The 72,089-nt window shown below is 39.0% G+C and overlaps 1 protein-coding gene and 2 long non-coding RNA genes across 11 annotated transcripts; all 3 read right to left on the minus strand.

The window, feature by feature from the left end:
• Positions 1-3,606: 3,606 nt before the first annotated feature.
• On the minus strand, positions 3,607-5,611 carry LOC145069407 (uncharacterized). The gene is made up of 3 exons (XR_013689487.1): positions 5,143-5,611; positions 4,947-5,055; positions 3,607-3,797 (listed from the first exon to the last, which is right to left on the minus strand). It is a non-coding gene; the product is annotated as an uncharacterized LOC145069407 (long non-coding RNA).
• A 73-nt stretch (positions 5,612-5,684) lies between these two features.
• Positions 5,685-7,716, minus strand: LOC145066853 (uncharacterized; the record flags this gene model as incomplete). Its single annotated transcript, XM_079014108.1, has 8 exons — positions 7,711-7,716; positions 7,591-7,626; positions 7,190-7,249; positions 6,555-6,624; positions 6,172-6,260; positions 5,983-6,057; positions 5,839-5,895; positions 5,685-5,750 (listed from the first exon to the last, which is right to left on the minus strand). Coding segments are annotated over exons 1-8 (459 nt in total), but the record flags the coding sequence as incomplete, so codon positions are not given.
• Positions 7,717-20,908: 13,192 nt separating this feature from the next.
• LOC145069904 (uncharacterized) lies at positions 20,909-43,155 on the minus strand. 9 transcript variants are annotated; one of them, XR_013689721.1, is made up of 4 exons: positions 42,397-43,155; positions 41,721-41,774; positions 40,978-41,008; positions 40,564-40,789 (listed from the first exon to the last, which is right to left on the minus strand). It is a non-coding gene; the product is annotated as an uncharacterized LOC145069904 (long non-coding RNA). The 9 variants fall into 9 exon arrangements; XR_013689723.1 differs by having other exon boundaries at positions 41,704-41,774; XR_013689722.1 differs by having other exon boundaries at positions 41,721-41,810.
• Positions 43,156-72,089: the final 28,934 nt, after the last annotated feature.

Consider the following 72,089-nt stretch of genomic DNA (forward strand, 5'->3'; position numbering starts at 1 on the left):
AGTCAATCAGAGATTGTGCCAGTTCCTTAGCACTTTCAAAGGTGTCAGGTTTGGAAGCTAACACGCTTGATCGTATTTGGGGCGTCAGTCCCCAGATGTACCTTTCTATTTTCTTGCTCTCGGGAGCAATCATATTTGGACAAAGGATTGCCAGCTCGCAGAATCTGTTGGTATAAGTAGCGATGTCGGTACCAACCATTCCGAGAGTCCATAGTTCGTGTTCGAGCTTTAGAATCTCTCCCCGTGGGCAATATTCTCTCATCATCATGGCTTTCAGGCTCTCCCAGCTTATGGAGTTTGCCACGATTAGGGTAAGTACTTTAACGTGGCCATTCCACCAAGTTAAAGCTTTATCAATTAGGGTGAAAGTTGCAAATTTGACTTTGTTGTGCTCAGGACAGGAGCAGATTTCAAAGACTGCCTCCGTCCTTTCAATCCACTGCCTCAGGGCCATCACACCACCAGTTCCATAAAACATCCGGGGTTTGGCATTAGTGAAGTCCTTATAGGTGCATTCTCGAGGTGGTCCATGACTCTCGCCATGGTTGGATGGGTGTGTGCCAGATCCCGAGCCATTAGTACTCAAGTTATTGATCTGTGATATGGCAGCTGCCACCGCTGCGGTGACTGCTGCTTGGAACATAACAGCATCAAATTGAGGTGGTGGAGGTGGTGGTGGTACAGGTTCTTCCCCACCGTGGTTTCGCCTTGGATTTCTACGCGGAGGCATCCTTCAACTATAGGTTGAAAAGACAAGGATAAGAATTTCATAGAATAGAAAATGTATGTGTCTCATGAACTAAATCGCTATAGTTCAACAACAGATGATAGTATGAGTCTTAAAATAGAAGAATGAAAGTTATTTGTAAGACTGAAGGTATGAAACAAGTATTTGGTTTCACAAAGACCTTTCAAGGTTTGAACGAAATACTTAACATAGTAATAATAGTGTCACTTATATTAATATAAAAGTTGTTACAACGATCCTGAAAATTTGACCCCTAAAAGGGTCTCCGATTACAAAGTTCGAGAAATTTAAAGACTTTTAGCCGATGTCCTAAGCTATAACAAAATTTGAGTCCTTGACAAGCACTACTTGCGACGTGGGTTGCGCTTGGAGCTTGACTCCGCATCTAATTGCTTCGACTCCATTAGACGCCTATCAAAAGCGGCTTGTTGTTCCCTCAGTTCGGCGAGGGCTGCAATCATTTGCGCTTGAAATGCTTCGGTTTGGAGTTGAGCATTGTCTTGTATCTTGTCCAGCCTACGGATGTCAGAAGTGTGAACCTGCACTTCCACGTTGACATCCCGGAGTCGACTAGCTTGAACTCCAGACTGATAGGACTGATTGGCTAACTTACCCACCATTACCGGAAGTGCTCGATCAGCCGAACCTTCGCCGCAGACATCATAGAAGTCCCGGCACATGTCGTAGGGAGGGCGTAGGTTTTGCTGTTGGCTCCAATGGTGGAGGTGACTTCCCCATACGAGATTCGGTCCTTGAAAGTTCCTTACGAAGACGGGAGGTTGAATCGGTGGTGGATCGATAACTTCCGGCTCTGAGTCGGTACCGGAGTCATCACCCACTTCTATGGGTTCCTCGTCCTCTTCGGGATCATCTTCGATCCATCCTCCGTTGCCTTGGTTGGGAAAGTAGGGGTCGCCAGGGTGGTGAAATCCAGCCATTTGACTATACGAGAAATAGGGTTATAAGAATGGAATAAAGTTGAAACATGCAAAACATGTAAGTTAAACTAGTTTAGATAGCAAATACTCCTATAGTATTTATATTCTTGTGTTTGATTCTAGTAATGGTTTGGTAAGTTTTGACTTGTTGCTTACTACGATCATTCCTCGATATATGTTGGTCCAATCTCGGGCAAATATAGTTGATCACGCTATATTTGTCCAAAATCTGATTACATATATCGAGTCTCAATCGTAGTGTCAACTTGTCTAAATACTTGTATAGTTAGATAACATGAAAATAATTTGTGGTATGCATGTAATTGTACTTAAATGAACTATCAATTTAAGTTGAACGCAATGCTGCTCAAGCGTAAAAAGAAAATTTGTTTTGTCAGAGAGTATTAGTCCCTTAAGCATTTATAGTTTGTATATCTTATGTGGTTCGATATACTTAGTTCACTATAAACATTGCTCTGATACCAATCTGTCACACCCCCAAACCTGAACGGCGGAAACGTTCGGGGGCGGATGACTTCATGTGGTAACGTAACAAATGAATACATAGTAAAGAAAGCAATACAACCATCATATATATAATTGAAACTTTACATTTGTCAAAAGTTACACGTTCAAAACCAATTACAATATGATGTCAAAATACGAGATTAAACTGGCGCCGCAGCATCCCTTCATCAAACACTACAAGAAAAAAGGCCTTTTACGACGCTCATTGCGCGTCGTAAAACGCTTAGACGACGCGTAAATGCGTGTCAAGGAAGGCCCTGTCATAAAGAGAGACGACGCGCTTTTGCGCGTCGTCTATAGACGACGCGCAATTACGACGCGCATTTACGACGCGCATTTACGACGCGCAGTTACGACACGCAATGCGTATCAAGGAAGGCCCTGTCATAAAGGAAGACGACACGCATTCGCGTGTCGTAACCTTACGACGCGCGTGTTAATGACACGCAATGCGTATCAAGAAAGCCCCTGTCAAGAAAGGTCATGTCATAAATGAAGATGACATACATTTTTGCGTATCGTAAATTTAAATGTTTAAAAAAAAATAAATTTATATATTTAGTAATTTTTAAATTAAATTTTCATTTAATTTCTTATAATAGAAATAAAATACCATATACAAAAAATACAATCCATTGCATAATATAAAATAAATTGCACAAATTGTAATGTCATACAAAGAATCATTCCAATGTTAAACAAAAATAATACATTGTTAATATGTGTTATACATTCCTATAAAACTAACAAATAATCATACAACTCTGTTTCTTACTGGAAAGGAATGCCAAACATGATTAAAAATATCACTTAATCTTTGATTAATCACCTGCTTAAGTAGAATGATGTTGTTGAGAAGGTTACCTAGCAACAGAGAAAAACAAAACACCTCTCCCACAATCACAACATCATTTACAGAAAAAGGGTTGTCAATTACTTTCATTAAGACTTTCATTCAATCACAAAAATATTAAGTAAAAGGGTGAAAAAAATAACTTACTTTTGATAAGTTGATCTCCCTTAGAGCAAACACAGCTAAACCATTGAACAAGACCCTCGGGTCTTCTTCTAATGTAAACACAATGCTCGTCTGCAAAATTGAGGCGATAAAATAAAATTTGAATATTGTTTGGGTAGTTTATATATGATTTGATAATTTGATTTAAAATACAATAAAATAAATTATCTTTTTTGTTACCTTATGGGGCTTGTCAATTCCTTGGATTATAGGTTCTCTTGCTAGTATTAGAAAACGAGTTATGTTATCTAAATCATCTTGAACATTCAATATAAAAATTGTAAGACAAAAGGAGAAATGTATATTTGAAAATACTATGAGATGTGATTTTTTTTAATGTTATCAATCCATAAATTAAGCGCAACAAATAGTTACCTATCTTTTTTAAAAACTTTTATGGGGGTATAATGACCAAAATGCCCTTGTATTTATATACATGTTTACAAATATAACTTTAATAACTAGGTGACACCTGGATTGTTTGTGCTAGAATATCAAGCCCAATTTCAGCAGCCCGAGAACTTGCAACTGCTCCAGTGTCTCGTATGGATTCCGAGGCTACAATCTATTAAAAAAACACTTAACAAATTTTAAACAAAGAAAAAAACACAATATTAAAAGTTTAAACGCAAGAATTAGCAACTAGTTTCATTTACCTATCCATAGTTTCAGTTTATAGTTTATTTCATTTCATTCTCCTTCTGTTACGAATCTTCTTCTCCTTCTACTACTTTTTTTTTTAAGATTTGAGTTTCATATATCATCTTACTTTCATTATGTATACATAGTATCTGTTTTCTATGGTATCTATTTCGTGAGAAGGAGATAGCATACAACAGAAGTGTGGTATCTGTTTTTTGTTTCATTTGTTTTTGTTTTCTCATAAAGTATAAAGAAAAAGGCATATTTGTCCTTTTCCCTTTAAAGAAATAATGTTAGGTATCCTTGAATTTTTTAGCATAATTGATGTAATGGTGATTTCATAAATCTAAATCATACTTTTCGGTTGTAACAGTTTTTTTTAAAACTTTTTGAACATAATGTTTAAATGAAAAACTTAAAGTTTCTGTTAAAACTGTATTGAATGTAATCAACATTACAAAAATTATTATAAAAAAATGCAAAAAAAAAATCACTGTGATTACTTCTTTAGACTTTGATTTATACAAAGGGACCAAATTTCATTAAATTTTATTAACACATGGGCCATTATGTAATTTTTTAAAACAAATGTACTGATTTGAAAATTTAGTTACACAGGGGCTGTTATGTCAATTGAATAACATAAGGATCAGATTTCAATTAATTTATTAAGACATGAGTTGTTTTGTAAATTGGTTAACAGAGGGAGCATTTATGTAATTTTTAGCAAAAATTATATTACTTTCAATCATAAGGATCAGATTTCAATTAATTTAATTACTTTTTTTATCTTTAAATAATTATCAAAAATTATATTACTTTGAATCATAAATACTTTTACAACCTTTTTTTAACACGATAAATTATTATTATTAAATTTTAGTTTACAAAATTTATGTTTCATCGTATAATCATTTTAACACCCTCCTCCCTCCCCCTATGTGCTATTTAGTGTACAAATTCTTTGACAAAAAAATGATTAAAATGGCCGGATCGGGAAACATATTTCACAAGATTTTTATGAAAAATACATTGGAAAATACATAAATAAATAAATAAATAATAAACTTACCAGCAGAATCCAAATTTGCAAGGCGGAGTACATGTAATATGCATACAGTTGGTAAGCCATCCAAATCCTGGGGTGCATGATGCAAGGCCTGGCTTATGGGTCCCAAAACCTGTGACAAATGAGGGTATGTAAGTGTAAATATGGATGTGGGATCTGATGCAAGACTATGACCCTTTTCTTTGCATATAACAAGTACCTTTAAAGATGAACGTTCACCAGAAAGTAAAGCAAGATTTGCGAGACCCATCATAAATTCTGGAAGCTGCACAAAAAATCGTGTTTTAAGTACAATTCTTCACAAAGTTATTAGAGAGAGAGAGAGAGAGAGAGAGAGAGAGAGAGAATGTATAGGTAGTATTTGAACAGCTCTTAAACAGAAATCATAAGCTTCATCTGCACAAAGGAATGTTAGTTATTGACTGAAACTCAATGATTCAATGGATTCTAATCAGAAAAATCCAATGTGTAACAGGAAAACTGGTTTCATACACAGTATGTTCTTATCCCAAGGGTAAAATAGGGTTTCTTTATTGCATCCTTTAAATCTTAACAAACCTGCAACTCTTTTAAGGGCACTCTTTCTCATATACCTCACTTGCATATTTCCAGTTGATCACCTTCCAAATGTTCTTTAAGTAATCGGGCCTGACATTTTTATACTGCAAATTGTACAAAAACACATATATAAGTTGAAATGTGTACAATTTGTATACCATACAAAAATGAAATTTGTTTAAATGCATGCTCCGAAACATCTATGCCAAGCAGAGGAACCAAACTTGGACCTTTTGTAACCAGTGGGTCCTACAACAGAGATTCATATTTCAATAATTTGAATTCTGAAGTTTAATAGGGATACTAATTTGTTTGAATAAAACTAGTGATAACTTACCTGGTTTGATGTGGTTTCAACCACAAGCCTCTTCAACTCTATGTCAACAGCAAGCCACTACCAAAATATATCATAAGTTTAAAATAACAAAAAAAAAGTTGAAAGAAAAAACCAAAATGACAAAATAAAGATTAAGGAACATACCACCCATCCAGAACCTTGCACAGCAGCGCCTTTTGCGTTCTTTTTAGCAATCAATTTTTCCACAGAATTAAAGCTCTGGTTGATAGTCGAGCCCAAAGAAGGAAACAACATGCATTACTCACACAAATATGAAATAGGTATACCTAATATCAGCAGCATACAAAAAAGTATACTGAGATAGATCTTTACCTGATATCCGCTTGACTTTGGATTGACAATGTAATCGTCGAACTCGCCATCAATTGGTGTCCAAAGCCTGCGGAAGATGAACCAAACAACTTTTATTTATATTACACATCTGTCACTTATTTATAAATTGAGTAAGCATTTTTTTCTTCTTTTCTGGGCATAATAATTTTTAGCATGTAGTTATCCATTTTATGCTACTTATATAAAGTATAAACTTGTGCATGATATTTAGAAGACTGTAGCAACACTCGACAGCTTGGCCAAACAAACTTATGGTATGTACCACTAATTATATTCTATGATCCATCAGCAAACTTATGGTTACAAATGAAAAATCACTTGATTAACAGTATAATGTAAATAGATGGTCAAAGATTGCTCACAATGGACATTAAGTATATCTGAATCAACTTCTATTAGATTAAGTACTAGTTGTTCAGGCTCCACAATTATCTAGCATTTTATTTTGTTTCACTTTTTAATGATATATGAAAATCATTGTTTGATTAGAAGGTGATAAAGTAATAAAATGTTAAAAAAAATTAACCTAAAAAATGAATTAGTTTAGCCAATTCAGAAAGTTACCAATGTAAATATTGTGTGACTTCTGTTGCTGAGCAAATTAAAATTTGTGGAACAGAACCGACGTGCATTTGCTCTGTGGTACCAAAGATCACAAGAAGATAAGTTACATTCACTAAACAAATAGATCACAGAACAAAAATGTTAACTAACCATGGGTAAAACTCTCATAATATAACCTATAAAATGATTAAATATATGAGTAAAACATAGAATAGACAAACTTTTTCCTGCTGTAATGAGGGAAAAAGCATGGACAGGAGATAACAAAGGTTCCAGCAACCAACAATTATTGTGTACCTTAATTTAGAAATTGTAAGATTTTGATAGAATTAAAACATATAATATTGACGACGAAAAGGCATTCTATATAGAATTATGAATAAAATAGGACAAAACTAACATGCCATCTTGAATAATGATATACATAATATACCTTATGATCCTCCCTCAATCTTAAATTTTGTCTTGTTGAATTCAAAAAATCATTACCAACCTGCAAAAAACATGAAATTTAAAAAAACAATATTACTTAAAAATAAGACTCATGCATCTGTAATAGATGGTCAAGGAACACTAGCATCAAGGTGGTTTCAAAAGTTAAATAAGGTGGCAAGAAATTAATACACATTCAGTATTAAAAAGAGCTGCAAGAGCCTATATGGGTTTTATGATGAACTATAATGATAACATGCTTAGGATCGTACATGTGGAACAGAAATTGATCATTCCAATTTCTTGTGATCGCAGTTGAAGGACTAAACAAAGGAAAAAATAGTGATTTCCTAATATAAAATCTTTTTATTTTCTACCCAAAATCAAAATCGACTTGAGTACCATTTTATCTATTCTAACTGATTCGTCATCTTCACCCTGCATATTGATTAAAATATTAACTTTAACTTCAAGTTTTTATCTCTGACATTTCATCAAACAGGTTATGTGCATCAGAAAGACAACCATGGCGGTAGATGGTGCTTGGCGGGGAAATATAAAAGAAGGAGAAGAAAATAATAGGAATTGATACCTTAGGTTGGAGAAAAGTTTGTCTCGAGGTCCTCTTCCCCCTCTTCCCTCGACGGTGACTCATAAATCCGACAGACCCATACAAAAACCTTGAACAATTCCCTCTCTAGCCGCCAAGATGAACGAACAGAAGATTAGGGTTATTTTGCGATGCTAATGGTTTGGTTAGGTGGGATGTATGAACTAAATATGAGCAATCGTCCCTAACAGAAGATCTCAATGGGACCCTGATGTCAATAGAAGGCTTTCATCCCAAGGATACCTGATGTCAAAACGTGGCCGCCAATTAGGGTTTTTTTTCATGTGGAGGATGTAGTTGGAGGTTTTCATGCAGAGAAAGCCCGAGTTGTGTTGGATGAAGGACTAGGGTTGGAGGCGTTGGAGGTGGGTGAAGATGAAGTCGATCCCTAAGGCTTCTTTCTTGCTAATTCAAAGATTAGGGTCGATGGCTAAGAAAGGATCGAACAGGTGGGGGTTTTGATTTTTATGGATTCCATTTCCCCCTTAGCTATTAAAACGCGCGTTTCATTAAAATTATAAAGCGACAGCCATAGACGACGCACGTTTAAGATAAAGCACCCTCCGTGTTTTTAATTTTTTTCTTTAGACACTAATTCAAGGGCACGCAATAATGCGTGACCTAAATCCTTAAATTTTTTGAAGAGATAACACTTTTTTAACGTCACACTCTTTTTCGTAACATAAATCTCCGAGTGCCGTTGTTTACGCGTCGTAAAAGGCCTTTTTTCTTGTAGTGAAAAGGAAAATGAATACCTGAAATTACTGATTTCCTGGGACATACAAGAAATTTTGAAAGAGTAGATCAGCATTTAAGCTGGTGAGTTTCATAAGTATTTAAGTGACAATGTTTGTATGAAATGAAATGTTTTGTCTTTGTTTGTTTGTGTTTAGAAAATCCTATATTTTCTACTAGTATAAAAGTAGCCTTCACTCAAGACCAATGTTTGTTTCTAAAAATGTATGTAAGTGTAAAATAACCAATGTGTTTGAAAACCTTGTAAATCAATGCATTTTTAATACCCCGTGTGAGTTTTATAACCATACTATTGACTCGGAATGCCTATACACAACGTTCTTCAGGCGTTGGAATGTTATGACGTTTGTCACCCCAAACGGTGGACTGCAGCTAGCAGTCAGGGTGCGGGTTGTCAAGCCCGTATAGATCTACACACAAACAACATGCTCCCCCTCCAAGGGATTCTGGTATATAATACAGGACTTGAAATGTGTACTCAAACGTACATGAAGTTAGTGTCTCACAAAACCGTGGTATAAAAACAGATCTACTTGTTAAAATGTTACGTTTGTTCTTGTATACGAAAGTGACTTCTTGAAATTCATGATTCTAGTACATAAGAGTTAGAAATTTGTTCGTAAAACTATACCTATTATAGTTTTCTAAAAGTGTGTCTCGTTTGTTTAGAAATACTTAGAAAAAAAGGAATCATTTGTTATGAAAGCATAGATTTTTGGTGTAGAGTCCAAGATAGACAAGTATACATATAATCTAAGAAAAGTTTAGTTTATGCATGCATTACGACAATTTATATTTCAAAAGATAGAATGCTATTTTAACATATGTTATATATATGAAAGTTCCTTATAAAGTTTGTAAATCGCATGTGATTTGGATATATAACAGCATATAAAAGAGTTCTTTATGTAACACACGATAATACTCGTGTGTTTTACTTGTAATCCCCCCCCCCCTTGAAAGCATGTAAAAGAATTTATAGAACATTTAAAAGGTAAATTAAGGAGTATGAACTCACTTGACAGTTTGAAGATAGCGAGATGGAAAACCGGGCAGAGTTTCGTCTCGGGAAACGGATTTTTTTCGGGATTCTCGGGAATCTCGGGAGTAAAATCGACCCTCGGGACTTGAACAAAAAGACCAGAGCTTCGGGTTTGAACGGGCACGGAAAACGAGGTAATATCGTGAGAGAAAGGAGAGAAATGAGCCTCTTTTTCACAAGCCTTCGCATGCTATTTATAGGGGGGTCTGAGAAGCCTCGTACGCGAGGCGTACGCTCGTACGCAGTGCGTATGCGTACGTCATGCATGACCGAAGCCTCAACTGCCTCGGCTTCGGATGGGACAGATCAGTCTGGCGGGTCGGATGGGACGGCGGGTCGGACGGGTCGGTCGGACGGGCGGGTCGGACGGGTCGGTAGCCTCGCATAGGGCGACGTGGACGATCAGAGGCCAAGGCCCTCGGGTACGCAGGGCGTACAGGGGTACGCTGCGCGTACCTCGGATGAGGACGCTGACTCCTCTTCGGATAATGCTTGATTTTTGAATTAAATAAATATATAATTTATTTAATAAACTTCAAAAATTCATATCTTCTTCATACGAACTCCGTTTTCGATGGTCTTTATATCCCCGCGTAGGTGAGACTACGCTCTACAACTTTTGTTTAGACTCCGTTGGCAAATTCCGAAATTATTTTTATTATTTATTTTATAACTCATCGTGTTTAAGGAATTTCTTCAAAAATTTATAACTTCTTTATCTGACGTCGGTTTTTGCCAGACTTTTTACCGCTGAAATACCATTGTCGAGACCTTCGATTCTCGTTTAGGTCATTCCGGCCAAAAGTCGCTCGATCTCCGATTCGATTTTTTAGCTGTCTGTTGCTAAGCTGAACTTGGAAAAATCATAACTTCAATATACGAAGTCGGATTTGGGCGTTCTTTTTACGTACGATCATGGTTTAAAGACATTTAAACATAGAAGGAATTTAAATAGAACTATTTAGACATTTTATTATGAAAGTTAAATTTTATTACTCAAAAGTGGTTACAATACTTGACCTTTTAGGTCATTACAAAGAGTTGAAATATCGGGTTGTCACAGTCTCATTCGACGATGAGGGTTTAGAAATAATAGAGAAGAAAACGAAAAGAGTAATTCTCAAATCGGAGCGCAAAGGCGAAATGTTTCCCCTGAATCTCAAACCCATCAAAGGAAATCCAACTATCTACCTATTATCCAAAGCACAATCTGACGAAAGCTAGTTGTGGCACCGAAGGCTCTCTCATCTCAACTTTAGTAATATCAACAAACTTGTCACCGGTGGTCATGTTCGAGGTCTTCCATTGCTCAAATTCGATCGAGAACATTTATGTGCTGCGTGTGAAATGAGGAAGCAGAGTCGTCCAAGTCACCCATCGATTGTAAACACTAAAGTTGTTGAACCATTAGAGTTAATTCACATTGACTTGTGTGGTCCATCATCTATCGAAAGCATCGGCGGTAGCAAGTATATTCTTGTCATTGTTGATGACTTTTCACGTTTTACATGGTTGTTCTTTCTGAAGCACAAATCTGAGGCAACTCTCAAGCTAAAGATGTTTATCAAGCAAGTTGAAGTGCAGCTGAAGAAAGTCGTTCGCAACATCAGAAGTGATAATGGGCTGGAGTTCAAAAATAAAGAATTTGAAGACTTCTTGGCAAAAAAAGGAACCAGTCACAACTTCTCAGCTCCCTACACCCCTCAACAAAACAGAATTGTTGAAAGACGAAACCGATCTTTGTGTGAGGCGGCCCGAACCATGCTAAGTTTTGCTTCCTTACCTTTATATTTTTGGGCTGATGCTATTGCTGCAGCATGTTTTACGCAGAATAGGTCCTATCTCAATAAACGCTTTAATCTCACTCCTTATGAGATCATCAACAACAGGAAGCCAAACGTAAAATTCTTCCACGTATTCGGCTCACGGTGTTTCATCTTCAATTCTAAAGAATATCGTAACAAGTTCGACGTAAAAGCCGATGAAGGGATATTTATGGGATATTCTCTCACTTCGAAAGCATACAGGGTTTTGAACAAGCGTTCGAGGAAGATTGAAGAAACTTATTATGTGACTTTTGATGACAACTATGTCAAAAAGCTGAAGGCTAGTGAAGACACAGTTGGAGAATTTTTTTTTCTCAAACAGGCCAAGTCACAGCCTCGACTGCAAACCTATTTGAGAAGTTTGTTGAGTTATTCGATGAACCAGAGAAGGCTACTCTCTCGGAGGCTAGTGCAGCAGACAACAAAGTAGACCATCTGAAGCAACTCATCGAAGATGCTGCCAACCAAATGAATGAAGGAGGATCAAGTCTAAACGACCCTCCACAGCACGATGCTTCAGTTGAGGGGGAGGATCCACCTTCTTCATCACAGTCGGGCTCACATGTTGAGGGGGAGAACTGTTCTCCAGCTGCTCCCGAAAGCCCAGCTGTACCCGAAAGCTCAACACCACCCGAAACTCCTGTAGCTCCGGAAAGTCAAGATACACCTGAAAGCTTATATGTTGAGGAGGAGAATGCAGATATGTCTTATGACGATGATAGTCAATCTGAACTAGAAGAGCTGGTAAATGCTGAATTGGATCCATCCTATGATCCAAATTACCCTCCTCTTGTCAAATGGACCAGAGATCATCCTGTTTCACAGGTTTTTGGTAAAGTCTCTGAAAAGGTCCTGACCCGATCACAACTGAAGGCAAAGAAAACTTCCTTATTTTCAAAAGTAGAGTTTTGTATGTTTAACTCCTTCGTCTCAAAAGTTGAACCAAAGACAGTTAACACTGCTCTTGATCACTCTGATTGGGTTCAAGCTATGCAAGACGAACTTAATGAATTCAAAAAAAGTAAAGTTTGGCGCCTCATTCCAACTCCTCAAGATGCCTCGGTCGTTGGTCTCAAATGGGTCTTTAGAAATAAGATGGACAAGGAAGGCAATGTGATAAGAAACAAAGCTCGTCTAGTGGTGAAAGGATACTGCCAGGAGGAAGGAATTGACTATGAGGAAACTTTTGCTCCTATGTCTAGGCTAGAATCTATTCGAATATTTCTTGCGTATGCTGCACACAAGAACTTTGAGGTCTACCAAATGGACGTAAAGTGTGCATTTCTAAATGGAGAACTCGAAGAAACGGTGTACGTAGAGCAACCTCCTGGATTTGTCAATGAAAAATACCCCAATCACTGTTATATTCTAAACAAAGCGGTATATGGACTGAAACAAGCACCAAGGGCCTGGTATGAAACGCTAACCGAGTTTTTAAAGATGTCCAAATTCAAACAAGGTTCGGTTGACCCAACCTTCTTTCGTAAGAAGGAAGGTAACCACCTTATGATTGTTCAAATCTATGTCGATGATATCATCTTTGGCTCAACGAATCCTAGCTTAACGGCTGAATTCAGAAAGCTGATGGAGACTAAATTTGAAATGAGCTCAATGGGTCCGATTAACTTTTTCCTTGGTTTAAATATTAGACAGGGACCCGAAGGCATCTTTATTAACCAGGAAGCTTACACAAAGACTCTCCTTGTTAAATTTGGTATGATGGGAGACTCAAAGGTTAAAGTTCCAATGGCGTTCGGCACCAAGCTCACTCCATCCTTGGATAAGCCAGCCGTCGATATTACGCTATATCGCCAAATGATCGGTTCTCTAATGTACCTTACTGCTAGCAGGCCTAATAGAATGTTTTATGTTTGTTACTATGCTATATTTTAGGCGAATCCTCGTGAACCTCACATGCTTGCAGTGAAGAACATACTTCGGTATCTCAAGCGAACTACCTCTCTAGGCTTATGGTATCCATCCAACTCAGGCTTCTTCGTTCAAGCCTACTCAGATGCAGACCTTGGAGGTTGTGGACTAGACAGGAAAAGCACCACTGGAGGCTGCCAATTCCTTGACGGGAAGTTGGTTAGTTGGCAATCAAAGAAACAGACTTGTGTATCTCTGTCTACCGCTGAAGCAGAATACATCGCAGCTGCCTCCTGTACATCTCAAGTGATTTGGATCCAAAGCCAGCTCCGGAACTATGGACTCAATATGAAAAAGATCCCACTATATTGCGATTCTGAAAGTGCAATTAGGATCTGTCATAACCCAGTGCAACACTCCAAGACTAAGCACATAGCACTGAGGTATCACTTCATTAAGGATCATGTGGAAGATGGGAACGTCGAAATACACTTTGTTCGAACCACTGATCAACTGGCTGACATCTTCACCAAAGCTCTTCCTGAAGCATCTTTTAACAAAATACTACAAGGGCTATGTATGATGGAATCGGAGTCAGTACCAAAAATTACCTCTCCAGATCAAAAGTAAGAAGCGAAATAGACCGAACGTTCGGGTTCGGGTCTTGTGCTAATGTACCGAAATGAACCGAACGCTCGGGTTCGATTGCATAATTTGCTTTTCGCTCATCACTCAAAGGTAGTTTCCTTGGTTGTAGATCTTCTGTAAAATTTTTCCAAATTTATTTATCTTATTGTCAAAGTTATTCTCTTTTCCAAACCTATTTTCTTTGGCAACCGAAATAAACCGAACGTTCGGGTTCGGCTCCAAAATTTTTCTCACCTGAAATAGACCGAACGCTCGGGTTCGGTTCCAAAGTTTTTCTCAACCGAAATAGACCGAACGCTCGGGTTCGGTTCCAATTTTTTTTTGTGTTTATTTTTTTTATTGTCTTTTTTTTTCATATTATCAAAAATTCCAAAAATATTTTTTTCTCGTAAATTCAAAAACTCCAAAAATATTTTCATTTTTTTATTTTTTTATTTTGGCTTTTATTTTTTTGTCTACTTGTAGGTATATCATTTCATTAGCTAAGTGTCCCTGGAAGCATGTTGTTGTATGTGTCCAAAGCCTCACCTGATTCTGAATAATAAGCCTTACTGACTTGGTATAAACAAATCTTGTCTTCCTAATTAGGCTTTCATATTTATTCTAATCATGAGCTACCTAACTCTCTTCTCACGTGAGATATGAGTTTTCTGCTTGGTCCTATTTTTTTATAGCAGAGGAACTTTGACTTCTTTACACCATCTACATAGCATTTCTCCATCACATTCGCTTCACAAGTGTAACCCTTGAGACTCTCAGAAATTACCACTGAGGTTTATGGTTGCACAATTTCTGCGTTTATGATTTTAGCTTCGTGCCACTACGTGCTAAGTGAAACCCAATATTCAAATACCCAAGATGCATTGACGGTGAACAATTAATTTGTTCTAGCTTTCACTGATGAATTGACGGACTTCTCCATGGAGGTACAACATGAAATCTCTATTTTTCTTTTTGAGTGATTCCTATGAAAGTGTTAAAAACAATAATATTTCTTCCCTTGGGATCCAGTTTTAATTTTTGTTGAGATTTTATATATTTTCCTAGCCAAATCAAATTATCTCCAACCTACTTGTTCAACAGACTACACCGGTCTCACAAGTACTTCGTTCGATTTCTGTCTTATATCAAGATTAGGAATTTTGAATCGAAACGAAAGCCACCCTACTAAGCCTAATTAAAAGAAGCCTTTCAACACTTCTTAATAAGTGTCTGATCGTTATTCAACGGGAAACCACACAAACACTTTAAGGTCTCTCTTGACTTTGAAGGAAGAGATTCGTGCCCGGGATCCTTTGTTTTGTGTCTTTATTGACATCACATATTTTCCCAAAAGTGTTGTTTTATTTCTTTTCTTTTACACACTTAGCACGAAAATCTTTTTGATTTTCCAAAATTCTGGTTCTATTAATTTCAAGGAGTTTTAATTGGCTTGGTTGTTATAAAAGATTGTGGTGAATTTTAATCCACGTGGGAGAATTTTAAAAGATGTCGTTACAATTTAAAGGGATAAGATGACGACATGATGACTCAGGCGGGAGTCCAATCGATTTGATTTCAAACGGTGCAAGAGGGAAAGCGTGCGAATCGAAACCGTTTCATCTCCAAACGGCGCCTGATGGGAAGGCGTGTAATTAGGGCCTGACACTCTCTCTCATGCGTGATCACCGGCTACCCCAACTGTCACGCGTCAGTCAACTCCGAAAAACCCTTCGTTTTTCGATCGAAGATTTGGAAAGATTTTTCTCTCTCCTTTACCCTCACTATAAAAGGCCGTGTAAACCACCATTTACCTCTTTACCACGCCTATATTTCCAGAGAGCCAGAAATTCTTCACTATTCATCATCTCCTCCATTTTCTTCAAAGCAATGGCAGATTCTTCCTCAGTTCATGCAACATCCCACATTTTGCCCATTCGCCCACAGCAAAGCTTGATCATCGATTTAACCCCTCACTCATACGACGCATTCATGTTCCCCACCATCGAGTGTCTGAAGTTTTCTCCAATCGCTCCTGCACTTACCAGGGCTGAGACCGTTCCAATGGAGTTCCTGTCATAGATCTTTGCCACTGCTCACTATGACAAGGTCGTCAACAGAATCTTCCTCGATGTTTTTCAGCACAAGGCGTCGATTTCAAAGCAGCGGTTTTGCTCGTTGTTAGGGTTTGACGCGGATTCTTCCAGGGTCAATCCAGAATCGATTCCAATGGGTCATCTGTTCAACATGTTCTACAACATGGGATACACGGAGGTGCTTACTACGGTGACGAAATTCAAGAAGTCGTGCCTACCTCCACAGTGGAATGGGATGTTCACTGTTTTGTTCAAGGGTTTATCTGAACGAAGTGTCGGGTCTGATGGAGCCATCCGTTTATTTCTCTCCATCATGTATGGTATCTACAATGGCATTAACATGGACTACGGGTCCGTTCTGTGGCAACAACTCATTCAGAGTCTCTCCTCCACTTCCAGACATTCTGAGATCTCGTATGCTCGGTTCTGGACCATCGTCACGAAATGGGTAATGGACAAGTACCACGTCCCCATTGTCGCTGGTGCTCCAATGTCTTCGATTGGTACCTTCCATACCACGAAGATCATTGTGTCGGACGCTTCAAAGTTTCCTTTCAACGGTTCTATTCCGGAAACCATGTATGGGGATGTTCCTGCTGATAGTTGGATTATCAGGACGTACAAGGAGTTCAAGCGTTCTGGTCCGAGGGATCTTACTTCGGAGATGATGAAGTCAATTCATGATGCCGACAAGCCTGCTCCACAAGGCAAGAAGGCTGATAAGGGAAAACAGGTGGCCAAGGGGGCAAAAGGCCCGTCTCCAAAGAAGAGGAAAACCACCAGGGCTGCTCAGTCTCCACAGCAGAAGAGAATAAAAACTCAACCGAGGCGAAAGCTGGTTATCGCTTCCTCCTCAAGCGAATCAGAGGGTGAGAGTTCTGATTCTGAAGACTCTCAGCGTGGCAACACTCCACCAAGATCTCCAACCCCTGAAGTTCATGTCTCTACTTCTCCTATATCCTCTCCACCTAAAACCATTCCTCTTTCTATTCCCCCCATAACTTCCACCACTCAAGTACCATCCACTTTCATCCCAATACCTACACCAATATTCACCGAAGCAACCACAACCACCAATGCAGATGTTAGAACCAACGTATCTGATACGGGGGTTCATACTGACGCACCAAAATCCACCTCAGCACCCGAAACCACCCCAGCACCCGAACCCACACCTACACCCGAACAAACAACCCAACCCGAACCTACCCATACTTCCCAACCACCAGCTTCACCACCACCATCTTCTCCTAGTCACGCATCAGAGGAAGAAGAACCACTCCTTGGCGGGGAGAATATGACTTTTGACTCGGTCTACTATAGCCCGTTTCAAGTACAAAGTGATGACGATGACGACGCTCCTGTCACCAAAGGCATCTCCAGGAGCTCCATGACAAAATTGACTCGCTCATCGCCTCCTCTTCCACTTCTCAGTCATCCCTATCTGAAGTTGTTGTTCAGAAAATTGTTGACGCTTTCTCCAAAGTTCAACAAGCTTCCCTTGCTTCTGCCACCACCGCCATAGATGCCTCCACCAAAGCCTGTCAGGCTGCGACCGAAAAAGTCGATAAACTATTTACTGATGCCTCTTCCCTGTTGCAGTCTTTACAGGAGAGTGCCAATGCAGCCAAGACTATGCTGGAACCTATTGTCCGCCAGCTGGCAACATCAGTCGCAACTGAGTTGAAGTCCTTCGCTTCTCTTCGTCAAGCAATTTCTGACGACAACTCAGCTTTTCGAACAACCATTGAAGAGCGTCTCTCCAAGCTTCAAGAAGATTTGGCTGCTGAGAACTCTCTCATGGATGTTCTTGCACGGAAGACTACCGCTCTGAAGGTCAAGAGCGTTCAACTCTCCAACTCTCAACAGGAGATTGAATCTCTTCGATCTGAAAGAGAAGTGATAAATCGTGTGTTTCGGATGTCCACTCTGCCATCTCCAACATCCTAGAAGCACATGATCCAATTCTCAACTACACTGTGAGGCGTGACCTTGCAGAGAAGCTCGCTCCCGCCCTCTCCCTACTCAGCAAAATCGAAGGGCTCCTTGATTTCGTGTCCATTCCGAAACAAGGGGGAGAGAAGGAAACAATGTCTCAACCACCTCCTACCTCAAAGGCAACTCACATAACCGAACCTCCTCCAGTAGGCCAAGCCTCCGGTTCGGGTGTGAAAGACAAAAGCAAAAAGATTGCTGAGGAGGAAGAAGAAGAAGATAAAGAGACAATCGCTAACTTGTTGAAGCGTAAAAGTCGAAACAATGAGGCTGACATCAGTGCTCGTGTGGCAAGAGAGGCTAAAGAAGTCGAACGTAAACAGAAGGAAGCCCACGACCTTCTTGAGAGCAGGAAAACTTTGTTTCCTTCCTGGACTCTTGAGAGGATGATTAAAGAAGCCATCGACACACCAAGTATCTTGTGGCTGGAACCTGTGATCTCTTTAGATCGGTCCAACACTGTTGACTCACAGTTCGATATGCCACTGACCCGAAAGGCGTTTATCTTTCATGCCTTTTCCAACGTTGCAGAGTTCCCTCATCATCATCCACAGGTTGATCGGGACTTAATCAATTTCTATCTGAAGGCTACTCAACCCCAATATCAGACTTGGAGCGCTCAGAAAATTGTCAACATTCGGGTCTTGAAGCCGTACAGTGAAGGTAACTTCATCAACGTTCGGTTCAAGGTATTTCGGGGATCTGCCAAAACCGAACATGCTATTTCCCTTGCAGATCTTCCCAACCGTAATCCCCATCATTGGATTATTTTGCACAACATCCTCCTCACCAACGAAGATCAATACGGTCCGATCATCGACCATTTCAAGAGGATGCTCGTGTGCTACATCATGGAAGTTGCATTGATGGATCAGGAGATTGTGAGCGTATTTAAGAAGAAACCTACAATATCTCATGTTGGCTCTGCCAGTGATCTCAACCTGATGCAGATGGGGAAGATTGACCCGAGGAGGAACTCGGTCACGTTTACAAGGAACGAAAGACAGAAATGTCTCTTCGCCTTGGCAGACAAACATCTATACACCACTGCCTGTTTGGAGCACGTTTTGGGGATCATCCACAGATGCAAGCAGAACACAGCAGATGATGTCAAGTACTTTGATGACATGATACAATGGTACATTCGGTTCAGACAGACTATTCTCGCTCTAATCTCACGTCTGTTTGATACTACAAAGAAGGTTCCCGCTGCTGGCCCAAGCAAGAAGAAGAAGTAGTCTCGCTCCAATTTGACGCAAAGGGGGAGATTGTTGGGTCGTGTTTTGTATTTTGTGTTGCGTCTATTGGGCTTGTTAGCTAGTCCATTATGTATCTCCGGTATGGGCCTGTCCATCCGTGAGTTTAGTAGGGTTTAGTATATATAGGAGCTTGCATGCATCCTAGAAGGTAACGATAGAATAGAATGATCAAAGATTTATTCAGCAAGTTTATTATTATCGTTCTTGTAACCCTAAAATCCTCGACAGCGGAAGTTCTTAGTCGAGCTCTGCTGAGGATTGTTTGATCTAATCATTCGACACATCTTGATCCATACTTGTGTTATTTACTGCTTTTACATTCATCGCATTACCTGTTAAGAAGATCTAATCGATCATTAAGTTTGTTTTATAACTTATCAGCATCCGATTGTTTGACTTCCATTAAACGTCTCTCAAGAACCGCTTGTTGTTCCTTCATCTCTCTTATTTCTGCAAGTGCTGCCTCCATTTGGCTTTGAAGCATCCCTATGTGGATTTGGGTATCTTCGTGTAGTTCGTCCAGATGACGGATGTCTGCGGCGTTACCCTGTGTAGCAACATTGACCTCACGAATTCTGGCCGCTTGCATGTCCGACTGGTAGGTCTGGGTGGCTATTTGGCCCACAAGGACGGGAAGCGCTCGATCGGCTGAGCCTCCCCCACTGACATTGTAAAACTCCCGACACATGCTGAAGGGAGGGCGTACACCTTGTTGACAGCTCCAATAGTAGAGATGGCTTCCCCAAATGGGAATGGGAGGTTGGTAACCCATTCTAACTTCGGGAGAACGAGGAGCGGGTGGGTTGATCACTTTCGGCTTAGAGTCTGTTCCATCCGTAACTTCCTCTTCCTCCTCTATAGGCTCTTCTTCCTCTTCGGCTTCCTCATTGACTTCGTATTCCTCTCTGACTTCGACTTTGAATTCCTCTCCAACTTCTTCTTCGATTTCCTCTGGGTCTTCTTCTATCCATCCACCGTTACCTTGGTTTGGGTAGTAGGGATCTCCCGGTAGATGAAATCCAGCCATTTTGTCTGTACTAGGATAGAGGTATAAGAATTTTATAAGAAAAGAAATTTCTATTTAACAGCATCCTAAGCTTAGCTATATATTGTAGCATGCAAGTTTTTTTTATTGTCCTTATATTTTATAATAATACTCCTATAGAATTTCGAACTTGCAAGTTTAGAAATTTTTATTTGGTAAGTTTTTGACTTGTTGTCCACTACGACCATTCCTCGACGTACGTTGGTCAAATCCAGGATAAATATAGTTGATCGGGTTATATTTATTCTCGATTTGATTACATACCTCAAGGCCCAATCATAACGTCGCAACTCACCTTAATACTTTTTAGAAAACTTTGTTATGATACGAGACCGATGCATGCGTGTAAAAATGTATATTTTAAAAGAAAATATGTCGTTTATGAAAATGCGTTGTCAGAGGGTTTTTGGTCCCCTTTTTGCATTTATAGTTTGTATATCTTATGTGGTTCGTTATACTTAGTTCACTAAAAACAATGCTCTGATACCAATCTGTCACACCCCCAAACCAGAATGGCGGAAACATTCGGGGGTGGATGACTTCACGTAGTACCATAACAATTGAATATCATAAAGAAATTAACACAACCGTCATATATATAATAAAAAAGTACATTGTTGCGTTATACATGTTTCCAAAAGAATATTACAATAAGATGGTTTAAAATGTTTGATAATAAATGCCATAGCGTGCCTTCTTCAAAAGCTGGTAGTTACCTGTATTACCGATTCCCTGAGAAATACAAGTGGTTTCGAAAAAGTGTCAACAATAAAGTTGGTGAGTTCATAAGTGTTTTTGTATTGAAAAGTATGTCATTTTGGAAGAAAGTAAATGAATGTAGTTTCCAGAAAATCCAATATTTTCCACATATAGTTTGAAAAGTTCCCAAAGTTGGAGGGCGTTAGTATCTTTCGTACTTAAATGATAAAGATAAACCTTGTGCTCAAAATAAAGTAAATACTGAATGCATTTATGAGTCTTGTAAATCAAGTTTGTTTTTATACTTTCGTGTGAGTTTTATAACCATACTATTGACACAGACTGCCTGTAACAACATTCTTCAGGTGTTGTAGTGTTATGACATTTGTTACCCCAAACTTGCTGGTCTAACTACAACTAACAGTTTAGGTGCGTGGTTGTCAATCCCGTATAGATCCATACACAAGTATCACGCTCTCCCTCCAAGAGATTATGGTTTATAATACAGGACTTGAAATGCATACTAGAAAGTACATTGAAGTTGAATATCTCACATCACTTAGTATAAACAGATTCACGATAATAAAGTCTTTGTCTTACTTTAGGTGAAAGTATTTCGTTTTTCAATATGTATACGTAAGAATGTATGAATAACTCGCAAACTATACCCATTATATGTAACATCTGGAATCCCAGGTGATTAAGAGCAAGAGGAGGCTGAAGGAGGTGTTATTCAAGTGGTTTCAGAGTCCAGAGATTCCAACTTGAGGTATTCATTCGAACTTTCTTCAGTTTTGGTATTGAACTTAGAGATTAGGGTTTTCTAACCTCTTGTGAGGATGTTTATGTGGAGCAATTGGTCCCTTATCGATTCTATGCTTTGGATCTGGACTCAAAAAGGTTCAAAGACTTCAATCTAGTATGCTTTATGGGTCCTTGAGGGGTGATTGGACTTAGGTTTCCATTTTTGGGACTAAATCACCATTTGATGCCATTATGTATGTATATAAGCATCAAGTTTCGAGCTTTACGTGATTATATTGATTGGAAAGGTCAGATCTATGGAATTGAGGAACAGATCTAACCTCAGGAGGTCAAAAGAATATGTGCATGGCATGTACTCGCCGAGTTGTTCATGGGACTCGGCGAGTTGAATCAAGGTAGCCCCGCGATTCATGCCTGGGGACTCGTCGAGTAAAGGGAAGGACTCGACGTGTTAATTGGGACTAAGGAGTTAAGTGGAGACAATTGGACTCGCCGATTGCCCAAGTGCACTCGCCGAGTCGGGTCAAAGTTGACCGTTGACTTTGGTTGGCTTTTAGGGTTTGGTCAGCAGCGATGCCTTTGAGTCAATAGAGGGGTAAAATGGTCTTTTACCCTTCTGAGGATGTTAAGAAAGGTTAAAGTACAGTCATATTTATGGGAATATTTGCCTTATGTGTTTAGGCGGAGGCTAGATCGCATTCCAACTGAGTCAGGGATTTACCGAGATATCAGAGGTGAGTCTTCTCACTATATTGTACCCGGAAGGGTATTTATGTGTGACCGGAAGGTCGGATATGTTATGAGAAGTATGCATTGTATGTGATTAAGTTAACTGTTTGTATGTTCTATGTATGTCATGCTTGATATGGGCCAGAGGCGTTATGTTATGGGCCGGAAGGCATTATGATGTGGACCGGAAGGTCAACGCTAGTAGGACCGGAAGGTTTACCGGGTTGGGACGGAAGTCCCCTGAGACACATGGACCGGAAGGTCATGGCCTGGAAGGGCGTATGTGTGTGTAAATAGTATTTTGGGGAATTCACTAAGCATTTATGCTTACAGTTGTTGTGTTATGTGTTTCAGGTACTAGCGAGGACTGTGGGAAGGCGCCGGCGTGATCTGTACACACTAGCGGAGGATTTATTTTATGATCTTGGGATTTATATGTTTTGTATGATGATATGATACATTGGATTTTTATGACTTGACTTGGATGAAAACATGTTTAACAAAGGGAAAAAAATTGTTTTGAAAATTTACGTTGTTACAAGTTGGTATCAGAGCCTTGGTTTGAGGGATTCGGGTGCACCTCCAGGTGTAACTGAACTCAAACCGAGGATTTGAGAAAAAAAATTCAATAATAAAAGCATAAAATTTTATAAGAGATTTTGTGATAACCAAAGAAGGAGCAGTGTGTACGGTCAGCCAGCGCCCAAACGGTAAAATCCCCAAAGTACCCTTACAATATGTGCTATGAGATATGTTATGATACGTTATGCACGCTAGAGTAGACTAGGTATTCATATTAGGACTAGTGGCCTGATCTGTGATGCCTTAGTCTAGGGAATCCTGCTGCTATGAGATGTCTTGAGAGCGAGTAGGTAGCAAATGCATAGCAAGAATAGAGTACTCGTAATCCGGGGTCCAAGGAGGGAGACTTGGGGTGAATGATGATGCAGTGTAATCAGTAGTATAGGGCCGTACTACTGAAGACACCGGATCAGTGGGTAGCCCAAGTAAGAATCCTTTGGGTATCCGAGGTCGAGTAGGGTTGCGTTATCGAGTGCGAGTATGCTCGATTGAGTCTCTGATATTTTTATGTTGTATTTCAGAGGCATTATGGTTGGGACACGCCACAGACCTGGTACGAGCGGTGTGAGTAACGAGGAGCTTCGTCAGATGATCCACGATGAGGTGGCTGCGGCGATTCGAGCCGAGATTCCGGAGATGTTTGGGTCTATCAAGACCATGCTTTCGGAGAGTTTCGATGAGCGGTACGCCGAGGTGACTGAGGTTACAGCCGCTGCAGCTGCAGCTGCTGCCAGACCTCAGGGAGGTGACTCGTTGCTATTCCGTGAGTTCAGCAACACGAAGCCACCCGAGTTTGATGGGACGCAGGACCCGATCGTTGCGATGAGATGGATTGCTGGCATTGAGGGATGCTTCTACACGTGTTCATGTCCGGAGCATCTCAGGGTACGGTTCGCTTTAAACCAGCTCCGCCTAGGAGCGAAGGATTGGTGGAAGTTCGTGACGACAAACTTCACTCTTGCAGAAATCTCAGCAGTGACTTGGGAGAGATTCACTACCATGTTTAGAGACGAGTATGTTCCCCCGGTGGAGAGGGAATGGTTGATTCAGGAGTTCTTGACCCTCAAGCAAGGTAATGATTCAGTTGTTGTGGTCACCCGGAAGTTTCATGAGAGGGCGATGTTCTGCCCTGAGCAGGTGTCTACTGAACAGGCACGGATGAGCCGATATTCGGGTATTCTGAGGAGAGACATTCGGGAGTTCGTATCGAACTCAACATACCGGACATTTGCTGAGCTCCAGACAAATTCCCGGAAGAGGGAGATCGAGTTGGAGACTCAGGCAAGGGAGGAGGCCGAGTCTCAGCGGGTGGATCGGCGGCCGACTCAGTCTCAGCCGGCAGCCAAGCGGACCAAGTCCGCCGATTCGAGGACGAGAGGTCAGAAGGGCCGCACTTGCGGAAAGTGCGGCAAGGGTCATGAGGGGGCCTGTCGATCTGGTGCTTGCTACAAATGTGGCAAGGAGGGGAACATCGCCAGGGATTGCCCCAAGAGATTTATGGTTTGCTTCCATTGCAACCAGACCGTCCATCGGAAGGTCGAGTGTCCTCAGCTTCACCAGGGATCAGCACAGGGATTTGTGCCTGCTGCTAGGGTTACCGAGACTCGACCGGCGAAGGCCGAGGCTCCGAAGGTTCGTGGGAGAGCTTTTCAGTTGACTGCGGAGGAGGTCCGCACGGCGCCCGATGTTGTGGCTGGTATGTATTCTTTCGTGTATTTACTTTCATGTTGAGATATTGTGCTTATATTATAATATGCGTAGGGACTTTTCTTGTGAATTCTGTACCTACCTTGGTATTATTTGACTCGGGTGCGAGTTGGTCTTTTGTATCTTTGGCTTTTTGTCAGCACATCGGTATTGATCGGGAGGTGATGAGTCGACCCCTAAGGGTTTCCATAGCTGATGAGAAAGCGGTATATGCCACCGAGGTGATTCGAGGATGTGTGCTCGAGATTTTTGGTGTCAAGTTCCCTATAGATCTAGTTCATATCGCGATGGGAGATGTCTGTGTCATCGTGGGCATGGACTGGTTGAGTAAGTTTGGAGCGGTTATTGACTGCGAGAGACAGCTGGTGACCATACGAGACCCTAGTAGGGGAGTGCTAATTGTGTATGGCGAAGGGACCCGGTGTGGGTCAGTGTTTTGTTCGGCTGCCAGGGCGAGACAGAGTTTGCAGCAGGGCTGCAGTGGATTCATAACCTATGTGATGGACACACGAGTGGCCACAGGAAGGCCAAGTTTGGTTGACGAGGTTCCGGTAGTGTGCGAGTTTCCGGATGTGTTTCCCGAGGAACTGTCGGGCGTGCCTCCGGAAAGGCAGGTGGAGTTCCGTATCGATCTGGTTCTGGGAGCAGCACCCATCGCCAAGGCGCCTTATCGCCTCGCTCCACCAGAGATGCAGGAGTTATCCTCGCAGCTTCAGGAGCTGCTGGGACAGGGGTTTATTCGACCGAGTAGCTCACCTTGGGGAGCGCCGATCCTTTTTGTCAAGAAGAAGGATGGTTCACACCGGATGTGTATTGATTACCGGGAGTTGAACAAGTTGACGGTCAAGAACCGGTATCTGTTACCTAGGATCGATGATCTGTTCGATCAATTGCAGGGGGCATCTTGGTTCTCCAAGATAGACTTGAGGTCGGGTTATCATCAGATGAGGGTTCGGGATGAAGATATCCAGAAGACTGCATTCAGAACTCGTTATGGACATTACGATTTTGTGGTGATGCCTTTTGGGCTCACCAATGCCCCAACTGCGTTCATGGATCTCATGAATAGGGTGTGCAGGCCGATGCTGGATCGGTCGGTGATCGTATTCATTGATGATATTTTGGTATATTCGAGGACTAGATTGCAGCATGAGGAGCATTTGAGGGAGATCCTTGGAGTTCTGAGATCAGAGAGGTTGTATGCCAAATTCTCCAAGTGCGGTTTCTGGTTACGGGAGGTCCAATTCCAAGGGCATCTTGTTAACCAGAAGGGGATATTGGTCGACCCGGCCAAGATCGAGGCGGTGATGAGATGGGAGGTGCCGAGATCACCCACTGAGATCAGGAGCTTTCTGGGATTGGCCGGCTATTATCGGAGGTTTATTAGGGATTTCTCCAAGATTGTCGTGCCACTTACCAAGATGACCCGGAAGGGTGTTGCATTTTCATGGGGTCCGGAGCAGCAGTCCTCATTTGAGACACTTCGCCAGAAGTTGTACGAAGCCCCGGTGCTCGCACTCCCGGAAGGGATGGAGGATTTTATAGTATTTTGTGATGCATCAATATCTGGGTTATGGGCAGTGCTTATGCAGAAGGGGCACGTTATAGCATATGCGTCGAGGCAGCTAAAGCCTCATGAGTCGAGATATCCCACCCACGATCTGGAGCTGGGGGTTGTGGTGTTTGCTCTCAAGATCTGGCGGCACTATCTGTATGGGGTTCGGTGTACCATATACACGGACCACAAGAGTCTGAAGTACTTGATGGATCAGCCAAACCTGAATATGCGCCAGAGGAGATGGTTGGATGTGGTGAAGGATTATGATTATGAGATCTTGTACCACCCGGGCAAGGCTAATGTCGTAGCCGATGCTTTGAGTCGTAGGGCGGAGAGCGCCCCGATTTGAGACGTTTGTATGAGGTTGACAATGATGACTCCGGTATTGGACACCATCTGAGGGGCCCAGGCTGAGGTTGCGAGACCAGAAAACCGAAAAAGGGAGCAGGTTATCGGGTAGGTATCGGAGTTCGTTACCGATAGTCGGGGACTTATGACATTTCAGGGTCGGATTTGGGTACCGTTTGTGGGCGGGACGCATACCATTTTGATGGAAGAAGCACATCGATCGAAGTTCTCGATCCATCCCGGGGCTACTAAGATGTATTTGGACCTAAAGAAGGAGTATTGGTGGCTCTGTATGAAGAGGGATGTTGCATGGTTCGTCGAAAGGTGCCTGACTTGTCGCCAGGTTAAGGCCGAGCACCAGCGTCCTCATGGTAAGCTGCAGCCGCTGGAAATTCCTGAGTGAAAGTGGGAACAGATTACCATGGATTTTATCACCAAATTGCCAAGGACTACGAGAGGGGTCGATGCAATTTGGATGATTGTGGATAGGTTAACGAAGAGCGCTCATTTTCTGGCTATCAGTGAGAGCTCTTCTGCCGAGAGGTTGGCAGAGATTTATGTGAGGGAGGTGGTATCGCGGCATAGGGTCCCGATGTCGATTGTTTCAGATCGGGACGTACGATTTACTTCCAGATTTTGGAAGAAGTTTCACGAGGAGTTGGGAACGAGACTGCATTTCAGTACCACATACCACCCACAGACGGACGGGCAGAGTGAGCGGACGATTCAGACACTCGAGGATATGCTCCGAGCTTGTGTTTTGGATTTTGGAGGGAGTTGGGACACCTATCTACCCTTGGCAGAGTTTTCGTACAACAACAGCCATCACTCGAGCATTGGTATGCCACCCTTTGAGCTGTTGTATAGGAGGAGGTGTCAGACCCCCATCTGTTGGGGAGAGGTGGGGCAACGGGTAATGGGTAGTACGGAGATTGTGCTTCAGACGACAGAGCAGATACAGCAGGTCAGGCAGAGATTGTTGACCGCTCAGAGTCGCCAGAAGAGTTATGCGGACAGGCGTCGGTCCGAGCTCGAGTTTCAGGTTGATGACCTTGTACTCTTAAAGGTCTCTCCTTGGAAAGAAGTGATTCGATTCAGGAAGTGGGGCAAGTTGGGGCCTCGATATGTTGGACCTTTCAGGGAAATCGCGAAAGTAGGCAGGGTAGCCTACCATTTGGACCTACCGGCAGAGCTGGGTTAGATTCACGACACCTTTCATGTGTCGCAGTTGAGGAAGTGTATTGCCGACGAGTCGGCAGTAGTACCATTAGAGGACATGCATTCAAGTGGATGCAGGCCTGAACTATGTGGAGAGACCAGTGGCAATTAGGGATCGGAAGATCAAGGTTCTGAGGAACAAGGAAGTGCCTTTGGTGCAAGTGCAGTGGCAGCACAGGAAGGGGTCAGAGCAGACTTGGGAGCCGGAGCGCGAGATGCGGGAGCAGCATCCGGAATTGTTTGTAGAATAAGACTTCGAGGACGAAGTCTGATTCTAGTGGGGGAGAATTGTAACATCCGGAATCCCAGGTGATTAAGAGCAAGAGGAGGCTGAAGGAGGTGTGATTCAAGTGGTTTCAGAGTCCAGAGATTCCAACTTGAGGTATTCATTCGAACTTTCTTCAGTTTTGGTATTGAACTTAGAGATTAGGGTTTTCTAACCTCTTGTGAGGATGTTTATGTGGAGCAATTGGTCCCTTATCGAGTCTATTCTTTGGATCTGGACTCAAAGAGGTTCAGAGACTTCAATCCAGTATGCTTTATGGGTCCTTGAGGGGTGATTGGACTTAGGTTGCCATTTTTGGGACTAAATCACCATTTGATGCCATTATGTATGTATATAAGCATCAAGTTTCGAGCTTTACGTGATTATACTAAACTTTATACGTAAAGCAGGATAGATGTTGTATTTATAACGATACGTTTTCTTGTATTGTACTTGTATTCCCCCGCCCCCCCTAAAACATGAAAAGACTTAAAAAGTAGGGGTATGAACTCACTTGTTTGGTTTGGAGAGAGTGGGACTAGAGTCGAGCAGAACTTCAACCGCGGAAAGTTGCATCTTCGAGCTTCTCGGGGATCTCGGTAGCGTAAAACCTTCGTCGGGGGCTCGGGTGTGGAACCGGGGTTGTCGGGATGGCCTCTGGTGCTTACAAGTGTGTGAGAGTGAGTGAGAGTTTGAGAAAAAGTGTCCAAAATCCGGAGTCTATGCTTTCTATTTATAGGGCTGAGGGAACGAGTACGATGGGCGTACCACCGGAGTACGTTGGGTGTACGCATTACGTTGGGCGTACTTCGGTTACGATGGGCGTAACTTTGCGGCATGGCTTACAAGTCGGGTCTAGCTAGGCGTAGAGCTTGTAGCCGATGGGACTCGACCCTGCACCTGAGTACGCTAGGCGTACTCTTAAATTACGTTTGGCGTAATCCCAGCTTCAATCTTCTAAACTCCGTAACTTTTGCGTACGGGCTCCGTTTTCCGCGTTCTTTATATCCACGCGTAGGTGAGACTATGCTCTACAACTTTCATTTAGACTCCGTCGGCTAGTTTTGATTTTATTTTTAATACTATGTTTTTAATAGGCCGGGACTGCTAAAGTCCGTTAAAAATTCATAGTTTCTTTATCCGACGTCTGTTTTCGCTTGTCTTTTTATCATCTTACTCATATTGTGGAGACCTTCAACTGTCGTTTAGGTTGCGTTAGCTAAATATCGTTCGATCTTCAATTCGAGTTTTTAGCTCTCTACTATTATTACGAAACTTAGAAAATTCGTAACTTCTTCATACGAGGTCCAATTTGGGCGATCTTTTTATGCACGTTCACCGTTTAACGTAATCTACGACTTTTGTTTAGATACTTAAGGCTAAAATGCATTTTATTGAAATTTCTCATTTTACGTTTAATAATGTCTTACCGGGTGTGTCGTGAATATCTGAGTAGTCGAAATCTTTTCATTATAACTCGGTTTTGAATGTTCTTTATGTTTTTGGAAACCTTGGCACGATATCTTTCATTTGATGCATCCCAACTTTAGATTTTGAACATTTTATTTTTGAGGTTAATTCCGTTGATTCCAAATAGTTTTGTTGTATTAGATTTTTGAGTGTTACATTGCTTTGGAAAAATATAGGGTTGTCATAGGTTCCCCCTGGATTGCGGATGGGAGTTCCTCTGGAACCTGAGAAGGTTCCCCCTGGAATGCAGATGGGAGAGTGACAATTCTAGGATCAGATCTAGTGTCAATATTCTCTATGAATTCGTCATCTGAGTCCTCCGAAGGTTCGTTTGATGGAGAAGCTTCACTTCGGGCAGGAATGTAAGCAGCATCAGGTACTGGAACCTCAACGGTTGCTATAAGATCCGGAGTAGAGCTTTCCCCCTCAACCGGAGAGGTGGAAGTATTGAGCGATACTACTTCAGATAGAGAAGGTCCAAATACATCGGCATGTTATTGTTGAGCTGCGGGTGACACTAGGACTTCGGATAGTTTCGCCGTTTCAATGGGATCAAAAAGATCATCATAGTTGATTTCAATTAGATTCAGAGGTCCGGAAGCGATTGGAATGTCACATTCCATGATTGCAGTTGTTTCGGTGGATGGAGGTGCACTGCGGATGTGAGAGTCATCAAATTTCACATCAAAGCTTTCGATGATTAACCTTGTTCTTCTGATGAGCACTCGATATGCAACCTTCTTAGTAGAATAACCAAGGAAGATACCTTCGTCAGACTTTGGTGCAAACTTATTGAGTTGGTCTCTGTTGTTGATCACGAAGCATCTACATCCAAAGATATGAAAGAAACGAACATTGGGTTTGCGATTGTTGAGACCTTCTGTAACGCCCGTAGATTAGGGCTAGTCAATTTAGAGACAATAAGCATCAAAAATGACTTTTTGATGGAAGATTATTTAGAAGGATTAATCTTAACCAAGTTGTAGTATATGTCTCAATGTTTCCGAAAATATAAAGAACGCTGAAATCCGAGTTATAACGAAGAAGTTATGACCTGTCGAAGCTTCGCGACAGAACCGGCACGACACAGCGCAACGTAAATAGTGAATTTACGTTAGAGTGATATTTATCCAAAATAATCTAAATGAGAATTGAAGATCTCATCGATAGTAGTGCAACGACGGAAAGACGGACGAAAACGGACGTCAGACGAAGGAGTTATGAGTTTATAACGAAATTTTCCTGTCCCGGCCTACTAAAAATAATATATAAGTAATATAATTATAATATATTAAAAATAAAGTCAAAATTAGCCAATGGAGTCTAAACGCGAGTTGTAGAACATAATCTCACCTTCGCGTCAATATAAAGAACGTCGAAAACGGAGTTCGTATGCGAAAGTTATGAATTTCTGAAGTTCGGGGCGCGAACCCCAAAGCTGTGTCAGAGACCACGACGTTGCAAGTCTCCTGACACCTCCGGGAGTCCCCCAGATCCAACTTGCAATGACGTATGCAGTGACGACCAAGCCCACGACGTAGAAAAAGGGTGTCACGACGTGGCAAGGGCCAAATTTGCCCTATAAATAGATTTGAAGGGCCAGCCAACTATGGTTGCTCCATCCCTTCTCTCCCACTCCCGATACACCCTCTAAGCCCTATTTTAACCCCCCAAAGCCCCGGTATTAACCCCGAGACCCAAAGCAAGTCTTGAAGCCCGAAGATCCCGAGAAGAAAAGAGTTTCTGAGCCGAAGCTTTGTCTGTGAGAAACCGGGTGTGTGAAGATATCTCGGTTTCACCGAAGAGTTCTACTTGAAGAGTCGTAGTGTTGTTTGAGCATCGTCTAATCAAGTGAGTGTATAGTCACTTTCATCTTACACATATATATGAAGTATTTTATAAAATACATGTTATGTGTATAATATAAAGTTGTTTATACGTGTGAGTGTGTGATTACTTTCTTCTAACACATAAATATAAATTATTAGCTATGAAATACATGTTATGTGTTATATATTATTTGTCTATTTGAGATGGGCTTGGAATTGATGTTTTATACGGGTGTTAAATGATTTAAATTGTGTTTGTATTTATATCTACAAAAATGTTGGGTAGAACATGGGTAGATGGAATAGTTGGCGACTATGCGACTTAGTGCCTATCGAGTAAACCTTGGTGACGATGTGACTTCGTGCCTATTAAGTAAACCCTGGCGACTATGCGACTTAGTGCATATCGAGTAAACCCTGGTGATGATGTGACTTCGTGCCTATTAAGTAAACCCTGGCGACTATGCGACTTAGTGCCTATCGAGTAAACCTTGGTGACTATGGAGTTAGCGCCTATTGTTAAGTAAACCTTGGTGACTATGGAGTTAGCGCCTATTGTTAAGTAAACCTTGGTGACTATGGAGTTAGCGCCTATTTTTAAGTAAACCTTCGTGACTATGGAGTTAGCGCCTATTGTTGAGTGAGCCTTGGTGACTATGGAGTTAGCGCCTGATAACTATGGATTTAGTACCTGATAGATAAACTTTGGCAGCAATGGACTTCGTGCCAAATTCCTTAGGTAAATCCTTAGGAATGAATGAATGAAGAATAGTGGCTTCTTAGGGTAAACCCTTGAGAAAATAAAGTGGATATGGGGATGGGTATTTGGGTTTATTGTTTGATAATTGAATATAATAAATGTATTATTGTGGGTTGAAAACCCTATATGCTCACCAGGCTCCCAAGCCTGACCCACTCAGTTTTCTTTGCATTACAGGTAATGGCACAAGGGTATAAGTTGGTGGACTTGACGAGAGATTTTGGATTATAGATCAGTAGTTATAAATAACTGCTGTAAGGTCTATTTTAAATTGTTTATGCTTTTGGTCTGTATCGGAACATGACATCCCGAGGTTTTATTATTAAATGAAAATACATTCTCTTTGAGAAATGTTTTGATAAGTTATTATCATATCTTGTTTTGGGAACAAATTCCGCAACCGTTTTCTGTAAACGATTACTCTGATTTTAAAATAAAGCATAAACAAACCGGTCTTTTCTGGCCAAGAAATTAGGGATATCACACCTTCATATGGTGTTTTATTGAGACGCTTGCATACGATACTTCATTTTGAACAAAGCATGCAGTTGCTACGGCTTCGGTCCAGAAGTAGAGAGGAAGTTGGGCGAAGTTAAGCATTGATCTGGCTGCTTCAACGAGTGTGCGGTTCCTTCTTTCTACTACACCATTTTGTTGCGGTGTATAGGGTGCTGAAAAATTGTGAGAGATACCTTTGGAAACTAGGAAACTGTTCAGAAGATGATTAGTGAACTCAGTTCCATTGTCACTGTGGATGTGTCTGACTGGAAGCTTGATTTGAAGTTCGATTTATTTGATGAAGTTAATGAAGATCTGCGGTGTATTTGATTTGAGTCTAAGAAAAAAGACCCATGTGAAGCATGTGTAGTCATCAACAATAACCAATATATATTTTTTGTGGTGAATACTGGCTACGGTTGAGGGACCGCAGAGATCAATGTGTAATAGCTCCAGTGGTTCAGAGATAGAAGAATCCATTATCAGAGGATGGCTTGCTTTTGATTGTTTACCGCATTCACACGCTTGACAAAGAGTATCGTTGCTGAATTTGAGAACGGGAAGACCACGGACTAGTTCTCCTGTGACGAGGTTGTTGATGTAGCGAAAGTTGAGATGAGCTAGCTTGCGGTGCCATAGCCAGCAGACTTCGAATATAGCTTTGGACAGAAAGCACAGTTGCGGTTTACCAATGATGAGAGAAACATCTAGAGGATACATCGTGCCTTCGGAGCGAGATTTGATTAAGCAAGTGTTGCGATCACTCGTCATTATGTAACAGAATTTATCGTCAAATTCAACACGATGTCTTGCTGTACATAGTTGGCCAACACTGATGAGATTGTGTTTAAGACCTTCTACATAAGCAACCTTCTGAATGGAAAAGTTCCCCGTAGTGAGAACACCGTAACCTCGGATGACACCGTTTGCATTGTTGCCAAACATGACATTTCCACCATTGCATATAGGCCTGAAATCCCGAAGGTACTCTAACCTTCCGGTCATGTTCAAGGAGCATGCACTGTCAATTAACCATTCTTCTTCTTGTTCCTCCTTGCACAAAGCCTGAGAATTACACAGTTAGTTTAGGCATCCAAACAAGTTTGGAGCCAGGGATGATTGATGTATTCTTAAATGATGCATGGTCCGAGGTTGCATGGACAGGTCTTTTGTCAACTTTTAAACCTAATCCTGGGTGTTTATTCAGATTTGGATTATTACGAGGTTTCTGAAAAGTACGAGATTTCTGACTTTTATTTGACTTGACATGAGATAAAAACTTTTGACAGTTGCACTGACATTTAGAAAAAGAGGGTTTATCATTGAATCTGACATTGTGCTTGTTCAGCGGTTTATAGGATGAATTGGACTTGGTATTCGTCCGAGGTGGGTAACTTTTGAAAGATTTGATATTTGATTTCTGAAAAGTTTGTTTTGAACGAGGTTTAGCACGTGTAAATCTTTGAGTCTTTTCAGGTGGATTTGGCAAAATTCCTTTCCACTTGCTTTAATGTGATTTTAAAATTGTTGGAGTGGGTAAAATTCCTTTCCACTTGGGGTCATTTTGGGAATAGACCTAAAAAACGTAGTTTCTTACAAATTTGACACCTTTTTGGGTTGTGTCAGAAGTAGCAGGAGTGGCTTTTGAAACTGAACTTCCCTTTTTGTTTGTTTTCATGAAAGAAGAGTTTTTTGAAATGTAATTTGTGAAAACAAAGTTTTCTGGACTCCTGGATTTTGGAATTCTCACATGTTTATTATTTTTTGAAAAACTTTGTCTGCTTTTGTTCCGAGATCTAATTTCTTCTTTGAAAGCTCTTTTTGCCAAAGTTTTTGGTGAACCGCAGTCATTGTTATTCAACTGCGGTTTTCTGAGATTTTTTGAACAATTTTGAAAATGCGGACTAGAATCATCAGAACTTGAGGATTCTGGAATTTGAGAGCATTGGCCTACTTCAAAATTTTCTATAGGTAATTCGTGAAAATTGGTTGAAGAGTTGTAGTTCCTTGAACTGAAGAGTTGCAGTCATTGTTATTCAACCGTGGTGAAGATGATTTGACTACCGCGGAGTAGGTTTTTGAGGAGACTGCGGTGGGATACTTCTGAGACATTTGACTACAGTGAGGAACACTGTGGTCTGAGGACAAAGATGGAAAGTCCTTTGAAATTTTGGCACCTTCAACAACAAATTCTTCATCAACTATAGATGAAATTTGAGAATTTGAAAGAGTGGTGCCACTGATGGGAGTTTGATCACATGTGTGACTAGAATCCTCGGGCACAATTTCCTCAATGACACAATTATTGCTCAAATTGTGCAATCTACCAAAGTGAGTTTTGATATCTTCGGGAAAAAGTCTTGTCATTGACAGGGAAATGAAATTCTCTATCAGGAGGGACATACACTCTGTCTTTGTTGAACCGGGGTGAGGAATCCATTGCGGTAGGATACCCATTTGACCAACCCCAATTATATGTATTGTCCACAGTTCCATTGTTTACCAAATTTTCAATAGCCTCACTTTCATTAAACAATTTTTCAATTAAGAGATTTAAGCGTATAATTTCTCTGAGCTAAATCTCTCTGGTTCAAAGCTATTTCTAATTGGGTTTCACTTAACATTCTAGCATCTTTTCTAACTCTAGATCCCTCTCTAACATTGCCATCTTAAGTCTCTTGTTATCCAGTCTTCCTCTCACATGGAACATCTCTTGGGACGCAATATTCTTCTCATCTAAGGCTTTGTTATAGTCTGTAAGGACGGCAACACAAGTGTCATTAAGATCATCTATGTAGGGTTGACAGTCATGCATGCTATAATTTGACGTTTGGATCATGAGTTTTACCTGTTCAACGATGCTTAGAGTCCCATCCTTTGCCATGTAGCAGTAGTTTTTGTTTAACATTGCTGACTCATCATCATCCGCAGTGGCCAGCATGCAGATTTTCCCTTTTCCCTTAACACTGCTGATGGTCTCTTCTTCATCTCCTGATGACCAAACTTGATGGTCTCTTTTAACTTGAGCCACATATGCCCTTCCCTTTTCTTTTTCTTCCAACTCTTGAGCCATTCTAAGATAAAATGCTCTGTCCTTGACTACATTGGCCTTACAATCTTTTGCGAAGTGATTTTCTTTATTGCATTTGTGACAAATCACAACATCTGTCTTGTCTTCTGATTGAGTATTGGAGTCATTCTTCTGAGGAGACTGTGGTACCTCCTTTGGTTGATTGTTCTGAGAGCCTTTAGGATACCGAGAGTGGTTGTTTTGAGGACCGAAGTTACTATTGAATGGAGGTTTGTTGAATTGTTGATTCTTGCGGAAAGAAGAAGGTGGTATGCGGTTGAACTATTGGCTAACTAGAGCAATAGCTTTCTGAAATTCTTCTTCATCATCATACTCAGAATCTGCTTCGTATGACTGTGATGGGATATCATACGATGAAGAGTAGGGTGATTGTGGTGGAGCTTGTGCTATGAGAGCAAGTGGTCCTCCGAAGTCAGCACAGTCTTTGAGTATAGTGGATTCTTGTGCTTGAAGTTCTCCATAGAGTTTGTAGAGTGATAAAGAGTGAATCTTTCTGTCACCTTGGACTATCATTTTGGTCGTAGTCCAATGTCGTCCTAAGCCATTAAGGAACTGGAGATTGGTTTCATGGTTGCTGCGGATGGTACCAGCATTTGATAACTTTGTGACTATCAGGTTGAATCTCTTGAAGGAGTCTTCCAAACTCTCACCCGCATGTGCTTTGAAGTTGTTGAAGTCGTTGAGTGCGGTAGTGAGCTTCTTATCTTGTGCTTGTTCTGAGCCTTCGTACAGGTTTTTGAGTACATCTCAAATCTCTTTTGCTGACTTGCAGTTTATGATAATATCAAAGTTGTCAGGAGCGACACCACAAGAAATTTCATAAAAAGAAACAGCATCATTTTCCATTTTATCGAGATCATCCTTGGTAGGACGGCTCATAGTTGGTTGACCTCCTCCTAGTCTGGTTGTCACGCCGTCAGTTTGAACTGGTGTGAGGATTGGAACATGTGGTCCTTCTTCCACGGATCGCCATACATCTCTACCTAGTCTTCTTAAGTACCTCTCCATTCTTTGTGACCAGTGATGATATTCATTTGCTACCAGTATCGGAGCTCGGTTAGAACCACCAACACTATTGGAGACATTCAGAGATAACGATTGTGCCATTTTGTTTTTTTGTTTTTTTTTTTTTTTTTGAGAAATGAGCTTTAGTGGTATAGAAGGCTTAATGAGAAAATCACAGTTCCGTTTCGTCCGCAGCCTGTCTCACCCTGCAGCTTTGGATCTCTTCTTGGCTCGGCCCGCAGGCGCTCCTATCAGCAGTCTCGCACTGCATCGTCTACTGCGACCAGCACCATCCGCACCCATCTCGCCCACACCCACCTTCTCTCATCCGCAAGCAACCTCCAACCCGCAAGCAACCTTCTGACTTCGGATCTCCTCCCTTCTTCTCCCTCCGCCCAGCTCCTCTTATCTCCTTCCTCCTCCTCCCCCCTCCTTCTTCCCTTTAGCCCTTCTCCTTTCCTCCCCTCCTTCCTCCTTCTTCTTTCTCCTTCCTCCTTCCCCACCTTTTTTCCTCTCCTCCCCTTTTTTTAAAACCTTTTTTTATGGACTTTATTTTCTTTTATTCAGATCTTTTTTTTCTACATTATTTTTTTAATTAATTTATTTTTTTTTTCTCAGCCAATTTTTTTTTATTTAACCAATTATTTTTTTAACACCAATTTTTTTTATTTAGCCATTTTTTTTTATTATAACCAATTTTATTATAAAAACCAATTATTTTTTTTAATGCCAATTTTTTCCACAACCTACCCATGGATTGTCACATTGGTTATTTCATGCCGATTATTATTGGAAAATATTCCTACCGTAGTCGGACTTCATATTATCTTTGTGACACTTGCACCGCAACGACGATTGATCACCAAAGTTGTTTCGCATTCTTCACGTTATGGGATTTATGACTTGTTGCTTATGATTGTTGGTTGACGAATCATGTATCTTGAGCATGTGGACTTTATTCTCTATTGAAGACCACTTCAAGTGTTCCGGCACCGTAGTTTGGATATTTGGATATATTTTTTGGCACAACAGATTTTCTCAGCACAGTTTCAGCAACTGTCACCCGCTTTCTCATGACCGCAAGAGTATTTATTTTACTCTTTCTCGTTTCTTATCGAGACCCTTCATATATCTAGGGAGAGCTTCTCTTAGCTCTTGGTATCCGACACTCTCCATCTGATGATTTGTTGATTTTTGATATCCGGTCATTGGTTATCAAAAATAGGGAGAGAATATCATCCGGATATGGTTATTATTGTTTGAGTTTGGATTTTGAAGACTTCTGAAGACGATTATTTATTTGGTGATGCGATGTGGCACTTATTTTTGGTCTTCACGGATCAAATTTTTGGCATTACTCGATGTTTTCCGATTCGGATTATTTATTATTCGGACTCTACCACATGATGATTTTGTGTTCGCATCCGGTTCAGATCTTATGGTTTCACGAGTTTGGATTTGTGATATGTTGAAGACGGAGATTATTTTGGCAATGTGATGTGGCACTTATTTTTGGTCCTTGGATCAAATTTTCGGCATTGCTAGACCATGTTTTTGGACTCACATTATTTTTATCTGGACTTCATGTTATGGATGCTTCACATTTTTAGCAGGTTATTCTTTGAAGACTTTTGGTGTATTATGATTCGAGAACTCGAGATGTTTTTCAGACTTTTGAAGACGAAGTGTTTCTTTTATTGGATCTTCTACTTGCTCATGGTGACCTCCTTCTTTGAGTGATTATGATTGGTTTGAAGATTTGGATCTTATCTTTTCTGCTTCATTGGTTGTGCTTTGAAGCCGAAGACCTTCATTTCAGAGATTCATGGCCAATTTCAGACTTCACAGATACATCAGAGTTTCAGAGACATTTCAACACTTGAGTTCATTTTATTACCACACTTGCTAGTCGGATTACTGTATTATAGCCTTGTATCACTTATTGTATCTCTCATCATTTGTAAGCATTTAGGGAGAGAATGTTGGTGCATGTAAATGTTCCACAAATAATGAGTGATTATTAGGTTGTAATTTTCCCTTTATTTGTATTGTTGGTGTAAATACTCTCCCTCCTATATAAAGGGAGAGTTGGTCATTTTTAAAGTAAGCTAGCTCATTTTCTCAACCTCTTGTAAGGATTACTTTTCTACAATGTAATCCTAGAGAAAGAAAGTGGTGGGTTTTCCCACACAGAGAGAGTTTCTCTCCCACCAAGTTCTTTTGAATATTCTCTCTTTGTTCTTGATCTCTTTTCTTATGAACTCATAATATGTTCTTCGTGTTCATACTTCCAAAAACACGATTAATATCGAGATATCCTTCTTCCGCACTCACCGTTCGTTAGAAAAATGGGTCTCTACAGTTACTATTGAAAGTATACATTTTTAAATGTATAAAATATGTTTTTATATTTATATGTATTATACATTTTAAAAATGTATAAATACATATAAATATGCATTTTAAGTGTATAAACACACACACACACACACACACACACATATATATATATATATATGTTTTTAAAACATATAAATATATGAATAGGTATAAACACATTTTTAATATGTATAAACCGCATATGTACATACGTCTCTATTTGTTTTTTAATAAACATAAGTATCGTATTTTATACATATACCGTTTTTATTTGAAAAAATGCATAGTCCAATGGTTAAATACATATATAATTTAAATACATATATAATACGCTAAATATGTTTAAACACTTTTAAATATGTAAAAATTCACTTTTATATGCTTAAATATGTTTTAAAAATATCTCATAGTTAGTTGACGTTATATATAAATATGTATGAAAAACGTTACGCATAAATACCATATGTGCATTTTATCATGTGTATATGAATATTTAAAATAAAAATGTTATACGTATAAAATACATATTTATATGTATTTATAAAATTAAAAATTGTATTTATATATTTATATGTATACAATACAAACCATATTAATAGATATTTTAATATTTATATGTTTTTATACAATTTAAAAAATGTATTTATACATCCAATAGCCTATTTTATGCATTTAAAAATGTATTTATACATCTAAGTACATATTTTATACATCAATACCATAATAATAATAATAATAATAATAATAATAATAATAATAATAATAATAATAAATTGTATTTAAAAAATTTCAGTGGTATGCACTGTATATTGACGAGCAAGAGTTACATAACAAAATTTCTTTCTTGGTGGTACGCTGAATTGTTTGTTAGCGTAAGCACTTGGGTTCGAAACTTTCCAAATTCGATTTTAACTCCCATATTTTTATTTTTTAAAAGGTAAATGAAAGATGTTGATGTGGCGGTCCACATCAGCGTAGTAATGTCAGTATATTGAACCAAATCAGCGTCCACTTGGCATCTGATAAAAGAGTAAAAATAAAAAAAAAAAAAAAAAAAAAAAAAAAAAAAAAAAAAAATTATGCGAATTTACAGTTGGCATGCTACTTGTGTAAGCAACCTAGAGGTAACCTAGCAACGTGATAAAAAGGTAAAAATGAATATATATATATATATATATATATATATATATATATATATATATATATATATATATATATATATATACTAGGTACGTCTTAAGGCCGTTTTAAGGACGACTCTGTATAGTCTTAGATGAAGAACTTTTGGTATAAGTTTATTGTATATACTCTTTTGTTTCAAGCATGTGTGATTTTTACAATAATTGATGGGGCTTGTAAGTTTTGGATATAGAAATCAATAAGAATATCACCACGTCAAGTTATTTGGATAAGTTCACTAAAAAATCGCAAGAATAAATCTTGCTTGAGTTTTCACAGAATATGATTAAATTTTTGTTGATCTAAAGATGTCTGTATTTTCGCATGCATCATGAAGTTTGTGAAGCACAACTCTATTGGGCTTTTTCCACCGACCTTTACTTAAAGATGCTACCTAAAAAACATAGCACATTTGTAATGTAAGGCTTTTTTTTCATTTGTCTTTCTCAATTTTAATTTAAAGTCTAAAGTTTTATAGTATAGTGTTTGAACATGTTAAAATGAAAGTAGATGGATATTATTGATGAATGTATTAAAGTACATTGTGATTTGGGTTTTTATTTGTAAGAATAAAATTTTTACCTGGTGCCATGAAAGCATTGCATTATTTGTCCTATATACAAAAAAAGAACCCAAATCAGATACACAAGAACAATAGTATACAAACATAAAATTATCAATTTTAGAGAAATCATAAAAACAATACCCAACCTTGGGAAGCAAAATAACTTGCATGGACAACTTTTGTTAAGAAAAATAATTAAGTGACCATAAAAAAGTAATTAGTAATTACTTCAAATACATGGAACAATGGAAGATAGCATGAAAAATCAGTTAATCATTAGACGGTTAGAAAGAATTAAATGGAAATTAAAAGAAATGGTATGAAAAAAAGGATTATAACTGTTTTCAAAAGCAAATGTATGAAAGATGTATAAGTAAGAAATTATCAATCTTCATAAAGTACATATTCAAGAACATCCAAACAACAAACTCAAAACAAAAATTTACTCATGAGGCGGCGAAGAAGGTGGGATTTGATCGACAAGCTTGTCTATGTACCCACTGCTGAAGGCTGACCTAACAAATCTATACCGATCTTATCCCTGAACTAATCTTGTTAACACCGAGATTTTCTTTTTGATGGTATGATTTTAATATCAAATGATCCAACGAATATTGATAACCATGATTCCGAACAATCATTTTGTCTTGAAATCACAGTTTATCTCATGCTTCTAGTAATTAGTCTTAATTATCGAAAACCAATATAGCATCTCAAAGATATACCTTATGTTGAAAACTTACACTACAAGAGTACAAACCTCATGAGCCTTGATTGTCTCAAATCTACATATAGAACCTCATCAGTTTGCTCTCTCTCAATAAGATCAATTATGGAAGAAGGCTTGCATCTATTAATCTCCAATATGTAATATTAAATCAATAAGAAAGATCTAAGTATAATGCATGGTTAAGTTCTCAGAGCATATAAGAAAATACATAACATATATCTACAAAAATGGAAACTTCAAGTAATGGAAGCTAAAGGAGTTTCCTAAACTGATTTGTTATAAAAACCAAGGCCTGAGAACTTTAAAAAAATAAATTTTCCTTTATAGAAAAATTAAACCCGAAAATAACAATTAAATAGGATATTTCGGATTGAAAGCTAATACTTTTTGAATTTAAAATGGAAAACATGAATATCTCTTTGTGTTGCATTGCTACCTTGTCCTACTTTAGCTTTAATGGAAAAATAAAGATCCAAGCTTGTTAAAATGTTGACGATCTTCAAGAAGACCAACAGGGGAGACGTGAGATAAACTACAACCATCAAAAATCTTGATACGGGAAAAAGTTAAGATGAAATATGTAAACTCATTTAAATCAACTTCATTGGCTTCTTCCCTGCCCTTGACCACGGCCATAAATCCAAGAATATACAGGAGATAACGGAGCTAAAACAGACAAAAAAAAAACAAAAACAAAAATACAAACCTGATGCTCAGCCCTTAGCTTCCTCTTCAATCGTTGACTCCCGATGTTCACTTATATTTCACATCCAGTTGAAAGAGTAAATAAAAGAGAGTAGAAGACGAAGGGTGAGGTTATTCTTCAACACTAAGCCATCGGTGAAATTAACCCAATGTTAATAGGAGAGCGATCAAAATAGAAATTGAAGGACCATTCATGAACCCTAAATTGTAATCGCAAACTATCGAGGAGAGGGAGTCAGTACGAAGGTGTGAAAGGAAGTAGAAATCAGGCGTCCATGTAGCACGTAGATTACTAAACAAATACTACTTCAAAATCAAATAAGAAGAAATTAGGGTTTTTATTGTTAAAAAAATGAACTTTAGGCGAACATAACACAAACAGATGTAGCAAAGGCGACAAGGCATATAAAAAAAAGTGAAAAAGAAAAGTAGTACCGGTGGGTGGCATCGTTCAAATTCAAGTGACGCGTATGAACCCATGACCTCTAATCTTGATTAAACTGAGGGAAATAAAATGGATTAGTCAAAAGAAAGAAAGGGAATAAGAGGAGATGTGATTTCAGCAATTGGGGATAATAGGTGGAGATGGCGTGAACAGATGTGGTGGTGGTGGTCGGAGATGGTGGTTCCATAGGTTTCGAGAGAGATTGATTGAGAGAATAAAGAAGAAAATGAAAGAGTGTAAGCTAGGTATAGTGAGTCGGCCGGTGATATCTTAGGGAAGAAGCCAAGTAGTGGTGTCTTAGCTAGAATAGGGGCAGATGGCAAAGCTAGAATAGGGTGTCACGTGTTTCTCTATCCATGCTTAATTCTTAGAAAATCAAAGAAAATTGGTTAAAATTCAAAAAAAAATATCACAAAAATAGTTGTTAAATTCTTAGCCCTCCACTTATCTCAAATCTTAAGACATAGGGTGAATTTATATATATATATATATATATATATATATATATATATATATATATATATATATATATATATATATATATATATATTGTAAATCTTTTTTTGACAAGTGTCACTGTAATACAACTCTTCATTAATATTATGTCATGTGTCATCTAGATATATTAGACAACTAATTTCAAAATTCAAATTTACATTTTCTAATTATATGTTAAATATAAAGTTATAATAACTTTAAAATTTTGATATATCTATTAATTAATAATTAATTTAAAATGATTTATTTAAAATAATTTATTAATAATTATAAATTTTTATTATGAAAGTTTGATTAATTTTATAACCCGTGGTTCCCAAGGGTTATAAGCTAGTATATATATATATATATATATATATATATATATATATATATATATATATATATATATATATATATATGCGAACTTGCAGTTTTATTGAACCTAAAATGAAGCCGAATTTTTCACACCTAGAGGTAACCTAGCAACCTGATAAAAGGGTAAAAATGAAAAGAAAAAAATGCGAACTTGCAGTTTTATTGAACCTAAAATGAAGCCGATTTTTTCGTGAAAACTTAAGAGCTTTTATGGTATTATCCATTTATAAGTATGCAATGGAAAGCCATGAGGCACAGATGGAAGAAGATCATGGAGAGCAAGATTTAGTCCATGTACGATAACCAAGTTTGGAATTTAGTTGATCCTACACATGGCTTTAAAACCATTGGATGTAAGTGGATTTAATTTGTAATTTGGTTGATCCTACACATGGCTTTAAAACCATTGGATGTAAGTGGATCTTTAAGATGAAGATCGACATGGATAGAAATGTACACACATTCAACGCTAGATTGGTTGCAAAGTGTTATACTCAAACTCAAGGGATCAATTATGAGGAAACCTTCTTACAAGTATCCAAGATCAGGTGTATTAGGATATTACTTTGCATAGTTTCTTTCTATTATTATGAAGTATGGAAAATGGATGTGAAAACCGCTTTCCTTAACAAAAAAAAAAAAAAAAAAAAAAAAAAAAAAAAAAAAAAAACTCATATAGGATGTTTATATGGCACAACTTGAGGGTTTCATAGACCCTAAATATCTAAATAGAGTATGTAAGCATGAGAGGTCCATCTTATTGGGGTTTTTAGGTTACAATTACATTGTACATGCGGAATTTCACTTAACTCTTAAGGATACATGCAATCTAAAGGATCTATGTTTTTTCTCAGTTAATATGAAACAAAAAAACTATAAACTCTATGAATCAAATTTATGAATAGAACAACATACATCTTGCCTTATTCAAAACAAGCTAATCAAATACCGTTTGTAGTCTCCTTGAAAAACTAGCTCCAAAAGTATGGTCGCCTCTAATGGTTCACACAAAAAACTCAAGAAACCATAGGATTGAATGAGAGATTGGAGAAAAGAGTGAATTTTTGTTCTCTACCTTCTAGGTATGAGAAGCCATAAAAATATGATGTACAATGGTCCTATTTATAGTTTATGTAACTTGTAGATGAATCCAGATTTGAATAATTAAATAATAGATTTAGTATCAATTAAAATCTTTTCCTTATCAACAACCAGGAGACGTCTGAAAACCCTAAAGAGGCTCCCAAAACCGTATATACCATGGACTATTCTAGAATTTATTCTTTTGTTTAATTATTAAACAATTACAATTCAGCCCTTGCACCTTTAATTAATTCCAATTAATCCAGAATTAATTCCAAATTAATTCTGATTAATTCTTAATTGATTATTACTATTTCTAATTAATATATTATTCATATAATAAATTAACAAATCACTAATTAACAATTTCTAATTAATATATTAATAGATCATTTTATCTCTCTCATTTGATTTAATCCAAGTTATTTCCTGGTTATGAGGGCAACCCAAAAAAGACTTTACTTTTATTCATCAACACTACAGCAATTAAGTTAGGACCTTAGACACTTTAATCCAACACATCTATGGACTCAAACAAGTGTCTCACACTTTGAATCTTTACTTTCATGAAGAGGTCAAAGAGTTTGGATTTATAGAAATGAAGATGAGTCATGTGTATATGTCAAAGCTAGTGTGAGTGTTGTAGTTGTTCTAGTATTGTATGTTGATGACATACTTGTTGTATTAGATGTCTAAGCATATGAGTTAATTAGTATGTACTTGACCCGAGAGTAGCATGGTCCATTTGGGTTGCATATCATCAGGACAATTTGTTAGGATGGACTTTTGAGAGAAGATGTTATATATGATTTGTTAATATATTATAAGTTATAATATATTAATATGAAATCATATGAGTTAATTAGTATTGATCAAGAATTAATTTGGAGATTAGTTTGGTGATCAAAAGAGACTAATTAAATCTACGGGGACTAATTATATTCATTAGTTATATTTATATATGTTGGGCTTATGATCCATGTTGGACTAAGTTTATGTATGGATACATAAAGAGTTGGGCCACATGAACCATGGATCATAAGACCCATGGGTATGGATTTGGGTTATATCCGTGACCCTAGAAATACCACATATAAATACATCCATTCATAGCCAAAATCACCACTTGTGAAAAGACTTGTAAGATACATGTGTATTCTTGGAGTTCATGGTGATTTTTGGTGCATGGAGATTCTCTCTCAAGTTCATCCTTTGTTCATGATGTGTTGTGATTCCACTTCAGGCTTCCACACTATTGGGGCTAAGCTCTTAAGGCTAGATACATCAAGACTTCAAGCTCCAACATAAGGTATGTTATCCTAACTAGATTCTTGTGTAGTGTATGACAATTGTATGTGTGACATCCCCAAAATCACGGCCAGAAAAGACCGATTTCATTTATGCTTTTTAAAATAATTTCAGAGTAAATCCTTTTAATTTAAAAGTGTTGCGGAATTTGTTCCCAAAACAAAACATGATAAAATAATATTTATCAAAGCATTTCATCAAGAGATGCATTTTCATTATATAATCAAAACTCGGGATGTCATGTTCCGATACAGACCATAAAGCATAAACGATAACATTACAAGTCATTCAACAAATATATACATATACAGACTTGTAAACAAAACAACTTGATGATTCAACCATCTTATGCCCTCGCGCCACTTCCTGTAATACAAATAAAACTGAGTGGGTCAGGCTTGGGAGCCTGGTGAGCATATAGGGTTTTCAACCCACAATAAATAAATTATATTTAATTTCACCAACCAATCACTATCCCGATTATCCATTCCCGTTATCCTCACTTTACGTCCCTAAAATAACATCTATCTCAAGGGACCTAATCTAGGATTTTCATCGGGACAGACATCACTGCGAAGGGGTTTCCTCAACAATAGATATCCTAAAGGCAACCATGAGGGGGATAGAGTACACCGGTGAACACATCGTTCACAACACCTACAGGTTATGAACCTGCTAGCGTTCCACTGGACTGTCTAGAAAGAGTCCGTGGTCGTTATCCATACTCCGCTGAATAACTAGATCAACAACAACAACAACATCGAGGCCTCTCATCTGTTTATTACACACCAACTATCTACCCATGTTCTACCCAACATATTAGTAGATAAAATATATACTTTCATACATAGTTTGAAACTTGTATATCATTTCCATTCAATATATATCCCATATAACAGATGAGGCATACCCATGTAACACGTATTTCATAGAAAGCAATTCAGATATATGAGATGGAAGAGGGTGAACATACATTCACACACATAACAACAAATTCTACACATAACACGTATTTCGTATAAAATACTTCATAATCATGCGTTAGAAGAAAGTAACTACACACTCACACATATAAACAACAATATACTTAATACACTCGAAGCATACTTGTATTATTATCGTGTTTATGAAAGGTAGTATACACTCACTTGATCAGAAGATGATCGGACAGCACTACGACTTGCAGAAGTAGTAATCCACAGCAGATCTGGAAGATCTCTATGAAAATCGAACTTCTCGCGGGCAGAGCTTCAACTCGGGAACCGCACTTCTCGGGATCTCGGGACTTGCCTCGGGGATAGAGTATGATACCGGGGCTTCGGGTATTTCTGGCACGCAAAACGATGCAAAACGGGAGAGAGAAGAGAAGAAATTGACAAAAGACTCGGCTGCCTTCGGAATCCTTTTATAGAGGCTGAGCCTCGCACGTATGCGGGGCGTACTGCAGTACGCAGCGCGTACTGCTTCCGAAATCGTCACTGCATGCGTCATCCGAAGTGTCGACACTCTTCGGAGTACGCGGGGCGTACGTCGGATCGGACCGCTGACTCCTCTTCGGATAATGCCGGATTTTCCAATTAAAAATAAATACAATTTATTTAATGAACTTCGGAAATTCATATCTTCTTCATACGAACTCCGTTTTCGACGTTCTTTATATCCACGCGAACGTGAGACCACGCTCTACGACTTTCGTTTAGACTTCGTCGGCTAATTTCGAATTTATTTTTATTATTTATTTTTAATAGGCCGCGACAGAAAAAGTTCGTTATAAATTCATAACTTCTTCGTTTGACGTCCGTTCTCGCCTAACTTTTTATCGCTTTGATACCAACAACGAGACCTTCGATCCTCGTTTAGAATGCTTCGGCTAAAAACCGCTCGATCTCAAATCGAGTATTTCGGGCTGCACACCGCTAAGCCGAAACTTCAATAAATCATAACTTCTCATACGAAGTCAGATTTAGGCGTTCTATATATATTCGAAAACCTCGTTTCAACTACTACAACATTATCCAAAGATATTAAGTTTATTTTACACTTAAATTTTGACGCTTATTTTTATTCTTAATTAATCAAACCACATAATTAAGCAATTAAGCACAAAACACATAATACTCAAATAATACAATCTTATTATTTCAAAACGGGTTACAAAGGTTAACCTAGACTATTACATTGCTAAAAATGGCAAGCCCGGAAACACAGGCGTTACAATTCTCTCCACCTTAGAATGATTTCGTCCCCGGAATCACACATCAACAAACAAATGCGGATAGCGACCCATCATGTCACTCTCCGTCTCCCAGGTGAGATTCGGCCCATTCATGTGTTTCCATCGGACAAGCACTAACCCAACCATCTTGCGTCGCAATTTCCTAGTCTTTCGGTCAACAATTGCCTCTGGTTCTTCAATCAACCTTTTGTTCTCATCGATTCTCAACTCCGAAAGTGGAATCATGTCGGGAACTTCTCCCGTGAACTTCCTCAAATAACACACATGAAAAGTGTTATGAATTCCTTTCAGTTCTTCTGGTAGTTCGAGCTTGTAAGCTTGGTTCCCAATCCTCTGAAGAACTTTAAATGGTCCAATAAACCTTGGACTCAACTTTCCCCTTTTACCAAATCTTATAAGTCCCTTCCACGGCGAGACTTTAAGCAAAACCGAATCCCCAACCTCAAAAGTCATCGGTCTTCGCTTCTTGTCAGCATAGCTCTTTTGACGATCCTGGGCTGCTAACATTCTTTCCCTAATTATTTTCAACTTTTCAGCAGTTTGATGAACCATCTCCGGTCCCATAAACTGCTTTTCCCCAGCCTCAAGCCAACAAGACGGCGTACGACACTTCTTCCCATACAAAGCTTGGTACGGTGCCATCTTAATGCTCGAGTGGAAACTATTATTATAGGAAAATTCTACCAAACGTAAATGTTCATCCCAATTACCTAGGAATTCCAGAGTACATGCTCTCAGCATATCTTCAAGCGTTTGTATTGTTCGTTCGCTCTGACCATCAGTCTGCGGATGGTAAGCTGTACTTAAACACAACTTGGTACCCAATTCCTCTTGTAGACTTTTCCAAAACCTCGAGGTGAAACGGCTATCACGATCCAATACAATCGTTAACGGAACACCGTGAAGCCTCACAATTTCCTTCACGTAAGAATTCGCAAGCTTTTCCATAGACCATTTCTCCTTGGCCGCTATGAAATGCGCACTCTTAGTGAATCGATCAACGACCACCCAAATCATGTCGTGACCATTCTTTGTTCTGGGCAGTTTAGTGACAAAATCCATAGCAATGTCTTCCCACTTACCCATTGGCACAGGCAAAGGTTCTAAACTCCCGTACGGTTTCTGATGTTGTGTCTTTACTCTCGCACAAGTCACACACTCAGCCACATACTTTGCAACATCGAGCTTCATCGTCGGCCACCAGTAGTAGGGTTTTAGGTCCCTATACATTTTAGTGCTACCCGGATGAATAGAGTACATGGTTTTGTGAGCTTCTTCCATCAGAAGACCTCTAATTCCTCCGGACTTAGGTACCCAAATCCGATCTTGGAACACCTTCAGTCCGTGACTGTTTACACCGAACACCAACGTTTTTCCCAAACGTTCCTCCTTTCGGTCATTCTTTTCAGAAGCTTCCTCTTGAGCTTTCTTTATACTTTCCACAATAGTCGAGACAACTTCAATTCTCAACGCTCTTGGCCTTTTCCTTTCAAGATTGACTTTCCGACTGAGAGCATCAACAACAACATTAGCTTTACCGGGGTGGTAAAGTATCTCGCAGTCGTAGTCTTTAAGTAATTCTAGCCAGCGTCGTTGCCTCATATTCAATTCCTTCTGATTAAAGAGATATTGGAGACTCTTATGATTAGTGAAAAGTTTGCACTTCGTGCCATAGAGGTAATGTCTCCATATTTTCAGAGCGAAAACTACCGCTGCCAACTCCAAATCATGAGTCGGGTAATTCTTTTCATGCTCTTTCAGCTGTCGAGACGCATATGCTATCACCTTTTCTCTTTGGGTCAAAACACAACCCAATCCAACCCCAGACGCATCGCTATAAACGGCGAAGTCTTCAACTCCATCGGGTAGAGAAAGTATCGGTGCCTCGCATAGCTTCTTCTTTAGCTTCTCGAATGCTTCTTTATGCTTATCATTCCAAGCATAAGTAGCTCCTTTGTGGGTCAAAGCTGTCAACGGAGTAGCGATCGAAGAAAAGCCTTGGATAAACCTTCGGTAATATCCGGCTAATCCTAAAAAGCTTCGAATCTCCGTGGGACTTTTCGGTTGCGCCCACTTTGTCACAGCTTCAATCTTTGCTGGATCAACCATTATCCCTTCTTGGTTGACCACGTGACCCAAGAATTGGACTTCACGAATCCAAAAATCACATTTGGAGAACTTAGCATACAGCTTCTCCTTCTTCAAGACTTCTAACACTTCTCGCAAGTGTCTGCCATGCTCCTCTTGGCCTTTTGAATAAATCAGAATGTCATCTATGAACACTATCACGGATTTATCAAGGAAAGGATTACAAACCCTATTCATTAAATCCATGAACGCTGCCGGAGCATTGGTTAGTCCAAACGACATAACCAAGAACTCGTAGTGTCCATATCTAGTTCTGAATGCAGTCTTCTCTATATCCTGCTCTCTTACTTTCAGCTGATGATATCCTGACCTTAGGTCGATCTTCGAGAAATAGCTCGAACCTTGCAATTGATCAAACAGGTCATCAATTCTTGGCAACGGATATCTATTCTTTATTGTTGCCTTATTCAGCTCTCGGTAATCAATGCACATTCTCATACCTCCATCTTTCTTCTTCACGAATAACACCGGAGCTCCCTAGGGTGATGAACTAGGTCTAATGAAACCTTTGTCCAATAACTCCTGAAGTTGCATCATTAGCTCCTTCATCTCCGTCGGTGCTAATCGATAAGGTGCTTTCGCAATTGGCGTCGTTCCTGGCAACAAGTCAATACGGAATTCCACTTGTCGATCAAGTGGTAATCCAGGAAGATCTTCGGGAAATACTTCCGGATAATCACACACAACTGGAATATTCTGCATCACCTTCTTTTCCTTCTTAGCATCAATCACGAATGCTAGATATGATGTACACCCCTTGGTCAAACATTTTCTGGCTTTCATCAATGAAATGATTCCAGAATTCACTCTGCGTTTGTCCCCATACACCATAAACGACTCTTTCCCAGGCGGGTTTACTTTGACTATTTTCTTCTTGCTTAAAATTTCGGCGTCATTGGCGCTAAGCCAATCCATTCCCAAAACAATGTCGAAACCGTTTAGTTCTATAGGCAATAATTCCTCGTGGAACTTATTCCCATTCAGATCAATTAAGATGTTTTTCATACGATGGCTAATAGGTACAAACTTGCCACTAGCAACTTCGACTAATAAGGCATTATCTAGTCTAACAACAGGCAAAGCTAGCTTTCTACCAAATTCATGCGATATAAAGGAGTAGTTGGCTCCAGAATCAAATAAAATTTGGGCAGGCAATTCGTTAACGAGAAAGGTACCTGAAGCGACATTAGCTTCGTCTTTAGCAGCTTCGAGTGTCATCTGGAATGCTCTCGCCTTTGGCTTTGGCGGAATGTTGGGTCTAGCTGCCTCCTTCTTCTTCGGGCAGTCCCTCGACATATGTCCCTCCTCGCCACAACCATAGCAAACTTTCTTAGCGAGGGTACATTCATTGGCATAGTGCCCTGGCTTTCCACACTTGTAGCATGTGTTCGCCACCTCACATCTTCCATGATGCTTCTTCTTACATTTGTCGCACCATTTCACTTCACCTCCACATCCCCTCGAACCAGACTTCGAGAACTTGTTTTTCTTATCGGACCCTGAAGTTCCATCGAACTTCCTCTTTTCACCAACATCTATCCTTTCCAGGCCCTTTTCCTTCTGCTGGGCCTCCACATTCTTAGCTGCACAAACAGCCGTTTTCAGAGTAGTTGCCATCTTGATTGTCGGACCAAAGTCGGCAGGCAGTCCATTAGCAAATCTCTCAATCTTGGAGAGTTCCGTTGGCACTAGGTACGGAAACAACTTCATTTTCTCAGTAAATGCAGTAGCATAGTCGTCTATGCTCATCTTCCCCTTCTTCAAGTTTTGGAACTCATTGTTCAGATCAATCAGATCTATCTCTAAACAATATTGCACCCTTAGTTGTTCCAAGAACTCCTCCCATGACATTTTCAAGGCTTCTCCTCGTGGCATAGTATCTGCCAACAACTTCCACCAACTCAAGACTCCAGTCTTCAGTTGTCTAACCGCAAAGACGGTCTTCTTTTTGTTGCTACAGTCGCAACTTTCAAATACCATCTCCATTTCGGAGATCCAATCCATTATTTCAACAGGCTTTGGGCTCCCAAAAAGACTTGGCGGCTTGGCGCCCAAGAAGTTCGTGTACATTCGCCCATCCTTGTTGTTTCTCCTTTCCAGATCGTTCCTTCGTTCTCCTTGAGTCCCAACTTGACTCATCATGCGACTATTGTTCCCTTCCTCCGATTTCTCGAGAATCAATTCGGGTTCCTCAATAGGTATGATAGGTTCATCCCTATTATCATGCAACATTTGTCGCATCTCCTCCCTTTGTTCGGCTAGCATAGCCCGAATCATGGCTTGCACCGCAGCCATTGTTATTGGTTCTGGTGTTGCTTCTACAACAGGTATTTGCTCAATAACTGGCGGTTGATTCCTGTTTTCATCCGCATTTCCAACGCCACTCCTTGTTCTCACCATTTTTGATCTACACACCGAATAATTTCACCTTATTACTCCAAACGATTACATGCTAGTTCTAATATCGTATACATACGCTTAGAATCCTAAACACACAAACCTTCAGATCCGGTTGGCAACAAACCGTAGATCCGAACAAATAATATCATATATGGCAACATATAACATTTAGCACATAAAAGCTTTTTAGGCAACTTTCCTAAAATAAACTAGTGCTCGTGTCTAAAATCCAACAGACACACATCTCAAAATTCCACTTAGCATTCTAAGTTTAAGTCTAGAAATCCTACAAATTCCTAGTTCGCTTAAACTAATGCTCTGATACCAACTGTGACATCCCCAAAATCACGGCCAGAAAAGACCGATTTCATTTATGCTTTTTAAAATAATTTCAGAGTAAATCCTTTTGATTTAAAAGTGTTGCGGAATTTGTTCCCAAAACAAAACATGATAAAATAATATTTATCAAAGCATTTCATCAAGAGATGCATTTTCATTATATAATCAAAACTCGGGATGTCATGTTCCGATACAGACCATAAAGCATAAACGATAACATTACAAGTCATTCAACAAATATATACATATACAAACTTGTAAACAAAACAACTTGATGATTCAACCATCTTATGCCCTCGCGCCACTTCCTGTAATACAAATAAAACTGAGTGGGTCAGGCTTGGGAGCCTGGTGAGCATATAGGGTTTTCAACCCACAATAAATAAATTATATTTAATTTCACCAACCAATCACTATCCCGATTACCCATTCGCGTTATCCTCACTTTACGTCCCTAAAATAACATCTATCTCAAGGGACCTAATCTAGGATTTTCATCGGGACGGACATCACTGCGAAGGGGTTTCCTCACCAATAGATATCCTAAAGGCAACCATGAGGGGGATAGAGTACACCGGTGAACACATCGTTCACAACACCTACAGGTTATGAACCTGCTAGCGTTCCACTGGACTGTCTAGAAAGAGTCCGTGGTCGTTATCCAGACTCCGCTGAATAACTAGATCAACAACAACAACAACATCGAGGCCTCTCATCTGTTTATTACACACCAACTATCTACCCATGTTCTACCCAACATATTAGTAGATAAAATATATACTTTCATACATAGTTTGAAACCTGTATATCATTTCCATTCAATATATATCCCACATAACAGATGAGGCATACCCACGTAACACGTATTTCATAGAAAGCAATTCAGATATATGAGATGGAAGAGGGTGAACATACATTCACACACATAACAACAAATTCTACACATAACACGTATTTCATATAAAATACTTCATAATCATGCGTTAGAAGAAAGTAACTACACACTCACACATATAAACAACAATATACTTAATACACTCGAAGCATACTTGTATTATTATCGTGTTTATGAAAGTTAGTATACACTCACTTGATCAGAAGATGATCGGACAGCACTACGACTTGTAGAAGTAGTAATCCACAGCAGATCTGGAAGATCTCTATGAAAATCGAACTTCTCGCGGGCAGAGCTTCGACTCGGGAACCGCACTTCTCGGGATCTCGGGACTTGCCTCGGGGATAGAGTATGATACCGGGGCTTCGGGTATTTCTGGCACGCAAAACGATGCAAAACGGGAGAGAGAAGAGAAGAAATTGACAAAAGACTCGGCTGCCTTCGGAATCCTTTTATAGAGGCTGAGCCTCGCACGTATGCGGGGCGTACTGCAGTACGCAGCGCGTACTGCTTCCGAAATCGTCACTGCATGCGTCATCCGAAGTGTCGACACTCTTCGGAGTACGCGGGGCGTACGTCGGATCGGACCGCTGACTCCTCTTCGGATAATGCCGGATTTTCCAATTAAAAATAAATACAATTTATTTAATGAACTTCGGAAATTCATATCTTCTTCATACGAACTCCGTTTTCGACGTTCTTTATATCCACGCGAACGTGAGACCACGCTCTACGACTTTCGTTTAGACTTCGTCGGCTAATTTCGAATTTATTTTTATTATTTATTTTTAATAGGCCGCGACAGAAAAAGTTCGTTATAAATTCATAACTTCTTCGTTTGACGTCCGTTCTCGCCTAACTTTTTATCGCTTTGATACCAACAACGAGACCTTCGATCCTCGTTTAGAATGCTTCGGCTAAAAACCGCTCGATCTCAAATCGAGTATTTCGGGCTGCACACCGCTAAGCCGAAACTTCAATAAATCATAACTTCTCATACGAAGTCAGATTTAGGCGTTCTATATATATTCGAAAACCTCGTTTCAACTACTACAACATTATCCAAAGATATTAAGTTTATTTTACACTTAAATTTTGACGCTTATTTTTATTCTTAATTAATCAAACCACATAATTAAGCAATTAAGCACAAAACACATAATACTCAAATAATACAATCTTATTATTTCAAAACGGGTTACAAAGGTTAACCTAGACTATTACATTGCTAAAAATGGCAAGCCCGGAAACACAGGCGTTACAATTCTCTCCACCTTAGAATGATTTCGTCCCCGGAATCACACATCAACAAACAAATGCGGATAGCGACCCATCATGTCACTCTCCGTCTCCCAGGTGAGATTCGGCCCATTCGTGTGTTTCCATCGGACAAGCACTAACCCAACCATCTTGCGTCGCAATTTCCTAGTCTTTCGGTCAACAATTGCCTCTGGTTCTTCAATCAACCTTTTGTTCTCATCGATTCTCAACTCCGAAAGTGGAATCATGTCGGGAACTTCTCCCGTGAACTTCCTCAAATAACACACATGAAAAGTGTTATGAATTCCTTTCAGTTCTTCTGGTAGTTCGAGCTTGTAAGCTTGGTTCCCAATCCTCTGAAGAACTTTAAATGGTCCAATAAACCTTGGACTCAACTTTCCCCTTTTACCAAATCTTATAAGTCCCTTCCACGGCGAGACTTTAAGCAAAACCGAATCCCCAACCTCAAAAGTCATCGGTCTTCGCTTCTTGTCAGCATAGCTCTTTTGACGATCCTGGGCTGCTAACATTCTTTCCCTAATTATTTTCAACTTTTCAGCAGTTTGATGAACCATCTCCGGTCCCATAAACTGCTTTTCCCCAGCCTCAAGCCAACAAGACGGCGTACGACACTTCTTCCCATACAAAGCTTGGTACGGTGCCATCTTAATGCTCGAGTGGAAACTATTATTATAGGAAAATTCTACCAAACGTAAATGTTCATCCCAATTACCTAGGAATTCCAGAGTACATGCTCTCAGCATATCTTCAAGCGTTTGTATTGTTCGTTCGCTCTGACCATCAGTCTGCGGATGGTAAGCTGTACTTAAACACAACTTGGTACCCAATTCCTCTTGTAGACTTTTCCAAAACCTCGAGGTGAAACGGCTATCACGATCCAATACAATCGTTAACGGAACACCGTGAAGCCTCACAATTTCCTTCACGTAAGAATTCGCAAGCTTTTCCATAGACCATTTCTCCTTGGCCGCTATGAAATGCGCACTCTTAGTGAATCGATCAACGACCACCCAAATCATGTCGTGACCATTCTTTGTTCTGGGCAGTTTAGTGACAAAATCCATAGCAATGTCTTCCCACTTACCCATTGGCACAGGCAAAGGTTCTAAACTCCCGTACGGTTTCTGATGTTGTGTCTTTACTCTCGCACAAGTCACACACTCAGCCACATACTTTGCAACATCGAGCTTCATCGTCGGCCACCAGTAGTAGGGTTTTAGGTCCCTATACATTTTAGTGCTACCCGGATGAATAGAGTACATGGTTTTGTGAGCTTCTTCCATCAGAAGACCTCTAATTCCTCCGGACTTAGGTACCCAAATCCGATCTTGGAACACCTTCAGTCCGTGACTGTTTACACCGAACACCAACGTTTTTCCCAAACGTTCCTCCTTTCGGTCATTCTTTTCAGAAGCTTCCTCTTGAGCTTTCTTTATACTTTCCACAATAGTCGAGACAACTTCAATTCTCAACGCTCTTGGCCTTTTCCTTTCAAGATTGACTTTCCGACTGAGAGCATCAGCAACAACATTAGCTTTACCGGGGTGGTAAAGTATCTCGCAGTCGTAGTCTTTAAGTAATTCTAGCCAGCGTCGTTGCCTCATATTCAATTCCTTCTGATTAAAGAGATATTGGAGACTCTTATGATTAGTGAAAAGTTTGCACTTCGTGCCATAGAGGTAATGTCTCCATATTTTCAGAGCGAAAACTACCGCTGCCAACTCCAAATCATGAGTCGGGTAATTCTTTTCATGCTCTTTCAGCTGTCGAGACGCATATGCTATCACCTTTTCTCTTTGGGTCAAAACACAACCCAATCCAACCCCAGACGCATCGCTATAAACGGCGAAGTCTTCAACTCCATCGGGTAGAGAAAGTATCGGTGCCTCGCATAGCTTCTTCTTTAGCTTCTCGAATGCTTCTTTATGCTTATCATTCCAAGCATAAGTAGCTCCTTTGTGGGTCAAAGCTGTCAACGGAGTAGCGATCGAAGAAAAGCCTTGGATAAACCTTCGGTAATATCCGGCTAATCCTAAAAAGCTTCGAATCTCCGTGGGACTTTTCGGTTGCGCCCACTTTGTCACAGCTTCAATCTTTGCTGGATCAACCATTATCCCTTCTTGGTTGACCACGTGACCCAAGAATTGGACTTCACGAATCCAAAAATCACATTTGGAGAACTTAGCATACAGCTTCTCCTTCTTCAAGACTTCTAACACTTCTCGCAAGTGTCTGCCATGCTCCTCTTGGCCTTTTGAATAAATCAGAATGTCATCTATGAACACTATCACGGATTTATCAAGGAAAGGATTACAAACCCTATTCATTAAATCCATGAACGCTGCCGGAGCATTGGTTAGTCCAAACGACATAACCAAGAACTCGTAGTGTCCATATCTAGTTCTGAATGCAGTCTTCTCTATATCCTGCTCTCTTACTTTCAGCTGATGATATCCTGACCTTAGGTCGATCTTCGAGAAATAGCTCGAACCTTGCAATTGATCAAACAGGTCATCAATTCTTGGCAACGGATATCTATTCTTTATTGTTGCCTTATTCAGCTCTCGGTAATCAATGCACATTCTCATACCTCCATCTTTCTTCTTCACGAATAACACCGGAGCTCCCTAGGGTGATGAACTAGGTCTAATGAAACCTTTGTCCAATAACTCCTGAAGTTGCATCATTAGCTCCTTCATCTCCGTCGGTGCTAATCGATAAGGTGCTTTCGCAATTGGCGTCGTTCCTGGCAACAAGTCAATACGGAATTCCACTTGTCGATCAAGTGGTAATCCAGGAAGATCTTCGGGAAATACTTCCGGATAATCACACACAACTGGAATATTCTGCATCACCTTCTTTTCCTTCTTAGCATCAATCACGAATGCTAGATATGATGTACACCCCTTGGTCAAACATTTTCTGGCTTTCATCAATGAAATGATTCCAGAATTCACTCTGCGTTTGTCCCCATACACCATAAACGACTCTTTCCCAGGCGGGTTTACTTTGACTATTTTCTTCTTGCTTAAAATTTCGGCGTCATTGGCGCTAAGCCAATCCATTCCCAAAACAATGTCGAAACCGTTTAGTTCTATAGGCAATAATTCCTCGTGGAACTTATTCCCATTCAGATCAATTAAGATGTTTTTCATACGATGGCTAATAGGTACAAACTTGCCACTAGCAACTTCGACTAATAAGGCATTATCTAGTCTAACAACAGGCAAAGCTAGCTTTCTACCAAATTCATGCGATATAAAGGAGTAGTTGGCTCCAGAATCAAATAAAATTTGGGCAGGCAATTCGTTAACGAGAAAGGTACCTGAAGCGACATTAGCTTCGTCTTTAGCAGCTTCGAGTGTCATCTGGAATGCTCTCGCCTTTGGCTTTGGCGGAATGTTGGGTCTAGCTGCCTCCTTCTTCTTCGGGCAGTCCCTCGACATATGTCCCTCCTCGCCACAACCATAGCAAACTTTCTTAGCGAGGGTACATTCATTGGCATAGTGCCCTGGCTTTCCACACTTGTAGCATGTGTTCGCCACCTCACATCTTCCATGATGCTTCTTCTTACATTTGTCGCACCATTTCACTTCACCTCCACATCCCCTCGAACCAGACTTCGAGAACTTGTTTTTCTTATCGGACCCTGAAGTTCCATCGAACTTCCTCTTTTCACCAACATCTATCCTTTCCAGGCCCTTTTCCTTCTGCTGGGCCTCCACATTCTTAGCTGCACAAACAGCCGTTTTCAGAGTAGTTGCCATCTTGATTGTCGGACCAAAGTCGGCAGGCAGTCCATTAGCAAATCTCTCAATCTTGGAGAGTTCCGTTGGCACTAGGTACGGAAACAACTTCATTTTCTCAGTAAATGCAGTAGCATAGTCGTCTATGCTCATCTTCCCCTTCTTCAAGTTTTGGAACTCATTGTTCAGATCAATCAGATCTATCTCTAAACAATATTGCACCCTTAGTTGTTCCAAGAACTCCTCCCATGACATTTTCAAGGCTTCTCCTCGTGGCATAGTATCTGCCAACAACTTCCACCAACTCAAGACTCCAGTCTTCAGTTGTCTAACCGCAAAGACGGTCTTCTTTTTGTTGCTACAGTCGCAACTTTCAAATACCATCTCCATTTCGGAGATCCAATCCATTATTTCAACAGGCTTTGGGCTCCCAAAAAGACTTGGCGGCTTGGCGCCCAAGAAGTTCGTGTACATTCGCCCATCCTTGTTGTTTCTCCTTTCCAGATCGTTCCTTCGTTCTCCTTGAGTCCCAACTTGACTCATCATGCGACTATTGTTCCCTTCCTCCGATTTCTCGAGAATCAATTCGGGTTCCTCAATAGGTATGATAGGTTCATCCCTATTATCATGCAACATTTGTCGCATCTCCTCCCTTTGTTCGGCTAGCATAGCCCGAATCATGGCTTGCACCGCAGCCATTGTTATTGGTTCTGGTGTTGCTTCTACAACAGGTATTTGCTCAATAACTGGCGGTTGATTCCTGTTTTCATCCGCATTTCCAACGCCACTCCTTGTTCTCACCATTTTTGATCTACACACCGAATAATTTCACCTTATTACTCCAAACGATTACATGCTAGTTCTAATATCGTATACATACGCTTAGAATCCTAAACACACAAACCTTCAGATCCGGTTGGCAACAAACCGTAGATCCGAACAAATAATATCATATATGGCAACATATAACATTTAGCACATAAAAGCTTTTTAGGCAACTTTCCTAAAATAAACTAGTGCTCGTGTCTAAAATCCAACAGACACACATCTCAAAATTCCACTTAGCATTCTAAGTTTAAGTCTAGAAATCCTACAAATTCCTAGTTCGCTTAAACTAATGCTCTGATACCAACTGTGACATCCCCAAAATCACGGCCAGAAAAGACCGATTTCATTTATGCTTTTTAAAATAATTTCAGAGTAAATCCTTTTGATTTAAAAGTGTTGCGGAATTTGTTCCCAAAACAAAACATGATAAAATAATATTTATCAAAGCATTTCATCAAGAGATGCATTTTCATTATATAATCAAAACTCGGGATGTCATGTTCCGATACAGACCATAAAGCATAAACGATAACATTACAAGTCATTCAACAAATATATACATATACAGACTTGTAAACAAAACAACTTGATGATTCAACCATCTTATGCCCTCGCGCCACTTCCTGTAATACAAATAAAACTGAGTGGGTCAGGCTTGGGAGCCTGGTGAGCATATAGGGTTTTCAACCCACAATAAATAAATTATATTTAATTTCACCAACCAATCACTATCCCGATTACCCATTCGCGTTATCCTCACTTTACGTCCCTAAAATAACATCTATCTCAAGGGACCTAATCTAGGATTTTCATCGGGACGGACATCACTGCGAAGGGGTTTCCTCACCAATAGATATCCTAAAGGCAACCATGAGGGGGATAGAGTACACCGGTGAACACATCGTTCACAACACCTACAGGTTATGAACCTGCTAGCGTTCCACTGGACTGTCTAGAAAGAGTCCGTGGTCGTTATCCAGACTCCGCTGAATAACTAGATCAACAACAACAACAACATCGAGGCCTCTCATCTGTTTATTACACACCAACTATCTACCCATGTTCTACCCAACATATTAGTAGATAAAATATATACTTTCATACATAGTTTGAAACCTGTATATCATTTCCATTCAATATATATCCCACATAACAGATGAGGCATACCCACGTAACACGTATTTCATAGAAAGCAATTCAGATATATGAGATGGAAGAGGGTGAACATACATTCACACACATAACAACAAATTCTACACATAACACGTATTTCATATAAAATACTTCATAATCATGCGTTAGAAGAAAGTAACTACACACTCACACATATAAACAACAATATACTTAATACACTCGAAGCATACTTGTATTATTATCGTGTTTATGAAAGTTAGTATACACTCACTTGATCAGAAGATGATCGGACAGCACTACGACTTGTAGAAGTAGTAATCCACAGCAGATCTGGAAGATCTCTATGAAAATCGAACTTCTCGCGGGCAGAGCTTCGACTCGGGAACCGCACTTCTCGGGATCTTCGGGATCTCGGGACTTGCCTCGGGACTAGAGTATGATACCGGGGCTTCGGGGTATTTCTGGCACGCAAAACGATGCAAAACGGGAGAGAGAAGAGAAGAAATTGGCAAAAGACTCGGCTGCCTTCGGAATCCTTTTATAGAGGCTGAGCCTCGCACGTACGCGGGGCGTACTGCAGTACGCAGCGCGTACTGCTTCCGAAATCGTCACTGCATGCGTCATCCGAAGTGTCGACACTCTTCGGAGTACGCGGGGCGTACTCGCGTACACGGGGTGTACGTCGGATCGGACCGCTGACTCCTCTTCGGATAATGCCGGATTTTCAAATTAAAAATAAATACAATTTATTTAATGAACTTCAGAAATTCATATCTTCTTCATACGAACTCCGTTTTCGATGTTCTTTATATCCACGCGAAGGTGAGACTACGCTCTACGACTTTCGTTTAGACTTCGTCGGCTAATTTCGAATTTATTTTTATTATTTATTTTTAATAGGCCACGACAGAAAAAGTTCGTTATAAATTCATAACTTCTTCGTTTGACGTCCGTTCTAGCCTAACTTTTTATCGCTTTGATACCAACAACGAGACCTTCGATCCTCGTTTAGAATGCTTCGGCTAAAAACCGCTCGATCTCAAATCGAGTATTTCGGGCTGCACACCGCTAAGCCGAAACTTCAATAAATCATAACTTCCTCATACGAAGTCAGATTTAGGCATTCTATATATATTCGGAAACCTCGTTTCAACTACTACAACATTATCCAAAGATATTAAGTTTATTTTACACTTCAATTTTGACGCTTATTTTTATTCTTAATTAATCAAACCACATAATTAAGCAATTAAGCACAAAACACATAATACTCAAATAATACAATCTTATTATTTCAAAACGGGTTACAAAGGTTAACCTAGACTATTACATTGCTAAAAATGGCAAGCCCGGAAACACAGGCGTTACAGTATGCTAGTTATAGGTTTAATACCTTGGAAACACCATTGCATGTATAATTAGTGAAAACATAGATCCAAGGTATTTAGGGTTGCATGAACACCATAGGAGTGTGAGATTGCTCAAAACCCAACAGTGGTATCAAAGTCTAGGCTTGTTTTCAATTATACTTGATGCAAACTGATTTTTCGAAGCCAAGAATCTGTCAGGACCTGAAACTCGACGAGTTATGGAGGAAAACTCGACGATTTCATGTATTAGAGCATGAACTCAACGAGTTCCATGAAGAACTCGACGAGTTTGTCTTCCAGAATGCATATCTTCGTGTTTTTTGGCTGGAATTGGATAAGCAACATTACCATAAGCTGTTTTTGAACCTATAAACATGTTTTTGATGTGGTAATGATCATTCTAATCCAATTCAAAAGATAATTGTCAAAAGTTTCATGTTTTGTATTAGTTTAATGTTTAGGCTAATGACATGAAAATTGTTTGATTTGAATTGTCTTGTTCTTATGAGTTTAATCAAGATTATGAATATTGCTAGATATGTTTGTGATAGTTGTTTTTTTATCCAAATTGATCTAAAATTTATTCATAAAATGTGTTTTTGTAACTTGTCCTCAAGTTACATGAAAAGTCTCATTAATGAATTTTAGTAAAAACATAGGTTATGAACTTGAAAAGTCTTTTCTCCATAAATTGTGTTATGACCTCCATAACTTGTCCTCAAGTTATGGATTTCCAAGAGTCTCTTCATTAAATTTTTAAAAACCTATATTCAATGTTGTAACACTCTCCAAGTTGGCCGATTACTCCTCCAAGTACTCGCTAATCGGCCCCTTACCGAGGCGAGTTACAGAATCCCGAGTACTCCCTGATCAGCCTCTTACTGAACTAAGTAATGTTGTAAAATGCGGTCAACTCGGTTATTAATATGTATAATATACTTAATGATTTATTATTTAACACACATATGTGATTATTACTACACACACACACACACACACACACATATATATATATATATATATATATATATATATATATATATATATATATATATCTTAAATTTTTAGTAATTATTCACGAAGTGAGACCATTATGTGTTTTTTAGCTTTTGTGTATTCACATGTATCTAATTTTGTTATATATTTCAATTAACTTATAATTTTGACATATATAATTTCCCTAAAAATATTTCTACATGAATTACCAAATCCGAGTACTCGCTACTCGGTAGTCGGCTGAAAAGGTACCGAGTAATGAGTTCTACAACCTTGCCTATATTAGACTCATATGTTATGAAATTGAAGAGTTTTTAAAAGTTTCAAAACTTTCCCTCAAGTTTTGGAATTTGTAAAAGTTATTTCCCCATGTATACTTTAATTCCAAATTAGACCCTTGAATTTTAAAACTTTAAAATTCAACCTTATACTATTATAATATTAAAAGTTAATGATTATATATATGTATAAGATAAAGTCAATCTTACCGTTAGTAGGCCTTATTCACGAAGCCAGTCTCTAAGGGGGTATAAGGTTACTGCCTATAAAATGGCAGTTTAATAGGTGTCCACTCTCACCCACCGCTTCCTTGACTAGTGGAGGGTCATTAGCCGAATGGGTATGAAAGGACTATAATTCTCCTTTCATTAAAAGTATAATGATGAATACTAAGTAACTAAACACTTATAAATTACCAATTTTAGTTACTTAGGAAAATGTGAAATGGTGCTAACCCATGAAATTACACTTTGCACCTTGTTAAGTCATTAGTGGAGCGCGTGTGGTCAACCGGCACACTAACATGGGACTGACAATGTGTGACAAAGGGTGACTTAAGTTTTATCATAGACCGGTAGAGCATGTGTGGTTAACCAACACATCGATTAGGTGATAAAATTAAGGGTACCAAGTCAATTTGCATGGTTATTCACACCTTGTTTGTGATCCTCAGCATCCCAGTCACAAACTTGAGAGGGCACAATCGAGATTCAAACATGCCATTGAAAGTTCAATGTATCTCAAAAGATCTAGGAGTTTCAAATCCAATTAAAACTTAATGAATAATTTTGTTTTTCATGGTGGAAATTGGTAAATCGTCATTTACCTACCTTCAAATATTCTATAGCTTGGATTACGGCATCCTTCTTCCAAGTTATAAAATAGTTTGTTGGGTCCTAGCCATAATATGTCATATTGGGTGTTATATTAAGGACTTTAAATCAACTAAACTTGAATCTCTCCCATTATAGATGTCTTGTTAAGACATCTATGGTCTTCCCAAATCCTTAGGAACAAGCTTTCCTAATGAAGATGATATCCCAAGTGGAAATCAAGGTGAAAGATCAATCCCTTTGTTATGCATTAATGGGACTTGAAGTCATGCTTCAATTCCTCCACCTCCTCCTATTATTCTCCTTATCCCACAAGAACAAATACTTAAAAAATTCTAAGTCACTCAATCCCTATTGGCAAGCCGGGAGAGTCGGGTGTCGAAGTCTCAAGGCAGCTAACTGTTGACTTGGTTTTTTCAGTCACTCCCTGATGATAGATCATGACATGACCCTTAATGAACTTACATATTTGCCCGATGCTACTGAATCAGCAATGACTTGGAGCAATGGTAAAGCAAATTTGATTGGAAGATCTACTTTCCAAACTTCCATGGACATTGACAATGGTAACATTAGAAGTCCAGAAAAGCTTTCTCTTCCCAATGGAAAGGGATCGGTGATGGTCAAGTCATTTGACCTAATGGTAAAGAGAAAAGGATAAGTCTGATGTACCATTTCCAAAGAGTCCATATGTTTCTTTTGCCAAAAGAAGGTGCATTGGTTACGAAGCTGCCAGTTTTACCTGAAAGATCTGGTAAAGTCAAAAGTTTGACTCTACTTCAGGTAAAGTCCATTATCTAACTCTATGAAGTCTCTTTTGGAGATTCTTAATACATGATGTAATGTAATTATATTTTGATGTTTTGGAAGAAACAAAGGAAACCTCAAAAAGGGTATGCTGATTCTGATCGCGAAGATGGATTTCAATCGCATGGTTCGGTGATCAGAATTTTGAGCTGCTGCTTAAAGAGTTATGATAGATTACTTAGGAATAGATAACAACATGTTTTTCATATGTATTTGCATTGTAAGGATAAGTATTTTCCGCAAGTTTTAAAATAAAATAAAAGGTTTGATTTTATTTATTTTAAGTATCCTTACAATGGCATTTGTGAAAATTAAATTTGTCATTTATATGATTTCATTGATAGCAATATTGGAAAATGGATTTGATTCTTTCATGTGTGGTAATGTTAAAATTTGCCAAATAAGGAAAGATTCTCATCACCTAAGTTTTAAGTTGGATAGAAACTTGGAAACATGCAACTTGTATTGTATGATGTATGAGAATTTTTCATCTTTGGGAAATTAAGACTAATTCCTTGTTCACATTTACATGTGAGTCAAGTGAAGGACTAAGGGATTGGGTAAACTTGGTTGTGTGCTGGTCTAGTCCACCACAAAGAATGATAAGACTACTCGTTATGATTTACTAAAGTTTAGTAAATATGGTTATGCTTACAAGTTTAAGTATAATTCTGGATAATTGGAAGAGTTTCAATGATAGGCAGAACGAATGGGAAGAATCAAATTTGGCGGAAGGATAAAAGTTTCTGAAATCTGAAAAGATGGGAAAGTACTTTAGTATCTTGTTTATCTTAGTGATTAGAAAAACCATATCACAATTGATTCTCTAAGGACACCTTAGTGCATTTGTTTGGCAAAGGAGAGGAATTGTGAATTGTTGAAATGGTTAAATCAAAAGATAAATCACATTTTGTTCCAAAAACAAGCCTTAGAGTCATACTCTAAGATTGTAACTTGAGTGACATAATTTTAAGAAAGGCTTATAACACTTATAAAATGTAGAGTAACATGGTTCTTACTCTTGTACATCTGAGTTTGGTAAGTTGTGATGTTTTCGATAAAACAAAGACCAACTAAGACCAAGTGTGTGAAGTATCTATCTTGATAAGAATCTGCACTAACTCTTGAATATTTGTTTTTTCAAGGAATGGTTCTTGACAAGAGAATCCTATATGTCAAGAGGACAATGGGAGTCTTAAAAGATCTTGAGATGGTTTCAAGAACTATTCAAGAATATTGTTAGTCACTAGCCCACGACTGAGGTTAGTAACCTATCGTGTTGACATTTTCTTTATTTTGTGCCCATTCCAGTTAAAGTTGAATTTGCATATGAGTTCTATGAGTTCTCAATTGTTTGCATAACAACCTGGAAGCAATGGTAGGCCCTTGTGCTACCAGGAGACAAGAAATCAGGATTGAACAAGTTCAGTCCATATGAATTTGGATTTTGTCACTAACCTTGTCTTGTGATTAAGGTTATGACAAATTCACATGGAAAGGAACACTTACACCATAAAAATCTAAGTGTCATAAGGTTTCTCTCCGATTCATGAAAATGATGGTGAGGAAACTCTTTCACTAAGTAGATTTTAAGTAGATAGTAATTTTGATATTTGCATTCTCAAAGTCATTAGTGGAGCGCGCGTGGCTAACCGGCACACTAACATAGACTTGTGAGAATGGCAAAAGGTCTAAACATTATGACTACGACATCCCTCCTCATAATTGTTTAGATTCACATGTGATATATCTAAGGAAAAGTGTACAATTTTCATAAAGTCTTATCAAAGCATCTCGTATCAGAAATCTGAACTTTGGTAAGAAAGTCAATAAAGTATTGATTTCTAGAAGTCCGGTTGATTTCTGGGCACATGCCAAAGCTAGTGGGAGCATAAGTGTTATGCTAGTAAGATAATAATCATTATGCCAGTGGGAGCATGATTATTATGTGAAGAATTGCAAGTTAGCAATGTTAATTATAGAAAACAAAAGGTTCAATTCGCTTTGAAAAGTTGTTTTACTATAATTAAGGGAGATGATTTTATACTTCATTCCAATTCAACAAGTTTAGATTGAGATTTTAATCAACTTTAGTAAAGGATATATATATATATATATATATATATATATATATATATATATATATATATATATATATATATGAATGTTATGTTGGAATGGTTCAACATATGGAAATTCTATATATGTTGCGCTCTCAGAATTCGTTTATGACTACGACATCCCTCTTCATAGTTCGAATTTTGAAAACATGGCAAATTAAAATTTTATAGCATTAATCGTATCCCATATGCTTCGGGTATAGGATCGATTACATATGTTATAATATTTATCCATTCTAAATTTCCAAATGCTTAGGGCATTAAAATGGAAAAGGAATAGAACTGGATATGACTAAAATGGTTAAGCAATTGTCAAGGACAATCTGAGGTTTACCGAAGATTGGTTACTCATGGACAATTGGAAGTATAGAGCTAGGACCATATTGACATATTCTGAAAAGGGGCAACTGTTGTTCAGAAGCGATAGTCAAAATGGGAATATGGAATTGTTTCCATAGGTGGAAGTTATTCTTTGAATCTGTGTAAGATTAGAGTACTTAATGCAAAGAAGGATGTTCAAAGGAATGTACTTTGAATTTGAGACTTCATTTCCATGGAATTGTTCTCCATTGGAATACTTTGTAAATGTTTGTTGCCAAGTCTTTATGACTTTTGTGCATAGTCATTTCAAAGGGGTCATTGCATATAAGTTTAGAATCTAACAGATTATAGTAAATGGCAAGAGTTTGGCATTCTTACATTTAATATAAGGATTTGGGACTGTGAAATAGAATCATTGGAATTATGTTCAATTGATCTATTTCACAAAGATCATAGACAAACATAGTATGCAGCATACTTGGTGTATGGCATGATTATTTTTTGGACAAACATAGTGGGCATGCTTGGAGCATGGCATGACTATTGTTTTCAATTCAAGTATAAAGTTGATAAATCGAAACATAAATAATGAGTAATCCATATGGTGCTTAGATAAAAGGTGTTTTTATTTACACTCAAAGTGTTTGGGGCCATATAAGATTAGTATTATTCTTGTGTTTCACTTTGCATGTTTTGACTTCCATAATAATTGGGTCATTCTTCCCGAATAACTGAGTTATTCAAACCATCCATAGTCAGTCATATATTGGAAGTAGATATGAATCAAGACCGTCATGAATTTGGCTTGTACGATTTGTGTAAGGTGCATTAGACATAGCAATGGTTGTTGCAACATTCATGAGTGCTCCTGGAATAAGATTCGAGTATTGAATGAAACCCACACTCATTTGAATCACTTCATGGATTTTATCACGAGTGAATCATGAGACGATAATATCTTATATTTTTCAAACCTAGAGATATGAGTTGTTACTATGAGCTGGTTATACATTGATTGCATGAAAATGCATTCGTTAACTCGATGTTATAAAACGTGCCTCTGTGTATGATTCAACAAGTAGTAGAACACACATATGAGTCAAAGTTTATCCATTCCTTTTACCTCATAATGATAAAAGCGATATCTGTAGGCCCCTCGATGATTTAGTGATGACACCCCTAAGTGCTTGGCCAAGCCTGGACTGATTTGATTTGTTCAATTAGTCAGTTGTCATAAATCAAAAATCGGGAAACAAAAAATGGATTGAGAGAATGATTATAATTCATGTCTCAGTCCATATAATATCTAGAATGGAGGAATATATGATCACTTATCTAATGGACGCGTCATTTGATTTGTTCAGAGTTCAACAACGGCTTTAAGAGCTACGATTGCTAGTCAGATTATGAAGTCATACTTGAAATAATAGTTTTAGAATTATCCAAGTGGGAGACTGTTGGATTAGATGTCTAAGCCCATTAACTATTATTGGTATGTACTTGACCTGAGAGTAGCATGGTCCATTTAGGTTGCATCATCAAGACAATTTGTTAGGATGGACTTTTGAGAGAAGATGTTATATATGATTTGTTAATATATTATAAGTTATAATATATTAATATGAAATCATATGAGTTAACTAGTATTGATCAAGAATTAATTTGGAGATTAGTTTGGTGATCAAAAGAGACTAATTAAATCTATGGGGACTAATTATGTTAATTAGTTATATTTATATATGTTGGGCTTATGATCCATGTTGGACTAAGTTTACATAAAGAGTTGGGCCACATGAACCATGGATCATAAGACCCATGGGTATGGATTTGGGTTATATCCATGACCCTAGAAATACCACATATAGATACATCCTTTCATAGCCAAAATCGCCACTTGTGAAAAGACTTGTAAGATACATGTGTATTCTTGGAGTTCATGGTGATTTTTGGTCCATGTAGATTCTCTCTTAAGTTCATCCTTTGTTCATGATGTGTTGTGATTCCACTTGAGGCTTCCACACTATTGGGGCTAAGCTCTTAAGGCTAGATACATCAAGACTTCAAGCTCCAAGATAAGGTATGTTATCCTAACTAGATTCTTGTGTAGTGTATGACAATTGTATGCTAGTTATAGGTTTAATATCTTGGAAACACCATTTCATGTATAATTAGTGAAAACATAGATCCAATGTATTTAGGGTTGCATGAACACCTTAGGAGTGTTAGAATGCTCAAAACCCAACAATGCTACTTATAGGAAATGGTATCCTAACGTTTCAAAGTGTTAAGAATTGGATTAGTAAATGTTTCTCTACGAAGGACCTTGGAGATGCAACATATATACATGGAAAATGAATATATAGATAGATAGATAGACTAAAACGTCTAATAGGACTTAGCCAAAGTAAATACTTGGATAAGATCTTGAAGAAGTTCAAGATGAAAGATTCTAAGAAAGGGTTTCTACTCATGGAACATGGTATAAAATTGATTAAAGTTCAATATCCTAATACTAGTGAAGAATTAGATAGGAGGCAAGTCCTATATGCTTCTACTATAGGATCGATCATGTGTGCCATGATATATACTCAACCTGATGTCTCATATGCTTTTATCATGATGGGTCGTTATAAGGACAACCCTGACGATATTCATTATACGGAAGTAAAGAACATTATCAAGTATCCGAGAAGAACAAAAGATATGTTCTTAGTGATGGGTTTTAGGTAAAACAAATAAACTAGAAAAACAATTCCTAAGTTCACATGCAACCTACTTTGGATCTATGTTTTATCTATTGAACATACAACTTTGAATTGCAAAACAAGAACCCTAGAGGAGAGAGGCTATAATTGAAATTTACAACCTAGGGTTTAGTAATTACATACCTTTCAATTGTTATAGTAAACAATTGATAATTCCCTTGATCTTGATCTTGATCTTCTTGGAAGCTTAGCACCACAAGTGTAATGCCTCTAATGGAATCACACCCAAACTAGCAAGAAGGAAAGTAGAGGAGAGAGGGGAGAGGGAGTATGCAAAATTTCGGCCCTTAGGGTTTCTTCAAAAGAAAAGAGTGTGACCAAAACATGAACCAGGAGGCTCCTTATATAGTTGAGGGATCTAGGGTTTAGTGAAAACCCTAGTTATCCTTTGCTTAGGGCCTAAGCAAACCCAAGGGCCTTATCCAAGCCCCTATGGACGAAATTATTAGGGTTTCCCCTAAAGATTTCGTCCACCCTTATCCAAGGGGTTTCTAGAGCCTTCCACTCAACTATTAGATAATTGCAAACTAGTCCCTGCACCTTATAATCAATTCTTTTAACCCCAAAATTAATTCTAATTAACTTCTGGCTAACAATTAATTAAACAAAATGATTTCTCATTAATATATTAATCTTTTAACATATTAATAAATTCATTTATATTAATTTATTAATCTTATAATAAATTAATATCTCTCCTTTCATAATTTCCTTGTCTGGTTGCTAGGTTTGAGGGCAACCCAAAAGGACTGTGCTGCTATCAATTCAAGTACATACCAATTATAGTTATGGGCTTAGACACCTAATCCAACAGTCTCCCACTTGGATAAGTCTGTAACTATAATTGCTAGTATGCCTTCTAAATTTGACCAGCAAATTGTAGCTTCCAAAAAGCTGCTGCCGAACTCTGACCCAGTCAGTTACGTGTCCTAAGATAAGTGATCATATAATCCTTCGTTCTGCTAGATATCCCTAGACAAAAGACATGGAATGCAATCAACCTCTTTGTCCAGAATCTATGTTTCCTGATTCCTGATTTGTGATGATGTAGGACTTCTAATTGAACACATCAATTTAGTCCTGGCTGGGCCCAGCACACAAGTCAACACCAAATCATCGAGGGGCCCACAGATATCGCTTTACAACCTAGGGTTTAGTAATTACATACCTTTCAATTGTTATAGTAAACAATTGATAATTCCCTTGATCTTGATCTTGATCTTCTTGGAAGCTTAGCACCACAAGTGTAATGCCTCTAATGGAATCACACCCAAACTAGCAAGAAAGAAAGTAGAGGAGAGAGGGGAGAGGGAGTATGCAAAATTTCGGCCCTTAGGGTTTCTTCAAAAGAAAAGAGCGTGACCAAAACATGAACCAGGAGGCTCCTTATATAGTTGAGGGATCTAGGGTTTAGGGAAAACCCTAGTTATCCTTTGCTTAGGGCCTAAGCAAACCCAAGGGCCTTATCCAAGCCCCTATGGACGAAATTATTAGGGTTTCCCCTA

Source organism: Lactuca serriola, chromosome 8, assembly GCF_051521515.1.
Source record: "Lactuca serriola cultivar US96UC23 chromosome 8, Lser_US96UC23_V15, whole genome shotgun sequence".
NCBI classification, from domain to species: domain Eukaryota; kingdom Viridiplantae; phylum Streptophyta; class Magnoliopsida; order Asterales; family Asteraceae; genus Lactuca; species Lactuca serriola.